Source organism: Neolamprologus brichardi, chromosome 9 (assembly GCF_056152115.1).
Source record: "Neolamprologus brichardi isolate AB-2024 chromosome 9, ASM5615211v1, whole genome shotgun sequence".
NCBI lineage: Eukaryota > Metazoa > Chordata > Actinopteri > Cichliformes > Cichlidae > Neolamprologus > Neolamprologus brichardi.
The window spans coordinates 11,025,049-11,080,311 of record NC_142112.1 but is presented as its reverse complement, the minus strand read 5'-3'; the positions used below and the strand labels follow the sequence as shown (position 1 = coordinate 11,080,311).

Genomic DNA, 55,263 nt, shown 5'->3' with positions numbered 1-55,263 from the left:
ATAGGCAAAAACAGCAACCTACTTGGTATTCAAAAGTAGAGGTCTAAACAGGTCCACCGGGATTAGTGCACGACGGCTTAAAAGAAGTTGCCTGCCCCGACGGCCATCTTGCCGGCACCCCAAGGACGTGGCGGTGTAGACTTCGTGGCCCAACATATCCCAGAATGCATAGCGCGGCGGTGGGTGTGGATAATTTTGCCGAAAAAAAACAGCGGATGAGGGGCGCCTGAAGAGTAACTTAGTAAACTAAGTACTGAATATTATGTCACTTATTTATGTGCAAATGTTTAATAACGCAGAACATTACTGTTGGCCACATGTCGGCAAAGTTATGTGACATTACGTTTGTACTAACTTGGTTTTAAATCTTTACTTTAAAATATACGCCGTTCAATAGCTGACCTTAATCAGAGAATGATCAAAGCTCATGTAGAAACAAATGAACAAAAGATTTTCTCCTTCATTTCTGTCAAACAAAGCTGTATGAAACATTTCCAGCTGTTAGTATCATGGTTGCTAGGCAACCTGGGCAGCGCAACGGAGGCTAGACCGTCCCAGTTCACAAGCCTCGCACTTCCGGCCTTAGCGGTCTTTAAGTACGCGGCCCTCGAGGCTGCAGACCCTGAATTGGGACACAGCCTGTGATAGATAGATATAGATAGATAGATATAGATATATATATATATATCTATATGTATCTATTTTCATGTAGCCCCTTCCGCCTGCCATATTTATCTGTCTCGCTCATGTCTGCGGTAGGCTCGCTTAGCATAGGGGTCTAGCCTTAGGACCCTTACTGGATACAGACGCCCCAGGCAGGAATCGAACTTGCGATCCTCTGCTCCAAAGGCGTGTAGTCTAACCACTACGCTATCCTATTGGAGGCCCTATTGGAGGCCCTAGTGAGTGAGGATATATATATGTATATGTATATATATATACATACATACATACATGCTATTGGAGGCCCTAGTCCAATAGTAGTCCAGTATATAAAATATATATATATAAAAAAAAAAAAGTTTCATCTTGGTCTTTGGCAGCAAAGTAGTTGGTATTGTTTCCTTTGAGCAAGAAGGTCTTGGGTTCCTGTGTCAGGGTTTGCTCTGAGCAACACCATGTGCAGCAGCCACTATAGCCAGCAGAGGTCAGCAAAGACTTTCAAAAAATGCTTAGAAAATGTGCATATACAATATACACACACACATAAATCCAGCTTGTGTTACTAACCTTTCTTTCTATTAAACACATAAGAGTGACAAATGAAAGCAAAAACATGAACTCCTTACATGTACAGTGTGGGATTTGCTGGCCATCTTATGCTATGGGGTTAATTGCAGGTATAGTTTGAGTCTAATTGTCAGTGGAAAGGTTTATTGCAAAGTAATACAGAATTTCTGTGGTCTTTCATATGTTAAAACCAATGGAAAACGTACCTATAAGTGAAATGTTAAAGAGCAATATGTAAGATGGTGCATTCCACGACTGTCATAAAAACACTAAATAATGGAAGAAATGGGTGCCTGGTTCCAGTAGAGTATCAGAGACTTGGAGAATCAGTGTGCTGAAGCAGTCCTGCCAGCATGTGGTGGCCCAGTATCTAACTGAGGAAAAATGAAATGAGAGCCATTGTGTATGTATATATTGTTTATTCCATAGAAACTGCAGCATTAGACAAGTGCTGAAGCTGTAAACCATGTCGCAAACACAAGATCACACTTTATTTTCCCCCACTTTCACGCATTCCCTTAGCCACACACATTCAATCAATGCCAAGCACTGGTGCAGGGAGATTTGCCAGTAAACACTGAAACAGAAGTTACAGTCACTCAGAACAAAAAAAACTAAACAAAAAAAAACAAAACAAAACATTACAGCAGGGCGTTTATTTGTGACACCAACTGACCTCCTTAACGGATAGAAAATATAAATTATTCCTACAGCAAGTACATTCCCTCTAGTAAGACCCATAAATATGCGTTTGAGAGTTCAAATTACAGTATCTACAGAGGTCCATGCATCCACGATATACATACAGAACAATAAATATCAGATATAGTCACAATACAGCATCAAAATGGATATCTGTGGAGCGGGAAGCAAGCAAGACACCAGAGTCAGCATTCATAAACCAGCTGTGGAAAGGCATTCACAACCTGTGAGTGAACGGAGCGGCCTTTGTGTGGCTGTGAAAACAACAAATAAGGAGAGGGAGGTCTGCAGAAGCACCAGTGAGCTTTTCCTCCAGGCTTCAACCTGGCTCACGATAGAAAGGGGAAAGGGGGGAAAAGGGGACAAGTGAAAGGAGAGATTGATGCAAAGTAAAGCAAATCAACTTTCTCAGCAGTGGCTGAAAAAAGGAACCTCAGAGGGAGGGGGAGACCTACAGAGGAGCGAGTGTGAAAGAATGAGATGAGAGGGGTCAAATCAAGACTTAGTTTTGGCAATGTGGGATCCGGCTGCGAATTAACAGTCTCCGAGTGTATGAGAAGCATCTCTTTGAGGTTTTCACCTCCACCTCCTTTCTCGCTCTCTCTCCCTCTCAGCGAGCGAAGGCCTTTCCTGAGCAATGAGTCAGTGAACGCTGTCAACGCAGAGACGGAGCGGTTCATAGTCAGACTGTCAGCAAACGAGGCAAAGTGCTGGAACCGGAGCACCTCTTGTTTTGTGTTTAGGTTTTCTGCAGCGTCTTTCTCAATGCACAATCGGGCCATCCTGACAGGCGGAGGAAAAACCAACAAAATTTGTCATCAGCATGAAAAGCAAAAACACTCAGTGGTTCAACTTAGAAAAAAAAAAAGATAAAATCAGTCAACAGATAAAATGCATGACATCCTCACACTGTGCTGTATTGGCTCATTCACATTCCTCATTAAATATTCAGCGCTTCAGAAGCCACATATTGCCTCGTGTGTTTCAGACTGCTGCTCACTGCCTCTCCGTTCACAAATGAAAGCTGGTGGAGACGCTTTGCTAATGACCACTAAAGCCTTGTGATGTAACAACACTCATAATGACTTCTTCTCTGATTCACTGTTTTTTCCCCTATCCAGCATCTACACTGGCTGAAATGAAAAGCCCACTGTTTTTGTTGCACTGAGTCTCTGTGAAGGGCCATGGCTCTGTGTGGACATGAATGAAACCTGCACTCACCCCTACACAGATAAGCTTCAAACACACAAAGTGCTCAAGAAGGTCTACTTAAGTTTATGGGTCTTCTGACCACGGGACACTAAATATAGCTGATTTATTTCTAGATGAAGCCCAGGCTGATCTAAAAGCACACTGAATCTATTTGTGCAGAGGCACTAAAACCTGCTGAAACAATGTGAGCTTGTGTGAGCAGGCAACATACACTAATCAGCCACAACATTAAAATAGGTGCAGTAAAACACGATGAGTATTTTAGTGTAACACCTCTAGGAGACTTTGGCTCATGGCACGTGTACCTTTGACATCACCATCAACACTGTTACCTAGCATAGAGTATAAAGGATGGAAATGGCAGATGTCATTCACTGATTTGCGAAGCCTCGAGCTGAGCGTTGTCAATATTTTTATGACACTGCAAACTTAAATATTAATGACTTGTCAATCACAAGGTAGCCCCGCCCTAAAGGATTCCCTGCGTTCTCGTTTTGTTTTTTAAACTCTACTAAGGATCGTAATATTTGTATTCAGAAAGACTCGACAGCTTTAAGGCACTTTTCAACTGGCTTCAGGTTTAGGACCTGGAAGCCACATCCATCCTTTATGTACAGTCTATGATGCAGATCAAGCTCCCTTCCATGGTTGTTCCAAAAGACATTGACTTCCTTACAACTATCACAAATCCTGCCTGGAGCGTGATCCCAAGAACTGAACCCAACCCCAAAACTGCTACCCCTAATCCATTCATCAGGGCCCCACCCTGGGGGCAGGGTGGCAGCATTGGTAAAAATAATAGATACGTGTCACAAATTCTTAATAATTAATTAGCACTTTAGAGATTCAAAATGTTCTAATAATGCTTGGGAGGTTTACTGGAAAGAGTCACAATACTAATCATCAGCAAATTGATCAGCACAGCCAACTGCTAACATCTACGTAGTTTTGGCTTTAATCAGTCGTAGTCAGGCCCTCGTGTAGAATATGAGGCTCATAGCTATGCTTTTATGCAACTTCCAAATCCTATGACTTAAAGTGTTGCCTCCTTTGAGATGTGTCCTCAAGAAAGTCTGAACTGATCTGAAAAATGCATTTTCCATCGGAAGAGATAAGCACATAAAGTATTTACTTGTGCAGAAACAGGGAGGACTCACAAGAGAATCCAACTGGAAATTAACCAGAAATCACACTCTCAGATCTTTGACTGCACCAAAGTGCACAGTCACAGAGGACTTTACGAGAGTGCATAAGGGCCAAACAGACCCGCAAATAAAATGCTACCAATTAAAGCAAAAACGTCAGATTTTACTGCAATAAAAGTTAACCTAAGTCATAAGCTGCCTTTAATATGCTGTAGGTGTTATATTTATCCTCCAACCTTTCCCTCCCTGTGTGCGTCTATCTATATTTAACCAGCGAGAAAGGCAAATCATTCACCTCCAGCTGAACTCAACAGGGACAAATAAACAACCAGTTCTACTCCAGCAGAGAGCTATAAATCAAACAGCAGTATAATGAGTTAAAGGCCATATCAGTGGGGTCCTAAAGACCTCTCCTTTTTCCTATTAAGTGTCTGCTTATCTAGTGTCTTCTTCACAGTCGACCAACCCTTAGGTTCATTTCCCCAAATCTGTGTTGATGGTAAAAAAAACAAAACAAAAAACAGACAAATTCAACTCTGAAGAAACAAGTCTAACTTCTGTGCATGTTGTTTTTTCTTTACATAGCTATATCTTGTGAGCTTATCTGACAAAGGGGGGAAAGTCTATATGCAGATTTGATAAGGCGTTTGGTACACACGGGGCAATATTTTCCCTGAAGTACTGAGAGGCAGCTTATCAGTGTCGGACTCTGCGCTTTTCATGCAAACTATTTAGGCAAAAGTGTTTTCTGGTTCTTCAATTTCTGTTCTGTGACATGAGGGGTTTTAAAGAGGGCCTGGCCTCAGCAAAGCACTAAACAGTAAACAATAAAAGGGCGTGCACTGAAGTACAAGTACACTCTATGATCTATGAGTTCATGGGCGACAGTGTAGTTGTGCTGCTTTCTGATATAGTGCATTTAAAGAGAAAACATAAAGCTTTTCACAAGAGACTCTTTTGGTCAATATCCGATAAATGGAAATAAGAAGCTGAATGCTCCAAAGGCCTCAGTCTGCTGTTAATCTCCCACAATAGCACTGCAGGTCAGTCAGTGGAAACTTCAACATAGAATAAATACCCTAACACTCATCCAGACATGTTCCAGTTCCTTGGTTTGTACAAAAAAACAAAAACAAAAAACCCCATACAGTACTGATTTAATTCTTTAGACAAAAGCGTATTGTTGCTTCATATTATTTTTATGTACATTTTCAGTAGTCGTTACATATTTAGTATTTCAGCACAGTTTATGGATAGAGAATGCATATTTAAAAAAAAAAAAAGAAAAAATCAATCTTTTGGCTTGTGGGTTGGTGTTATTCCTTCACCTGCGTCGACTGACGTTAAACTTTAAGTTCAGCTGTATTTGCTTTCATCACTTTCTGATGGTTTGTTTCTGTTTTCCGGGAAGCTGGACTGTGAGTCACACACCTGCTTGTTATGTTTTCTGATTGGTGGGTTAAACTGTTACGTGCATTAGTCGACAGCTGATGAAACTTACAGCATACATTTCTGCTTACATAACAAGTCCAAAGCTGTATTTGCCTTTGTCCAGATAATAGAAAGCTGTTGGGAGGACTGGTTAATATTTTAAACGGAACTTAATTCAAACCCCAGTGTAGAGGCTTGTAGTACTTAATAATATCGATTGTTCTGAACTGCAAAAGATCAAAAATGTGATTGCTTTTGGGCATTTTGAAACTGCTTCACTGCCACTGCTCATCTCTTTTCCAGCATTGTTGTTATTTACAAAGCAGCAAACCGACATGGACAGCTTTGAAGCGCAGCTGACAACGTCGCTGCAGTGGTTCCTGCCACGCTTACAACTGTTTTAAAACTACAGTTTAGCTAGAGCATAGTCTGATGTGCACCTTCAGAGAAAACAACTGCGGTTGGTCTGTTTGGTGTTGATGGTCTGTCTAAGCATAGTTTACTGATTAGCTTCCTCACTATTCTAATGCAAGAGATATTAATCTTCCAATGTAGGCGGATGCCGTTTTCATGTTTTCATTCCTCTTGACAATCCGTGCATAAAATAAATAAATAAGTTAGATTCAATCTTGACAGCAGACCAGTGCAGGCAGCGCTGTCACCTACTACGGCACTGGCTCTATAGGGGTTCAAAGCAGGACTGCAAGTTAAGCTTTAATTGCTTTAATTGTGTACTGTTTGGTATGGCTTTATTGTTGTAGTCTTCTACAGTACCATAACCCTTTTCTTAAAGTTGCATATTAAAACAGCCTTTGAGTTTCCATGTCAATGGACCAATTTCCTTAATACTCTTTAGTCTTTAGAGCACACTGGTGACATAGATATCAGTGGACTGAAGGAACCTTTTAGTTCCTTTAAAAATATGTATGGCAACATACAGTGTGTTTGCTGCTGCTGGAAATAAGGTCAATGAGAGCGGTGAGAGTGACGCAAAACCAAAACACTGGAACATGAGCTAAAAGAGGCCAAAATGCTGGACGCATATCTGAACTGTTCTTTTTAAAAACACTTAATGTAAAAATTTGATGTAATAATTGAAAGCAGTGGGTGTGGGGCCAAGGGCCACAGACACTGTACTGTAGTTAGGAATTATTGACAGATGGAATAATGCAACTGGGTTTGATCTTTAGGCCTATCTGAAATTTTCCAACAATAAGAAAAAACCCCACAAAATAACACCAACCTTAACACTTTGAATAAAAACTTTTTTTTTCTTTTTTTTTCTTTTTTTTTTTCTTTTTAAATGTAGTCGCCCACACTTTGCTACACTGTTTGATTTACTGCAAGTTCTCAGTCTTAAGCTCTGGGCAGACCACACAGGCTTGCAATTAGTTTGCAGCACTGATTGCACAGAAGTGTGCGAATGAAATCTGCACATAGCTTGCAAACTAACATGCAAGACTGTCTGCACTTCAGTGTAGATATGTGCCACATGAGATTAAGTCGCTACAATGATAGCATAAAACGAGTCAGAGTACCGCTACACTGACCAACCACGCAGGTGATGCACAGCCGACTGGAACTGCATAAAGGCATACCATAGTTTAATCTAACCCTTTATTTCAGGCTCAGAGAGAAACTAGTGCCCCTTCTGCCTGTTTATATTGCATACGAAAACCAGAGTCCTCTGGGACCCCCCCCAAAAAAAGAAAACCACCAGCCAAATGATTGATTCTTTTTTTCTCTTGTTTCACACACATAGGAGAAACGTACGGAGCAGACAGAGCATGACTAAGAAGCACACTGACTTGTTTTTTTTTAACATTCACTTGGTAAAACTAGTACTAAGCGTACTTCAGATTACAGCAACAACAGACTGGCACAATTTAAAAAAAGACTATCGTTCTTCCTTGGCAGTCCTTGTTCAGACCCACAGTGTAGGGCGTGTGTCTTTCTAGACCAGTTATATAGAAGAGAAGGAGAAACAGGAGGCACAAATAACTGTTTGATCAAGCAGCCAGCAGGGGTAATGAAAAGCATATGAAATTGCAAGTATCTGTTGGTGAAATGGGAACATTAGAAGGCGATCCCCACAAGGACGCCTCCTACTGATCGACCAACTAACCAGCAGGTAGTTTCACTCCCTGATATGCCACCACTGTAGGTCCTTCTGTTGCATGAATTAGCTTGATTTAAAAGTGCATCTCCCCGAAGGGCTTAAACCTGCTGCCAAAATGAAAAAAAAAAAGCTTCTTTATAAATAAAGTTCTGATTATTTATCACATACCGCTGAGGACGGGAAACCACAACTCTCTGTACGTCGTCGTGTAAAGCCTCTGTAACAGTGACAACACAAAACTGGAATCCGGCAGCTCTGTGAAAAAACTTCCAACAATGCCGCTTGAGCGCCACCTTGAGTTTTAAAAATGTTAACAGTAGAGGGACATCCTACTCCGCCGCATGGCCTCGCTGATCAGATAAGCTGGGCTGACCTCTGGTTCTTCTGTCATGACCACAATGTTCTGCCACTCTCCGCACTGGTTGGACTTCTTAATTGTATCCACCACACACAGCGCATATAGGCAATCCTCAAAAGTGGCAGCCATTGTCAGGGGCCTCCCGTCCCACGTCCGCCGGTCATCTTGGTCCTGGAAGGCCTGCCGCACAGCCTGGATCATGCGGATCGTCCCGGTGAGGTAAGGGGACGGAATGTCACTGAAGGCCTTCTCCGGCAGGGAGGCCTTCTCGAGAGGCGTGGTGTCTTTGAGCAGGAGCTCAGGGCCGCCACCACTTTCTCCACCGCCACTGTTCTTCTGTCCATACAAGTCTGTCCCTGTGACCGTTAGCCTCCCGTCAGTCCCTACAACTATCACCTCCTGCCTGAACTCTCCGGGGACATTGAAGTTGAGCGTGACGGTGCAGCAGGCGCCTCCCTCCAGTACCATCTGGAACGTGCAGAAGTCATCACTGGTGATCTGGCGGATGCCCCGAATGTGGTCGGTCTGTTTGACGAAAGTCTTGAGGAAGCCGTGGACTTTGGCCGCACGCTGGCCTGTCAGAAACGTAAGCAGGTCAATAATGTAGCTGCCAACCGAATGCAGGCCACCGCCTCCCATCAGATCATCGCAGCTCCAGTTGTATTTTTTCCCAAGGAGGCTACCACTGTGGACCTTTAAGACAAAGAGGATAACAGGGGAGGGAGCACAAGTTTTTTAGATTTTATTATGGCTCACTTGACTGTGATCAGGAAAAGCAAGAATGAAAAGGAGATAGTTGAGATTTGATCCAGATGCTACCCAAGTAAAAGCACCAGGGTACCACCAGTGTCTTGTAGCAACATTGATTCTTTGCTATGCGGGCGCTGCTATAACTCAATCTAACATTGAGATAAAAGCATAAGAAACAATTTGTATAAAAATGTCTTCACACAGCAATAAACAGAAGTAGTTCTGGTCATACCTGGGCCTCACAGACCAGAAGTTCTCCGACGTAACCTTCCTTCAGCAGCTCCTTCATTCGAACAAAAGCTGGCAAGAAACGCAGAACATTTCCCATAATGCTCAGCAGCTTGGGGTAGTACTGGGCAGCGGACATCATTCGGAAGGCATCCAGAGGCGTGGCGGTCCTGTCGCAGATTACATTTTTGCCAATACCTTATAAAATAAAGGAGAGACAACGGGGAATCAGACATGCAACCTTGCAACTTATTGTACTAAAAAAGCCTGACAGCTTACTTGGAATGTTCAGATGAAGGAAGAAGGTGGAAGAGAAGAGACGGAAAGAGAGAGAGTGAGAGAGTCATAATATCCTCTTGAGCATAAAAACATCCCTTCCCCTGAAGAAACAATGCAAAGCTGCTAAAAATGTGGTAACTCCCACAACAACTGGCTCAAGATTTCATGAACTTTCAAGTAGATCCTATCTGGGTCGTGAGAACTGTTAGTGTAAACTGCGCACCAATGGTGAATCCACGCAAAAAGGCAAAACATATGTTGAGTCTATATTATTGGCTCCACCAGCCAAACCTAATGAAGATCTTCTAAAGTCACTAAAAGCCATTTAGATGGGCTGCTGGGGGATTCCCACGATGTATTGAGTGGTAAATGGCCTGTATTTGTATAGCGCTTTTACTAGTCCCTAAGGACCCCAAAGTGCTTTACACATCCAGTCATCCACCCATTCACACACTGGTGATGGCAAGCTACATTGTAGCCACAGCCACCCTGGGGCGCACTGACAGAGGCAAGGCTGCCGAACACTGGCGCCACCGGGCCCCCTGACCACCACCAGTAGGCAACAGGTGAAGTGTCTTGCCCAAGGACACAACGACCAAGACTGTCCGAGCCGGGGCTCGAACCAACAACCTTCCGATTACAAGGCAAACGCATCGAGTGCATCTTCTTCAGTCACCTTTTTCACTCACTATGTGTTAATACGCCTCTTTACATTTAATTATTAGTTATTATTAATCTCTAGATCTCTTCCAAAGTGTGTCTTTGTCCTGTCTTTATCCACCTAACTGCCCCTCCAGTGGGTTTTCTCTGTATTATTGGCTTTAGAATATAAAGTGCCTTGAAGCAACTGTTGTTGTGATTTATTAAATAAAAAGTCAATTAATTTGATAAGTTGAATTATTGTTGGCAGGCATGCATGATATTGCAGACATAACCATGGTGTACAGTAAGACCACACAGCTCACAGAGGTTTAGACAGGGTTCATTTGTATTACTGGATGCCTTATGGAAGGCTGATAAAAGGAAGTGCAGAAGAGATGAAGAAGAGAGGAGAAAGACTGTGTACGAAACCCAATAAAAATCACTTCCAGCACATCAAAAGGCCCACTGGTGGCAGAAACACCCAAACACAACCAAGATGTGAGGCTGTATGTCTGTCCTCACATCACCATTATAGTGATGGGAGGGTTTTTTTCTGTCATAGTTTTTTTTTCTGTTATGGTTACAAAGAGAAAAACGGGACCAGCCAAATGGCTGCCCTGCAAAATATGCTGTTGAGGAGTAAGTTGCTTTTCATTGATTTGTTGTTCAGTTTCTAGGCAGAAGAAACAGAATTAGGCAAAGCACCAATTTTGCCTCGAGCCAACAGTTCAAAGAAAATCAATTCTGAGTGACAGAAAAGAGACCCCCCCGAAATCTGTCTGCAAATTGCAATCGATTGTCAAACTGGCTCTGAATGACAAAAACATCGAAACAGCTGTGCTGTTCTTTACTACATCTTTGCAAAGAACATCAATGTTAATCAATAACACTCAATTTCAATACTGTACAAAAACGAAAACTATCCATCATGAGGACGCCTTGAATGCATGAAACCAATGTAAGTAAACAGTCTCTGTGGCCACAATAGTAAATGATGAAACATACTGTATAGAACAAAGTCAACATAGTGACACAGTATAGTTCGTAGCATACAGAAATCTATATAAACTTCAACAGAAGCCCATCTTTGTTTGCGGTGTGGGCAGTGCCACAAGGTTCTTGTAAAAAAAAAAAAAAAAAAAAAAAAAAAGCCAGTTAACTTATATCTTTTTTGTCAATGAAGATAATGTGTTACATTCAATTTCATTTTTTTTACATGTGTAAAGACAGGTAATGTGAATAGTAATCTACATTAACTAGCTTAAATGTTCTAGCTTTTCACAAAAGATGCATACAACCACTGACAGGCGCAGAAACGCTGCTTCCTCTAAACCGTGCAGTTGGAACCTTTTCTCTTGTAAGACCGGTAAATACAAAACAACAGCTGGCCTGTTCCATATTAGGAAAAACTGACCACACGTGGTATCTGTTGTACTGTTTGTACTGTACTGAATAAGAATAAAGAACTCAAAGAGGATAAGTACAGACCACTGTACTGAATAAAGGTGCATTTTTAAATCCATTTGTATTTGTAAGTGAAAGAATGCGGTATTTTCTCTGCACAATCATGCTTATGTCTTAAAACCTTTGACTGACTGGGGGGGGGGGGGTCTAAGCCTCCCACTAGTGTCGGGCTGTTGCTAAGGATTTATTTTGACTGATACGCTGACACTGAGCTGTTCTTGTGGCCACTTCTGCCACTGTTAGCTTAATGCACTGTAAATGCTCTAGATTCACACTGTCAACAGGGAGTCAAATAATAAAGGATATGTACACACAATCTAAAAGCATTGCTTCACATACTGTACACATTCCTTGAGCCCTCAGAGTGGGAAAAGCTTCACAGTGGAGTCCCGGCTGAGGCTGCCTGTGGGTGAACTAGCAGTTTTGGACGTGAACTTCAGCTCCAATTAGCCAGGTCAGGATATTAATCCCTCTGACCCAGTTCTGAGGATCGCTAAGGGAGCCCCCACACCCCCACCCACCCATTACCCAGCCACTGTGCACACACACAAAAAGAAAAAAATATTTACCCACGTCCCCTTCGTCTTGGCAGCAACACACAGAAACAGATACAGGAAAAGACACACTGCCTCGGGTGAGACTCTTCAGGCTAAATGCTAAATGTTCTTGACAGAGTTTTTTGGTTTTCATATGAAGCACTAGCTTGCCTAGTTACAACACAATACAGAACAATAGAATATCAACAATACAAAAAGGATAAAGAATACTGGAACTTTTTATACTGTGTTATTCTCATGGTTGTGCTGTCATGCCAAACTAAAGTGTGACCTTTATGGAGACGAAAAGCGGCTTCTCTTCAGATCAGCAACGACCTTTCGCTCCTTGTCTACAAAGCTCTGAAAGGTCGAGCCTGGCTTAGGCAGGTCAGACTGATGAGTCAGGGGAGCTACTCTGCTGAAGTGTGTCCTCTCACTGTCTGAGTCACATCGTGTGTTTGCGCAACAGATTATGGATGCACCTGAGCACAAGGTGCTATCATAGCAACCACTGCAGTAAACCAACAGCTGGGAGATGAAATGATACAGCACTAATGCTGTATTTGGTAGACCAGAATTAAAAGTGAATAGAGGAGCGTGAGAAGAAATACGAGTGCAGAGCACAGAGCAAAGACTAAAAAAAAAAAAAAAAGGAAGAGGAGGAGGATGGGAAATGGAGCGAAAGCAATTGTAAATTTAAGAAATCACATGGGAATCCCTTGAAAGATGGGATGCCAAAGAAAGATACAGTGTCATCAGTACAACTAGGATTATAGGCAGGACTTCCAAGAGTAAACAAATGGCACTCGAATGGATAAGGATTGAGGGTAAAATACAATACTGCATTTGTGTACTTACAGCAGTATTGTGGGCCATATACAGCTCCCCGTAAGGGACCTGAAGAGCTCAATTTAGTGGGTGATCTATGCTCCAACACTCAGTTGTGAGCATTGGGAAGTGAGAAACGTTGAGTTGATGTTAATCTCTAGACATATCATCTCTAGACAGATGTGCTAGCAAAATTGCTGAACAAGCGTCTGAACACCTCTCTTCCTTTCTGCATCTGAAATTTTTGTTAGTTACAGAAACAACAGCACAAAGTAATACCCAGTCTAAGGGGAAACCCTGAGACTGGGTGTACTGGTGCAGCATATGGGAAGGAATTAATGAGGAATTAATTAGAAATAAAAAACATAATAACTTTTTTGTCAGACAGACTTAGACTTCCAACTGAATTTATCAAGACACTTGATGTAACCCAACATTGATCGTTAACAGCCTGCTTTGCTCTCAATTTGTTTAACAAACAGCTCATGTATAAATTCAATATCTGATTTTAAATTGCTAAGTTGATTGAGGACATTACATGTAAGCTTTTATTTCCAGTTTATCTATTAGTACATACCAAGTAGTCCTGATCGGCATCTGCACCTTATAGCTAGCAGACAAACAGCTGAGTGTTATGTTGAGGTGCTCAAAAAATTCATTTGAAATAAACTGTCACTTAAAAAACCCTTACTCCGTTTATGCTTGCTCCTCTTCTGTGCTACTAATTAGATGTTCAAGCACTGTAACCCACTTTACATCTGCACCACGAACACATCACAGATGTACCTTCAATGGAAGCGACACCAGGCTGCCAGACATGAAAAATGAACTCATTCGACAGTAATACGCACTGACCTGCCTATCAGATTTAAGTGGTCATTAAATTAAGGTGTTCTGGATTATTGGAGCCCTACCTAGGACGTAACAACTGGGATAAGTGCAAATTCTGACCTGCTTGGTTGCCACGAGGCTGGTAGGAATCAGCCTATAACCTGCCTCTGTTCCTGATGCCATTCTGTTAAGGCTGCTTCTCTCCTGGCCAACCTCGCTTTATTGAAATACTGTATATTGCAGTTTAGCTGGTCTTTGAGCCTTCAGTGTGTTAATAGTGGTGGTTGATAATCTACTGGATTTACAGCTAGTAAGCTTCTTCTTTTTCTTAATGTGTGCCACATGTGAGATCAACAGTGGAAAATATCCTTAGATATACGGTAGGTTTAGTGTAAAGGCCTGACGCTGGGGGTTAGGGTTGGTCGAATAGCTACACTTCCTCAGGATTGGTAGGGGTAAATTAAAGCTCAAATCGCAGGTAAAGTTCCTGGCCCAGTGGGAGAGCAGTAATGGAGCAGAAAAAACCCTTGAGCACAGAGGCTCAGTCCCTTAGCATCAATAATTCACATATAAGACTTATCTAACCAACAGATTTAAAGGCAAAGAGAGAGGAAGGCCCTGCATTAGAGGGGAAAAGGACAATCACACTCCTACAGATATGACAAGAGTATTAATAGATTATAAAGGGGCCAGTAATGGGGATGCATCATTCTTTACTGTGTAAATCCAGACAATGTACCATGGAAGCAGGTATGCAGCAGGAGCAGCAGCATTGCATAAGAGTCACTGACATTTTGCAAAGCAGGTTGTACAAGACTGCCATTTTTTAGCTTTCTAGGATTAGAAGCTTCCCTCAGTGAACAGTGGTAGCACGCTTCCCTCCAGGTGCCTTCAGGTACACGCTCCTGACAACTTGTCTAATAAATCAGCCGACCTCACAGACTGAAATCACACCCCATCGCCTCACAGACCTGACGTCCAAAAAAGAAGTAAATTGCAGAAACGTGTTCCTGCTACAAGCTGGAAAGGCAGAAACACCACCCAGCAGGTGACTAGTTTTAATTTATTTGCTCGCACATATTCTGAGTACTCATCTCTGAACAGAGTCCAGTATTTACTTTCAGTGTATGGCAATCTCTTATTAAATGAAAAAGTGAGTCCGCCTAGTGAAAAACAAAAGTTAATTCCTTAATCTCATTGCAGGGAGAGGAGAATGAGGCAGACAGGGGCTTTGTAATTAATTGGATGGAACAGATGAGTCACTGAATCTTGAATGGATGAGCCATGTGCATCATGTTAACATCGTTACAGCAATAAGTATGAGATCGTGTGCAATCAATTTTAACAGTGCAACCACTGCAGCAGTTAGCAGCAATTTCTACTAAGTTAACATCCATCCCATCCATTCGCTTCCGCTTATCCTTTTCAGGGTCGCGGGGAGCGCTGAAGCCTATCCCAGCTGTCATAGGGCGAGAGGCGGGGTACACCCTGGACAGGTCGCCAGTCTGTCGCAGGGCCAACACACAGGGACAGACAACCATTCGCACTCACATTCAGTCGCACATTCACACCTAGTGACAATTTGGATTATCCAATTAACCTATCCCCACAAGCTGCATGTCTTTGGACGGTGGGAGGAAGCCGGAGTACCCGGAGGGAACCCACGCAAACACGGGGAGAACATGCAAACTCCACACAGAAAGACCCCGGCCTGATGTTGGAATTGAACTCAGGACCTTCTTGCTGTGCGGCAACAGTGCTAACCACCGTGCTGCCGTGCTCTGCATAAGTTAACATATGCAGAGAAAAAGAAAAAGCATTCAAAACATGTAGTTCTTATCATAGGGATGGGTATCGAAAACCACTGTTTCAATTCCTTGGAATTGTTTGCCATTTTTGCAAACGATTCCCTTATCGATTCCATTCGCCCCGAATGACGTCACCACGTTGCGGAGCGTCATTTACCTGGCAGGAAACATGGCGGCTCAAACGCTCAAAAGTTTGGTTATACTTTACGAGAACGGATGACAACAGGGCAACTTGCAATACTTGCAAAGTAGATATTTCATTTAAGGGAGGAAACACTACAAATATGCAAAAGCATTTGCTCACAAAACACGCGATGACCTTAAATGAATGTCGTGTTTTTAATTCCGCTCCGGACTCGTGAATCTGAACCCAGCAGCAGCGGTAACGCTTGCACGTCCTCTCCCGTTAATGCGGCAGGTAAATAATCAACTAACAGTGCATATTATGTTAGCGCGATCTGCCTTATTACAAAACCTGCCATTACTGCATTTAGGTGACCATGATGAGACAGACAGAGTCTGGCTCAGACGCTGGCAGTTCTCGCTGCAGTCTACCGTTAGCGTCTCCTTTCAGGCCAGGACGAATGTCACCGAGCAGTGACGAAGTTTGTGGTCAAAGCCTTGCACCCATTTGCCACAGCAGATGCCCCCGATTTTCGGTAAGTGAATGTGTTTAATTGTAGGCAGGGACATTACTGGATATTCTTGTGTAATTGCTACAGAATAATTTATGTTATACTTTGTTATTGCTACAGAAGAATATTTATTTTACATTTACAATTTTTTTTCCTGGGGACCCTGTGACACCCCATTGAAGAGCCGTAGGCTCTGGATCTCTTAAGATCTCACTGTTGGGTTTGTAAGGCCATGTTACTCCTAAATTTCTACCTTGTTCAAAGAGAAGATATAAAACAAAGTTCTAAGCTAATCGACCTTAGTGTTCTCCTTTCGATAAAGAATCGAATCGTTAAACAGAATCGAAAATGGAATTGGAATCGTGAAAATCTTATCAATACCCATCCCTAGTCATACACATAAAAGTTGCTGAATTTAAAACCCACTGTCCTCTGCATACACACCAAGCATGCGTGACTTCCTGCAAGTTCTATTTATTAAAAACAGGATGTGCAATAAAGATGGTGACATGACAATTTTACAAACTCCTGTAAAAATCCATATACCTGCATGTTTACGCTTTACTGTCCACGCAGTATTGATCAAGTGCCAGCTGTTATTAGAAAACTTTACTGGTGCCAAAACAAACAAAGTGCATCTCTACTTTTAAGATTAGGCTTAAAACTTTCCTTTTTGCTAAAGCATATAGTTAGGGCTGGACCAGGTGACCCTGAATCCTCCCTTAGTTATGCTGCAATAGACGTAGGCTGCCGGGGGATTCCCCTGATGCATTGAGTTTTTCCTTTCCAGTCACCTTTCTCACTCACTATGTGTTAATAGACTTCTCTGTATTGAATCATATCTGTTATTAACCTCCGTCTCTCTTCCACAGCATGTCTTTATCCTGTCTTCCTTCTCTCACCCCAACCGGTCGCAGCAGATGGCTCCGCCCCTCCCTGAGCCTGGTTCTGCCGGAGGTTTCTTCCTCTCAAAAGGGAGTTTTTCCTTCCCACTGTCGCCAAAGTGCTTGCTCATAGGGGGTCATATGATTGTTGGGTTTTTCTCTGTATCTATGAAGTGCCTTGAGGCGACTTTTGTTGTGATTTGGCGCTATATAAATAAAATTGAATTGAATTGAATTAGGTGGAGATCCAATTAAGTGTTTATTTAGTCAAACTAGGTCATGTTTATCAGTGTTTGCTTCATTTTTCAGCCCCAAGAGGGTCCCACTTGATCTGGCCACTGAGTTCATATATGGCTGATATGGAAACGGTTCACTGCTAACTGTTCATGTTACTTGTTCTATGACATTTACACATCAAAATATCAAAAATTACAGTGACCGTCTTTAATTCAGCCAAATTACCGCAATGAACAAGCAAAATTCTAAGTCTTGAAGGCTGTGATTGCTTCAGGTCCCCTAAATATGATTATTTTTGATATTCTTCCATTTTGCTAAGTCAACACTGGCTGGACAGAGACACTGACAGAGGAATGCTAGGATAGAGAAAGAGAGCAGCTGCATCATTACAAGTGAAGGCCAACTTTCTCCAGTCCAGTGCTCCTCTCGGCTCACTGCCACACACATCATCTGGGCCTCTCTGCATGACTCGTGGCGTATCCTACAGGGCACCAAATATTCACTTCAGCAGACACACAAACACAGGGCACAGCCTTGAAACACGAGAGGGAGGGTATGAGGCTGTGTGTGGTAGAGGGAATGCTTTCATTGCATGAGATCTCACACCTCCACTGTACAGGAGTGGCACTGCTGAGGAAGGAAAGGCTGGAAGTGTTGGCTGTGCAGGAAGGTCAGGCTGGGTTTAAGTGAGGGTGAGGCTCACTGACTTGTTTTTGATGGCAGAGCAAATACTGATCAGCAACACTGATACAATAAACTTGACTCACCAGCTGAAAAAACGGGGACAAAACCAAACTACAAGACCAGAGTTCACATTTAAATCCACCTCTAATGTGGCCCTGTGGAAACAGCTGGAAAGGAAAACCAGGTGGCTCGAGAAGGATGCTGAAGGCATCATTGCAACAGCCAACACAATAGGCCCTCCGCCCGAGGAAGCCAGAAAAAGGAAATCTAGGGGAACCAGTCAGGAGAAATAGCCATCTGCCACGCTGTGGCACGCACGTGCTCCTGCAGGGCGAGGGTCACAATGAGACGTGTCAGGGAGGAGCTTTCTACATTCCTATCCACTGATGAAATCGATATGTAGTAAAGCAGAGTTCACACGCAGGATTAGCTGGTATCATGATGTGTTTGAGTAAACAACACAACACAGATTCTCTAAAGCCAGTATTACTATTCTCAGCATCTTTGAAGCAGTTTGTGCCTCACTGAATGGTTCTTCAGCACCAAACAGGAGCAGACACTAGGCAAGGCAGGCCGGGCTCATCTTTCTGCTCATTATTCCAAATTAAATTTAAGTTAAAGCAATTACACAGCAGAGAGGGGGTGGCAACAGAGCCCAGAAACAAATGGCGCATTAGACATTCTTATCAGTGTACACTGTATGTTTCTGGCTGGACATAAAGCAAACAAAAGCCAGCTGTCTGCTCACTAATTTGCTGTTTTTTGTGTATTCACACTGTGAAATTAGCATGTCAATAGTGACCTTGATAGCAGTGATGGATGAACGCAGCACTGTTTGCTCTACTGCTTTAGCTGAAGCAAAGGCACAGGCAAACCCAGCCCTGCAACGAGTTGTGTCATCTACCTCCAGGTCACTGTTTAATGGAAACAAAATTTGGTAATATTTGGTGTCTCGTTCAAAAATGTTTAAAAGATCAATTTTTTTCCTAACTGATTAAGAGATGTACACACGTTTGATTTAGCATATTTTTATACTAACCCCAGAGTCTGTGTGTTCCCTCCCGTACACCACTACACAAAAGAACCACTATCTGTCTACTGACCAGCGTTATCACCTTCCTCCTTAAACAGCTAGTGGATAATCTGAATGACATTTCAGTAGGAAAACTTCCTTAAAAGGGTGTGTGCAAACAATGTCAACTGTTATACAAGTTAAGTGTTAATGAGTTGATGTTTGGTGCAGTTTTTGTTAACATGTGTACACAAGCTGCTATTTGCTGAGAGCTTTGTATTCTCCAAGTGGACGTTTATTGCTACAAATGATCGGTTATGGTTTTTAAATCTATTTTATGTATGCCAAAGATGTCAAGTGACATTCATGCATTTTACCGCTGATGTCAACTGATGCCAAAATGTTCATTTCTTGTGTATTATAAAGTATATAATGTTATTTAATGCATTTTTTACAGTAATAGGCAATAAGTTTGGTGTCACCTTCTTGTCAACTGCTTTTGCTTGGAACCTTCCAGCTAATGCAAAGGCAGGGGGCAGGTGTGGATGCCATATAACTTCTTTAACAAATCCTGGTGAAGCCCCAAACACTAAACTGCCTTATTTAAGATAATATTTACACCAAACAGGAGTAAGAATTTGGTGGTGTTCATAGTGTTATTAGTCATGGAAAAAGCACACCCGGGGGGAGTACAGCCAGCAGACGGATAGGAATGATAAAACACTAGGTATTGCAACACTAAGTCCATTAGGACTATGAATGATAGGAAGCATTAGCCTCATTCAACCAGCTTTGGCCTCAGCTAATGCCCTTGAATCTCAAGGAGTTTAGCATCCCTAAATGTGCTTAAGTGCAGCTATTAACCCCAGCACCAGCGTGGCCCTCTGGCAACTGGCACTCCTTTGACTCGTAATCAAAGGAGTGGTTCCACTAAAAGCACAAGCACTATGGGCATGCATTAAGGTTGCTGCAGGTATATGCAAACAGAAATGGCCATCCATACAATATGTCACAGTTAGCTAAATATTCCTACTGTGCAGTGATAAAAATGTCTTTAGCACGAACAAAAAAAAAAAAGTAATGGCAAAATGAGTCACAGGCTGGATGTTGATGTTTACCTCGGATCACAAAGAGTTTGCTCGTGTCTGTAGTTGATCAGCCCCCCCGCCCCTCAATGTTCCTCCAGGGTCTAATTAGCTGAGCTGAACGGCTACTTTTCCTCTCTCACCACTGACACACAAACACAGCATCCTAATCAGCACACTTCCCATCATGGCTCATGGTAACATGCACAGCTGAGACAGATAAAACAAGCCTGACAGTGATAGAGCTGTCTCCCAAAGAAGCACCTCTCTGTGCCATTTACATTTTGCTGTCAGAGCTGCCTTTATTTACTATGTAGGTCAGGCAGAAGACTACCCAGACGCACATGTTTTTCCTCATGTAATTGCCACTTTAAGCTGGTTGGGCTCATTTACATATAAACAACTGCTTGCGGTCAGGCAAATATCACTTTAGATGCTTAGTCATGCGTACGTGTCAGCACATTAGGTACAGAAATAAGTAACGTCAGACGACTTGGTTTAGAAAAAAGCAAATAGAGGACTACAAGGACCGCAGTGAGCAAACCTGCTGTCATCAATAATAAATACGTAACTGACTCTTTGTCCCAGAGAAGCTGCTCTTAGGTGGCCAAAGTAACTGGCATTTAAAGCAGCCTGGGACAATGTGACAAAATAATGCACTAAAAATGTAAACGTGGTATATGTTAGGGTAAAGGACAGATGCCACACATGAGGTAAAAGACACACATGTAACTCTCCTGTTACTGTGTACAGTGTCTGAGAAAATATTGCCAAGTTTGAGCTTTTCAGTTCACAATAATAAAAAACAAACTGCATCTTCCAAAGGGATCGCACTAACAGGTGAGCATGCTAGAGGAGCCGTTTGGAAGAAGTCAGGCTTTGTCAAAACAAGAGGTGAGCTCCAGCCCTCCTTTCAGTTGGCTTCATTCAGAGCCATGAAGGGCGTCTTTGTGCCAGACTGAGCTGCTGTGAAGTGAAAGAAGGAGGCGACAGGAGGAAGGTCAGAATTGTAATGAGCAGCAGTGAGCTAACAGTTATCGTAAGGGACCCTGTATGGAGCACATGACAGCATGTGATTGTTAATGAGATGACTTCTAAGCTTATTACTTCTATATTGTGGGCTGGCAGAGAGGGGAAAAAAAGGGAGCGGGGAAGGATAAAGTCATTCCATAGTGAACTTACACATTGCTGAAGACCCACAGCTAACGCTACACAAGGAGGCAGACAGCTGTACCATAAACTGACACGTGAGTAAAGGGCAGTGAGCAATCATTAATAATCATTAATGTCCTGAGATGCATGGGCGGGCAAGTGACTTAAGGCGCACGCCAATTAATTGACACGTTTTGATGCGATTGCGTTCACAAGAAAGACGTTCCACTATAACCATTATCACTGGAGAGGGATGGAGGAGGGAAAACACTTGGGCCAAGCAGGACTGTCGTCATGGTGATAACGCACCCCTCGTATCTGCCTGTCATCTGTAAAAATAAGGCTCTATTAGTTCTTGTGTCTTTCAGGTACCCGTCTCCTAAAGGGCACTTTCTTCTGATTGGCTGATTTGTGGAAGCCTGCCAAGGAGCAGGCGCTGCCTCGTTCTTTTGCCAAAGTGTTGGCACAGTGTTGTAAAACTACTAAAAAACAGTGACTGTGGCAATCTCTCAAATTCAGCCAAGCATGCTGGAGACTGAATCCAAACCAGAATTAGAAAACGCAGCACAAACATGACAACGATTACTGTGGAACTTTGTTACACACATCAAATTACTGCACAGGTAACACTGTATCAAAAGCTGTATAGAGCAGTAGCTACATATGTCCCTGTTAAAAGGAGTAAATAAAAATATGTTTTTATATGTTTATATGTTTGGGGTTTTTTGCTATTGGCAAGCAACTGTGTATTATCTCATTTCACTTGATTAATTGGATGCTGGAATACTTAAAACAGCTAAAATAATACTTAAGTAGTCCATCGTCTTGCAGCGATAACAGTCCTTGTGATGCAGCCTGTGTTAATTTCTACTCAGTAAGGGCTCAATTTAACTAGTAACATATGAACATGTGAACAAAGTGCTGTCTGAAGAGGCCCCTGATCAATGTGACAACTTCCCCACACATAATTCTGCCAAACATATCACTTTAAGTGTCAAACATTATTATTATTCATGGGTCACTAATATCAAGGGGAAGTCGTGTTTCTCGTCTCCATAAACAACAATTGCTTGAAACATAGCCCAATTACAAAGTAACTGCTGAGACGTGACACATAACGGTCTTAGAACCTGCAGTCAAAGACTTTAAATCGACAATGACGTTACATAAATAAACAGAGATGACCTCCATCAGCTGAGACAGACACTGCCTTTTGAAAGATCTTTTTTTTTTGACCCAGCTGAATTTGGCTAGCAGTCTCCTGGCTGCTTTGGAGGTCATAACTCACTATGGCTGGGTTAACAGCAGACAGGGCACCGACACAATGCTTCATTCATGCGCCGCTCTTCTGGAGTCGTGAGATAAACGAGCTCAAAAAATTCAAAGCGCTTCTACGATGACTGTGCAGAGAACAGACATCGCAATGCGCCGCAGAAGAACATCAATGGTCAATAGGCAGGTCTGTGGGACTGGCTGAAAGAATGATTGAGAAAGATTGTGAAACATCGTGAACTCATCAAATTCTCCCCAGAGATCCAGATGTGCAGTGGTATGCAACTGCACAATGACACGTGTGATTCTAAGAAATCCAAAAGGGTTGTAGCGGTCGGTGTAATTTAAATAACAGTGCTCTACTCTATGCAAAATCACCTACAGTATTTGCATCTTTCAGTCTGATCACATGGATCATTTGCATACTGTGACAGAACAGTGGCTCTCAGCTTCTAGGCTTCTCACTATACTGGGGTAATGTGTGAACATATCATTGAAGCACCTTCAGCCCTTCTCCTGCAAACTTAAAGCCACACCTCTGTTTGAGGTGCCTTCCACCATATGCAAATGAATACATACATTATCAAAATGCCATAGATTGTATAAAAAAAGATGCATTCAGCCACCACCGTCGCATCCATTTTGATCTCAAGTGTTTTAGTCATGTACATATTGAGTTTGGATGAAAGGGATGGATCTGATTATGCAACACTGTAACACTGCATGCCCATACAGTACTGACTTGGCATTTGTTTTCCTACAAATGATCCAAACAGTAAGTAAATAACACATTGTATTGAATATGACATAGTAACTGGGTCCATATACTCATTAGAGAAGTATTTACTGAGGTCAAAAAATAAGTAAGGCTCAGGATAAATTCTCATAAACTTCTATGCAAACTTTTTGAGTAGTCGCCCCCTGCTGGGAAAATGCAGGTTTAAGGAACTTTCATGTTGGCTTCACATTCAGAACCAGGGACAGTTTTTATTTTAACTGCAGCCTACAATCAACACTCATTTGTGGCATAATACTGGACTTAAACCCTCTCTCCCAGGAGGAAGGCCTCTGCTTAACACCACTTCTTAATTTCCAAGCAGGCTTTTTCTAGTCTTGATACTACCGACCTGATTTGGTTTGAAAAGATGTGTGACTGGCCGAGGTCTTCCGTCAGGGGCTAGAATTTCTAAGTCAGAGCCCAGAGGAAGTGCAGCAATTTGTCTCCTTCTCAGATGACTTAAATTACAATATACTAAAAGGTTTCCATGAATTTCCTATGTCCAGTGACATCAAACAGACCACCTAATCTTATAAACCTAATGCGACATACTTGGGGAGCACTGAAAATCAGACAAAGTTAGCAATTATCTGGACCGCACAAACAGAGCTGTTAGGGGCTTAAAAATCAGATATTTCCCTCAAGGAGGAGGCTGAATATATAATGTATGGCTAGAATCATGACTTCAACCAATGCTGAGAATGCTCAACTATTTCTGCTATGTATAGTAAAAAAAAAAAAAAATGGGACACTGATAACATGGGACCCATAGCACCTTTAAAAACTGATGATTTTAGACAATTCCTTTAAATGGTGGAGATTTAAATGAAGCTGGTTGCACGAAATCGCTCCATAGTGGTATCTGACTTCCTTTCATGCACCTGGCTGACTGGGATTGTGTGATAATAGCAAGTCAGTGGGAGACTGCAGGGACACAGTTACACCCGTGGTATGACTGAGTCATGCATGAGGGCAAGCTGGAAAGAATTTGTCTGAAAAATAAGAAGGATGGAAAGAGACATGAGTCAGAGAGATATATGACCAACAAAGATATTATTGATATGGAAAGAAGAAGAGAAAAACCAGATCTGTTTTCTATTTTTCTGAATCGTTCCATCTCTCCGTTTGTTTATTGGGCAGCTGGATATATTTCATATGTTACACACATGCACAGAGAAAGAAAAGAACGGGTCACCTGTCGTTAGCAGGAAAACGCTGAAAGAAATCCTCAATGTCACCCAAGCGCACACTTCCCACACACAAGAGGAAGTGAGACACACTTTACTACAGAGTACCCAAGTATCACTTCCTGTTGACCGCGTTGCTGCGTCGCGCATTACTCCGCAGTGTCAGTTTGTGCTTTTTATTGCTCAAGCATGATCTAAAAATAGGCCCACCAAGGTTAAAAAGGAAAAAAGTGCAGGACATGGTGTGGTTACAATAGTCTTAGCGGAAAAACCTGTCCAAAAACTTTAACTCATATCCGCACATGCCTCTTGTCCCCGTTCCCTGATGGCCAATTAAGACACACAGACGGACCTATTCCTAAACACAGTGCATAAAAGGACATCTGAGCAGACGTGTAAAATAACAGCATCGCCTTTGGAATACAGGGGACAAGACGGGGAATAAAGAGCCACATAAAGCTGATGACACAGTGCATCAGCCAGCAGCATGCTAGAGAAGATGATGAGAGGTGTAGGAGGGGATGACGAGGCCACTGGTTAAGTTTGTGCAAGTTGAAAATATTACTCAAGTGGTTTCCCAACACCGCAGCTGATTGCACAGGTATCTTTGTTTTGACATGTTGCAGTTAGCTACACACAGACACTCAGTAAGTGGGAGTGTTTTAACAGGCTGATCAGCGAGGTGTTTTCAGGCCGGGAAGGAATTAAGTAGCGACGGGTCATAACAGGATAAGATATGAGTTAGCGCTTTGCCACATCGTCTGGCCCTTGTTTTTCACTGAATCATGTCCCGTACATGTGGAAAACAGTACAGCTTTATTTATTGTTATTTTTTTTAAAACTCGATTGCCCCTCTAAATATGTCTAATTTAGTCTTTCGACTAAAAAACTATGACAAGTGTTTTACGTATTCCTACGACTGTGACTGTGTTATTCTCACATTGCTCAGTCAGGCAACATGTAAATGTTCAGGGTATCAGTGTATGTGTGAAGATGGCTTGAGTGTCACCAACACCTTATTCATTTAACATGTCACCCATGTGAACTGGTGATACAGCTATAATGATTTCAACCATTATTTACCAGTAATAACTGTTGCCAATCCACCCCAGTGCGTTAGAGAGGATTTTCTTACATAATTCAGAAGCTAAGGATGGATGGATGGAATGAGAAGTAATGAAATAATGCCGGCTTCTCATTTCTCCTCATGTGGATAATAAAAATAAAGACAGAAACCTTCTCCACACACGGCAGATTTACTGACTGACACTAAACGAGAAATCTCTGAAAGCTTCTCTTCCATTCCTCTGTTCAAATATAATAATAGAGGAAAATATCCTCATTAAGACTCTAGTCTAATAATGCAGAATTATTCAATGCTAAAAGCCTGCCTCAAATCCCATTCTATATAAAAATCTGGCCTCCCTAATGCCCTTGGATTTAAACACACACACACACACACACACACACACACACACACACACACACATACACAATGTGATTCCTGTTCCAAAGCCCAAGTTCAGTGCCACACAACAGTCCCTAATGGGTCCATGCAGAAGAAAGCGGGCATGTCGAAGGGGCAGGGACGGGGAGGTTTCTACTTTCCTTTTCTCCAGGAATGCTCACTTGTCAGCACAGCGTGGCGGTGAGCTGAAAGAGCTTCCCCCGTCCGGCTATTCATCGAACACACAAAGGCAATTTCACAGGATGACAAGCTTTTTCTCTGCTATTCTTCCTCACTGCTCCTCATCGTCTCTCAGTTCATTCCTCTGTCTCTAAAACACACTTTTTCACACTTGCGCTCCCAGGCTGTCATTAACATGTTAATGGACATCCAGTAGAACATGAACGCAAACCAGTGGGAAACTTCTGGTGAAAAACACAAGCGGTGAAAGCAAAAAAAGAAGGCCTGGGAATGTCAGCATACCACTCTATCTCCTGGCTGACTCCGTCTGCGAGGGTGGTTAATTTGTCTGGAGCTAAACCACTCAGAAGCACCGCTCAGCCAAAGGGCCCTTCATCCATCAGGCTGATGAATGCAAGCAAAGTCACCCTGAAAAAAACGAAGCCCTTCTGTAGACTACATCAGAGGTGCTTTCTTCTCGTGTACCTTTTTATCATTTAAGAATGTGGTAAATACAGAAAAAGGTTAATTTGCCATAATGAGTGACCTGCTCTGGTTATAGCAACTCAAACAGAAAACACTAACACTGGTTGGACTCCCTCATTTATACAATGTGGATTAACCACAATGGTGTGTGTGGTAGCTGGAAATAAGTCATCAGATGACAAGATTAATTAGAAATGTTAGCTAGTTAATATACACTTTATTAACCCCTAAGCTGCTTTTCTGCAGCCAATATTTAGCTGTTCCAAACAGCTTGATTTTTTTTTTATATCGTACTCTGTAATGTTTATCTAAAACAACATGCCATGATGTGGTAATAGTTGGAAATTTGGAAAATTATGCATCAACTGTCCTGACATACAGGCATATATTTGGTGGTGTGGCCTTCCTAATGCATTCACACATTTGTAGCTATGACTGGCCTAGTAGAAGCTAGCTAGCGTTAGCGTAGCTGTCACTTTAACAATAGAAAACAAACTCCACACACAAAGCATTTTCACACATGCTCTTATGCATTATGATAAAGAAATAGATTTTTTTTTTTTAAATTTCCACATCTGGCAAACACACTGAAGCGGGTAGACATAGGAAAAACAACTTCATGGTTTTCAGGCTATCGCTAACTAAGGAAATGCAAGCTAAGCTAAGATGTATTTAATAACACATGTACAATTAACATTTCTTTTAAGCTTGTTAACAATATGAATGTTAAACTAATTTAATGACACTCATTTTACATTTTCTTTTTTTCTTCAGTAATGACAAATTTGTGTCAAAAAGCCTGACTATTCTCTTGTAATTTTTACATTTGGGCATTGTTTGCACTTTAAACATGTTCAGTGGGCTGCCAGAGAGCTCATCACCAGTCAAAAGTGCTGTTAGGTAAGAGTATCAGAGGTGGAAACGTGTATTTATGATGACATCCTTAGTATTCAAGTTATAAATAAACCCGTGCCTTTGGGTGGCCCTGCAGAGCAGGTGTCTGAGAGCTCGTGTAGTGCTGATGAACCATGGGCATGATTTAGATTTCAAACTACTGCAGATATCATCTACTGTTAACTGTAGCAGTCCTCTATTATGATGACAGCTCAATAACACACTGCATGTTTAGCGTCACTCAAACCCCCTTGACCTGATTACTGCTGGCTTTTAGTCTGCATAATGCTTCATAGTTACCTGTTATCTACACACTGTTCATATTGATCATGCAGGAACAACACAAACACAGGGATACCTAAAGAAAATGTTTGGATTTGTTTATGTGCTGGACTGGACCAAGATAGAAAAGTTGAATGTGGTAAAACCTAAACAGTGAACTGAAAGATGCTAAAGATGCTACAGCTATATTTTTCTGCGGGCTTTCATTATAGCCAGCATCCTTCACATTACACATTATGGAGACGAGCGATTGCCCAAACTGTCCATCTACTGAGCTTTACATGCTATAATTAGCAGGTACAGTCTGGTCCAGCCAGCAGGATGAACGAGCGTCTGGTTGTGCAGCTTAGTGCACACCAACCAGATGCATGATATCTTCTATCAGTGAGACGAGAGAAACCAGATTCACATTTGATAATTCAATTACAGTTTTTTTAATTTCAAGGGGCAGTCACTTCAAGGGGCCTTATATTCTAAGGTAAAAGATGCTACAATAACAGAGAAAAACCCAACAATCAGATGACTCCCTATGAGCAAACATTTGGTGACACTGAGAAGGAAAAACTCCTGTTGCGGCTCCTCCAACCTATGGCCGCGACAGGCTAAACATGAGGACACAGATGACGCGCAACAATGAACACATAAAATACACTTCTGTACCATTTGCTCCTTTTATTCCACATGCAACTGTCCAATATACAAATCAGCGCCTGGGATTAACCATTAGACAAATGCACAGACTGCACAAACAAATAACTGCAACTCACCAATAACTGCACTAACTACTATGCCAAATTACAACTTGGTCTATGGCATCAATTAGTGCACAAATATACAAAAACCATCAAGTTCCAGTTAAAATACATCCAAATCATTCAAGCTGCGGTCAACAGAAAGTTTTGCCTCATGCTCACCCTACCTTTCTGCTCATCAACATCAGGTGCTGTGAACAGGTGAGTGCAACCACATTTATCATCTACCACACCCATGAGACACGCCCCACACCCGTGTACTAATACAGTGAGCCAATTTAAACCAACCCACATAGTCAAAAAAGGAACAACTCACATGGCTCCTACAACTCCCTTTTAACAGGAAGAAACCTTCAGCAGAACAGCACTCAGGGAGGGAGACAGGACAAATACACTTTAAAAAGGACTGAGGAAGCTTTTCAACAGGTGTTCTGATTTCAGTGTGTCCAAGTAGGACTTTATCACCTTCATACTCATGTAGCCATTCAGAGATCTCACCTGCCCCATGGAAGGAGCATTAGACCACTCTTGACAGGACAGAATTGTTAAAGGACTAAAGTGATCACCCAGTACAACTCTGCATTTATTTAGAGGGAATTCTCTCAAAGGTAGGGATCCATCAAATCCATTCAAATCCATCTAGTGGTCCAAATTAGAGTCCTTACCAGGTCAATTCTTGCTCAAGGGTTCAAGTTTTTCTGTTGATTTGTCATTATCACGTATGTATTACTAATCAACCTGAATAATGACTGATGCAGAAAACACACCCCAGTGCTGTCAGTTTCATGCTCAGCAGTCATGCTGTGCAGCTGCTTGACCTTTTCAACTTCCTTGTGATCTATGTTGCATTTTTCTCAGAATTACAACAGAAATCAATTTTGGAATTTCACAATGACACAAGTGATGAAGTGAATAATTGAAAGGGATTTTACGCAAACGTCACAAGGTGCCAACAGTCGCTTTAAAAAGACACAGCATGCTGTGCTGTGCCTGTTGCTCATCACTGTAAAAGTGCACCGCAGAGCTGAGCTGTAGAGCTGCACTTCCTTCGCCTTCAACAAAACAGAACCACACGAGGGGACAGAAAGTGCACCTGAAACTCGTGCTCGTCTTACATTTCAGTTCAACTCTCAGATTCCCCATTAGCGTGTGACCCACAGTCATTCAACCTTCTGCGAAAACGAGAACATTTATCAGAATAAAAGCACAATCTTAACGAGGTGATTAGTGACCCAGTATGCTCATTTTCACCTATATACTTTTATCCTTGGCCTCCACTAAAGTAGTTTTGTGTAATACACATTTCAGATACACACACACACACACGTTTGAATATGAGTGTCCACCACTTTAGCATTATATATGTGACAGAAGACAAAGAAAAACCTCAACACTTTGAGTAGTGTGAGACTGTCCAACTCTCAGGCACTTACTGGACTGTCAACAGTCTGAAGTATTTTTGTTCATGCAGGGACACCTGAGAACCTTTCCACAGCCTTCTGAATGATCCCCAAAACAGGACCGGGCACTTACAGGATGACAGACTGGGGCATCGTCGTCCTTCTTTTTCTTGCATTTTCACAAAGCATGTACCCAGGAGGAAGTTAAAGAACAGAAATGATTATACAGCAAAGCTATACAGGACACCTAAAACCAACGGGACTGAAATGTATGTCTCAACAACCTGAGGGCATTACTCTGGATGCAGCAAACTGGAAACGCTAATACAAGCTTCACACCTCAGGAGTGCTACATTAATAAGAAAGAGAAACCAGAGGAAGAACTGCAAAAGAAATCCCAATGGAAGCCAAGAAGCTGCTCAACAAGACCGACAGGTTCACTGTAATGTAGACCAAGTATGCTTATCTGCTCATGTAAAACCTGAAGAACATGTGTGGTGCTGTTTGCTTCCACCGGTGATTTTCCATTTTCCTAAAATCCCCGTGGTTATTATTAGTTCTTAATTCTGTGCTCAGTCATTCAAGCAGGGGTAAAGGGAGGACACACAATACAGAGACGGCTGGCTGGATGATGTAACTGTTAATATTAACAGTCAGACTTTAATTTCACTGAGTAAACAAATAAACAAGTAGAAGTATCCAACTTGGATTTAAAAACAAGTAAATATTGAATATTTCTTTAAATTTGATTTGGTGAGATAAAACAATCATTGTTTTGTCTGTTGGAAATTCAGTTTATGTAGACAGCAGCTAATATGTGATTTTCAATGATTTATCACAGTTATTTGATGTATTATCAAAGAAGATTGCATGTAATTGCCAACTAAACTCCAGTCAGTCTCACACTGATATCAGACACAAAGCAGACTGACTTTATCTGAGGGCAACAGTGATCTTATTCTATACCTATTTAAATAAAAATATAGTGAGATAACTTTATTTAACGAATAAAACAGATATATAGACAAAGTTTAACTGTCATTTGATTTGACAAAAGGTGATAAATTGCAGTACATTTTACTGCAACACTTCGTGTACTGCTAAATACTAAACATTATATAATATTATTATATCATGAATGACTTATTCTCACCTTCAGCATAGAACATCCTAATATGAAATAATATATGACTGTAAGCTTTTGTTACCCCAAATATCCAACTATTATGGACGGATTATAAGAAGACAAACACTTAAACCAAACATTTTTAGTTTTGTGTCTAATTTTGCGTTCAAACTATGTTGAATTCAATTGTTGAATTAAATGCTTGCGAAGTATAATCAGTATTAGACTGTGTTCATGCATCACAAAAGTCAAATGAAGAGCGGGGAAAAACAAACTGGTCAATGTGGTCAAAGGCAAAGTTCACATTCTTCCGTTGAAGAAGCCTGATCACATTTATCATGTCAGCTCATGAGGTAAGCAATGAGCAATGAGCAATGAGCAATAAGCAGGCCACAGGCAGATTACTATCAGCTCACACGCCCTGATAGAAGAGGAAGTTTTAGTGCTACAGTCCCTCGGGTCAGCCAATCAGTGACTGCGTAAGACTTTCACAGAGCTGTCGTGAAAACAGTGATGCAAGAAAGGGCAGGCGTGTGGGCCGTGTCTGCTGATGAAATTTCAGTGGTCAGCTGATATTGCGATTCACTGTAATTTTATTTTCAACTTTACCACCAAGTCTGCCGTCTGTAAAGTTTACCACTGCTTCCTACGAGCATCTACTTGGAGTTCAAGTCCAGTCACGGTGTGAGTGCGTATATCTGATAAACATTACACAATTTTATAACAATTATTAACCACAAAAAGTGATCCCAGAATGTGGCTGTTACATCTGCTCAGTGTGCATGTGTAACACCTGAGATAGTTGTCTCTCTATCTTGATCTTAGCTTTCTATTTTGGTTTATTTTCTTGTGTTACAAACTAAACTTTCTACACTAACAAGCAAAAATGCTGTTTTAATTCAAAGCTTTGACCAAACACACTGGAGTTCACCTCTCATCTGAAACCACTTTAAAGTTTCACTTTCACTTGCTGCTCACTATTGTTTTCACTGCCAAAAGATAGCAGTACTCCACAATATTAGCACATGTTAGAGAGACGCTTGTTCTTGGCTGCTAGGCATCCAAGTTCTGCACCATGCGAAGGTGAGGACACAAGCATGCGTGCTAACAGGCTGCTGGAAGACACTGAGCTGATAATTAAAGCTCGCGCAAAGGGGGTGATTCTCTTGGAAAGGACAGTCCTGCATTAGTGTGATCAAATTCTGAATTTTGCAACAGTTGCCAGCACAGATAAAAAGGTCAGACAGATGCAATTTCTTATTCGTGTTGACAGTCCCATGTCTTTGTCATTTAATGGGGTTTAATGAATACTGGAAGAACTCGAACACTTTGTCTGATAAGAACCAATCGAGCGATCCAACTAAAGGTGGAATGATTGCAAACGTTTGACTCTTCTCAAAGTGAGAAATTCCTATGTGAACCTAATGGTGACATTGTTACCTAGCAATAGGCCATCTACCTTTGAGAGGAATTAACAGAGCTGTTGTGAATCAGTGTTCCATAAATATGATTTAACTGAAAGGAAAGAAAAATATCTGGACCAGTTATTTCCCACACTTCTTAACACATTACCATGTAGCTGCTGATAAAACACTAAGAATTAGCATCAAGCTACATGTATTATTATTTTGTTTTTGTGTGTGTGTGTGTGTGTGTGTGTGTGTGTGTGTGTGTGTGTGTGTGTGTGTGTGTGTTCATTATATCTACCAATAAACATTTATATTCTTGAAAAATCTGAATTTCTAACCTTTAAATTAAAACTGCTCCAGTCATGTTAGCGTGACAAAGCTAGCTCCTAACTCAGAGCGAGCTAATGGCTCAGTCACATGAGTGAATTTTGGTTTATTTAGACAAATATTTAATTGTTGCAGTTAACCGGTGTATAATCACAATCACAGTCTGATATCAGACTGATAACCAATATCTGACTGACGCTGTCTTAGGGCAAAATTTATGGCAGCTTTTAGTGATGGCATTGTTGTGCAAATCTATTTTGTAGTTTTGCTTTGGTAAAGTTTTCCTTTAAGGACAGACTTTGCAGTTAAATTACATTTTATTGCAATATCACAATGTTAAGAAATTGTGATAACATTGTATCGTGAATGAATCGCGGGTTCATGGGTTGTCTGCCGATTCCCACCTTTAATTAAAAGGGCCTCAACTTTCCGGTGCCAGCTTAAACTCCAGACAAACTCATCTGATCTCTTTTGAAGAACAAGGACTGATTGATTTAAAAATAGATAAAGAAATAAAAGGTTTATCTATATGGAAAATAATTAACAGCTGCAGTAGCAAAGTTTTGTGTGTCTATAAAGCAGTAAAGGAATCTAAAAAATGTACAGTATCATGTTTATAATATTCTGACTTGGTGTAATTATGGAGGCCGAGTTCAACAGAATTTGCAAACACTGTTTCATGTTTGCCCAACAGAACGCCAACAGGATCGGGCCCAGACGCAGACCGGCTGAAGAGAGGTGGGTGGAAAGGAACAGGCGGCGCACATGCAGTGAAGCTATGAGCTGAGAGGAAAGAGAGGAGGAAGAAGGGCTAGTGACAGAGCTGATGTAGTTGGCATGCGGCTCCAGTTGAGTTCCCTGGAACAGGCTCACTTCGTTTGAGCAACCTTTAACACTGAAAAGATAGATTTCATTCCCTTGTTGTCACATGCCTGTGCTGGTGTGACTTCTGATTTAGGGTATGCATAAGTACATACTGAGAAGAGTGCAGTCATGGCATGAGCAAACATCCACTGTGCATCAGTCCCATCCCTTTTGTTAGCTCACGTTACAGAATCAGGTGAAGCCAGGGAGCAAACAAGGCAGCAGTGTGGGAATGAATGGAGCCGCAGAGGCCTTATCTCCATACAGGAGACTGACTATTACACAACTATTACACTAAGAATCAGCAGCGGTTCCAGTATGAGGAAGACCGACTGTACATGGGGTTATACAGCCTGTCTAACCTGGCATCCTGCTCATGAGCAAACATTTCTAACCTTCAGCTGCAGTCCCCTGAGGAGGCCTGCTCCATGGCAGTCGCACTACACTTGGACCTAACAGACACCTTGACACAATGTTCAACAGAGACCTGACACTATAGAGGAATCTATGGAAGAATCCCATAATGGTAAAAATGGCAGCTGTTCCACCACTGCACCCAACGAGCTTGTTACAGTCAAACAGCAGCAGTGCACGGGCTCAGCAGAGGTTCAGCGGCGCAGTGGCAAAAATACAGCATGTCTCATTATCACGTAAATATGAAGGTACATGTACTTGTTATTTTCTTGACTTATGATGATGTGATTTAGCGTGTCGTCTCTTTTGCTAGCAGGGACAGAGACAATGATTGTGTCAGCACTTTGGAAATAAGCTGTATAACATGAGTATAACACATTGGGAATAAAGCATGCCAATTCAAGCTCATTTAAATAAGGGCTCTCAGACCCAAAGAGGTGCCCAGGGTCATTGTCAAGCTGGCTAGCGAGCAGCAAGACTTGCTTCTGGAAGAGTTTTGGAACAGCCTCTCCTATAGGTCAGGGTAACTGTGCTCCACAGGAGCATGACAACCGATGTGGAGGTGGCTGACATGTGGAGTTATCGTACTACAATAACTCAAAGTTGACTTTGAGTTACTGTAGTACAATAACATAAGACAGGACAAGTGGGAAGGAGTAGGTCGAGTGTGTTAAGTGAAAGTGACAGTTACTGATAAGGGGGAAGCTTGGTCATGAATATCTTTTCTTTAGAATTTGCTACAGCTTTTTTTTTTCTTTTTTGTGTTATAAACCATCTGAGAACAAACCAAGAACCCACTCTGAGTGCTACGCGTGGTTCTGCTGCGATGTGAGCACCCCCCTAATAGGCCTATTAAGGCCTACTAGGCCGATCGTGGCTCAAGAGTTGGGAGTTTGCCTTGTAATCAGAAGGTTGCCGGTTTGAGCCCCGGCTCGGACAGCCTCAGTCGTTATGTCCTTGGGCAAGACACTTCACCCGTTGCCTACTGGTGGTGGTCAGAGGGCCCGGTGGCGCCAGTGTCTGGCAGCCTCGCCTCTGTCAGTGCACCCCAGGGTGGTTGTGGCTACAATGTAGCTTGCCATCACCAGTGTGTGAATGCGTGGATAACTGAATGTGTAAAGTGCTTTGGGGTCCTTGGGGACTAGTAAAGCGCTATACAAATACAGGCCATTTACTAAATAGCTCATAGGAGCTCTTGACATCAGATCACGTGACCTGCACGGAGAATGCCACGTTGTCATGGAACTGTAGATGTTCAAGTGTTTTTTGTGCCAATGAGGATCACATGATTTTATGAAAAACTTCACTCCAGCCACTAAAAACGAGAAAGAAATTGTTTAGGCCTCCTTGGCTCTTATGGCGCCAACTACAGCCTTTATTTATTCATTCAGTTACTGGGTGTTGCTGGAATTTTAACCATTTTTACCAAGGTGGTGATAGCATTCTTCAACTCATCACTTACTTCTTTAGATGAGATCCTGAACAATGCTAATATTTTATTTAAGTCTAATATTTAACCTTAGGAGACCTGGTCTGGACCCTGGACTGCAAAATGTTCACTTCTGACCCACCTTCTGTCCTTCCTGTCATTATTACAGTGATGACGCAAAAGTGCAACAAATGTAGTACGTAAGCTGGGGTGGGTTAAACTGGTTCTGCTACCACACTGGTCAGACCTGAAGTGTCGATAAAATGCGCATGAATGTGATGTAACGTATTTACATTCTGTGCCAACACATTCCAAAGCATTGGCTCACCTTATTTTAATGAAAATGTGGCAAAATGAAAGACAATGAAGGGCTTTTTAAATAAGCAGTGTAGCGAGTTTTACTGCTTTAGTAAAGCAGCATCTGCTAAACTAGTTATGCAACTGTTTGCACCTCAAGTCGACGTAGCGTTAAAGTTAAGGTAATGTTTACTCTTATGGTCTGTCATTAGCACTTCCTTTAATGTTCGTAATGAGTTATCGCTGTCTGAGATCACGGGCTCCCTCTCTAAATGAGTTTAAACAGACTCCCTGACAGCCAGGGATTAATTACCATGATAAATATAAAGTTAATCATCTTAACTTTATATTAATCATGGTTAATACTGGGGATATTTATAACTGTAGGGAAATGACTACAACTAGTGACACCACAGCTATATAGAGCAGGTCACTTGTTTCAGCATCTTAACTTATGTCATCATGACTGGAATATCTTTGAGGTTGTTAATGAAACAAAACAATGCAGCTGAAGATGTTACCTCTCACCTTGTTACCGTCCTACACACTCTCCTGTTTCCTGCAGCTTGGTAGCTAAGCAGGAACATGTTTTCCCAGATATAACCTAATACTTCCCCGGATGCTTTTGTGTCATTGAACCCGTTTGTTTTTGGTGTTCAGCAGACCTGACCTATTAAAGCTCACTGCCAGCTGAGCTCTGCTGCCAGGCTGTGGGGCAAATAAAGCCTGTGTGATGTAGAGCTCGGCAGTTCTTACCACCATTCTCTCACAGCAGGGTCACCGCTCCTGGATGTGATCTCCAAAATAAGCTGCACTGCTCCACATTCAAACTAGAACAACCTCTGTGTGTATGTGCAAGTGTGTGTGTGTGCCTGTCTTGTCCTGCATGCAGGCCTGGTCTCTGGGGGTTTCTAGTTTTCTGTGTGTGACAGTTTCACTAATATGGGTTAAATCTGCTGTTTGACTGAAGACCTTGCCTCACAGGGAGTCCCCATATACTCACAACTAAACTGCATGTCTTCACAAATGCATCATTTTATGAATGCAAAACATTATAACATCCTGTCAGAGACGTTTGCAACTTGTAAACCTTTGTGCACAGAGTTTGCAAAGGGGGTAGAAAAGCAGTGTTTTGCTCAGGGGCACAGCAGCTGCAGAGCTCCGTGTTAAGGACACAAACAGCTTGCTGTAAGCCATCCAAGAGGACAATTTCAACGCTCACTGCTGGTGAGATAAAGCTCGGGGCATCTATCATTAACAACCACACCTGCTAACTAAGCTCCCACTTCTAGGTCTCATCCACTGCAGCACTGAGCATACTAAGGCGGCATGTGGTGTTAAAGAGTGGCCCGGTGCAGCCTGCACGCTAGGCCCGCAACATCCATCCTAACAGCAGCAGCAGGAGAAGCAGCCAGACTCACCCAGTGTCTTGACTGCGATCTGCCGCGTCAGAGGCGGCGGCAGGTTGATGCAGACCAGATCCACATCCTGATGCAGCAGCACGTCGTCGATCCTGTTGGTGTAAAAGGGCACGTTCATCTCCTTGGCCAGCTCCTCCGCCTCCTCCTGTGTCCGGCCCCACAGCGCTTTAACGGCGAAACCCTCGTTCTTCAGCAGCGGGATGATCACCCGTGCAGTGAGGCTGGTGCCGAACACGCCGACCCCAGGAAGCATAGCTCCAGGTTATTAGTTGGATTTGGTTTTGTATGGATTCGCTTGGTGTTCGCAGCTCCGGACGACAGCAGAGCTGTGAAGGGAAGCGGCGGCGGGGACCGTCAGGTTGGCCATCCACCTGCACTCACACAATCTCTGTGCGGCATTTCCTCTCTGCGAACGGACACGTACTGTCGTTATCACCCGCCGAAAAATAACCCGAGAAAGGCGGAAATCCGACCCGGGCTTCTGCGCTTGAGCGAAGAAGTCTATAAATGAACCATTCCGCTCTTTACCTCGTCCGCGTCTGACAGCTATCACCGCACTGACTGCGCCAGGCAGGCGGAGAGCGTGTCCCCTCCTCCGCGGTTTGCTTACTCCTCCCCCTGCAGGACCCTCCCTGAAGATAACGGGGGCTGGAAGAAACGTGAGCCGAGAAAGCGCTTGGTCTGACGGCAGGTTGCCGGAAACACCGCCGTCACCCTGTGCCCGCTCCCCGTAGGATCCCAGTGCTACGGTGCTGGAGACGTTACTGATGGTGCAACACACACACACACACACACACACACACACACACACACACACACACACACACACACACGGGAAGCGCTACTAGCAGCACCATTTCAAAATAAAAGCTTCACGTTGCATGGTTGTTCGTGTGTGTGTGTGTTCATATGAGTTACAATCAACCAATCGATTAAAACTTTAATTCTGCAGCACTTTTCATAGAAACTAGTAGAAAAAAGTGCACATTCAGAGCAGAAAATAAACAAAACCTGCACTACACTAACAATACCTCTTTATTGTGGTAACATGAGACTCCCTCTTTGTGCTAACAATCAAGCCAAACACCAACATCATCAAATATACAGCTGAAACCAGATATTTACATACTCTTCAAATAAAAACAATCACTTTTTTAATTGTAAAAAATTAAATCAGACTAAATGTTTATTCTTTTTAGATTGATAAATATAAAAAACACATTTGTTAAATTTAAGAGTAAAGAGAGAAATTGTATGTATTTCTTAATTACAAATGACACCCAAATTGAATTCAAAATTGAGCCACACTTATGGAGGTCCACAATTCTTTTCCTAGTGTCTTGGTTAATATGTCTTCCCATGTCAAAGAAACCGGCTCTGTTTTGGGGGTGCCACCTGTGTATGCATCCACAGGTGTGCCACCAATTTACTCAAATTGACTGTAACCTATCAGAAGCTTCTTAAGCTCAGAATGGAATGTCTGGAGTTTTCTTATTAATTAAAGATACAATAAACGTAGTGTATATATACTCCTAAATTTGATAAAAGTGATAAAAAAAATATAGACAGCTCTGGCTGCATGGTTCCTCCACATATCTGCTTTTTCTGGTGTTAATAGCACGGAAACCACACACACCAACAACACTGTATCTACATTCACTGCAGCTACAGAAGCTGCAGAGGACCACATCACAGCCATGACTAAATTGTGTCTGCTTACTGTTATGTCCTTTTGATTTACTGTCTTATTATTAACTAATAATAATTTCAGTTTTTAGCAGTGCTAAGGCAGAAATATTACAAGATTTTCACGGTAGTAAATGCTTCCCAGAAGATGTTCCCTAACACTGGTCATTCTGTACCGTTTTATGTTTTAGCAACCTGAATGTTGACCTGTGCATCAGAGTAATTGGACCCATAAAGTGTCATATTTGAAATTGTGTTGATCCCTGTACTGTCATTGTTCATTCTATGACGAGATACCTGCAAAAGGTGTCATCACCAGTCACACCAGTTCACTTGACCTAAGTGCATCTGGTGTGATTGCTAGCCAACAATATGAAAATGGTATTTTAACCACAGACTGTATAGAAAGATGTAGGCCTGCGTCCTCACGCATCAGTCAGTCACAAGCTGTATGTTTTTGCCACTGCCATCTTAGTTTTTGAGACCAGACATCACATCACACAGCAGATCTGAGAATCTCATTACAAACACCTTGCCTTCTGCCTTTTAATCAAAATTTAAGAACATCATGTTTTGTGGAATAAGGCTTGAAGACTAGCAATTGAGGCCATATACCCATCAGGCAAAAAGGTATAGATCAATGAAGCTGAGGGCCCTTTTTTCACTACAAGACTATAAATCTTTTGGCCATCATCGTCTATGATTCATTAACCCTTTCACGCATAGTGGTCGCTACAGTGGACTGCTATTCAAAGGCCGTTTTCTTGTATTTGTGTCAGTGTTGATGGTATACTTGCACATAAACCACTACATTGGACACTGATGTGCCACTCCATACCCTGCCACCCACTGGTTGTTTAATGTTACTATAGAGATTGACAGACCACGTGACTTTCGCGCATTGCATGCCGGTGTTGTGCCAAAAAGTGATTGTCTGCCAAAAAGTGATTTCCGGTATTTGCCAAAAACTGATTGCTCGTATTTAAACTGCTATAAGTAACTTGTTGGGCTATAATATGTGAAACATATGTTAAATGCATCCCTCATGGATGACATAAAGTCATATTGAGCCACAAACAATATTCGTGTAACAAGGTAGAAGCCGCAATCAGTTTTTGGCAGTGACTTTTATATAACCTTTATTTATGCAGTTAAAAAAAATCTCATTAACATTAAAAATGTCTTTTGTAAGAGTAAGTTGGCCAAGAGAACAGCAGAAATGGCAGCAAATATGACAATAGTTCTGTAAAAATATTTTAAACGAGGATAAAGGACCGGATTGGTTATAATGTAAGTACAATAACACAGAGCTGTAAAGATACTTGAAAAAACAGATAATTTTTTAATTCTATATATAACCCCTTTGTAAACGCTGTTCATCGAAGTCTATTTACCAACATACATAAAGATATTACAGATAAAAAAATACACGGAAACATTGGAAATCGGTTTTTGGCAGGCAATCACTTTTTGGCACAACACCGGTAACTCGTGGCAAAACAATCCAAGTACCGCATCAAATGCAAGCATTTGCAGCACCGCAAAACGTCCATTCTCCGGTTCCAATACCTTCTTGCTTTTTCTTTGCCCCCCAAAAAAGTTATGTACAAAACGAAGGATAACAATGCCGGTCTGTACAAAGACAGACTTGATGAAAAGTCAAAGAAAAGATAGGAGGAAAAAAAATCAAAGGGGTGAAAGGTTTATACCCTTACGAGCACACAGAGTGGACAAAATACGTTAGCGTGCTGCCCAACTTTCACCACGCTCATATTTATAATCATACGGTTCTTGGAGTGAGTGCATACACTCATGAAGTTTAGTAACTTCAGGTCACTGCAACAAGCCCAGGAACAGTTTACCGAAGGATGGGTACAGGACCTTGAAATGCACCGTGTAGAACGACAGACCATCGTACGTATCATAAGTTTACCAGTCTCACAAATCGTCTTCATGAATACACATTCGTTAACCGTTTATTAATAGGACCTTTAAGCTCAATGGTAATTAATTAGTAGTGGAAATAATTTCTGGTTCGCATTACAGAAATGTAGCAGTGACAATAATACTGTATGCTGTAATCGTACTGGGCAATTAGTGATACAAAAAAAACCCTGTTTTATCCTGTGAATAAAAGTATGTGTTTTTGTCAATGTACCATGGTAATAAATGAAGCGAAACGCAATATTGTGTCAGGACAATTCACTATTTATGCACAATAAACAAATGAGCATAGCGCCACAATTTCTGTTCAGCGCCAGACTTGCTTGTAACCTATATCACCAATTATGTTATGAAAAATGACGTATTAACTACAACAGAAGACTGACCTTTGTGGAAATGTTTGGAGCAAACTAACCTGTGAGCTGGAAGGTTCTGGGACGTTATATTTGGTCTTTGAATGGCTGTAATCCAGGCCATCCGTCGCCTCTTTTTACTTCGGAAAGATGGCTCGAACAATTTCTCTTCAACGACGTAATCCGATAAAAAAAAAAAAAAAAAAAAAAAAAGATCTCTTTACCCGTCGGCTTCCCGTGGCTGTCATGCGACCGGCTATTGCAGTTAATAATACAGCAGCTTCTTGACAGTTTTTTGTGTTTCTTTTTATCGCTGTGTAACTGATTTCAATTGAAAGCCTGCGTGCGCTAGTACCTCTTGCCACGAGTTCCCAGAATTCTTTGCGGTTTTACCCTTGAATGACGTCACATTTTCACTCTATAGATGTACGACCTGTTTCATTGTAATTATTGTTATTTAACTGTCATGCATGACTTGTGACGACCCCAATCAGGATTTCATGAGTATTTTTATTCATCTTTTCAAGCCTAAAGATGAATAAAAATACGTTAAAAAAAATCCTGATTGAGGTCGTCACAAGTCATGCATGACAGGGTTTACTTCCTAATCACACAGACTGAACAAATAATAAGCTTAAGTTGATCTTTTGCCCGGTTTTATTTACATATATTTATGTGTGTGTGTGTAAATCATTGAAAGAAAACATCCTAATGACCCAGCAGGACCTCGTTCAATGAATGGAAAAAGCTGAATGTCACAAATCAATACAGACATGAGTGCACAATATTGCATTACTGGACTGTTATTTTGGTTCATGGGGGATCTGAAACACCAGTGAGACTTCTTTGTGTCTGCCAATAACACATTTGTGCAGATGGATGGAAACATCTCCCTCTCCAGATCATTTGCTCAAGGATGTACAGAGCGAACAGGAGAGAGAGATCGACTCTGAACTTGCTAGGTGCAGACTGCACACAGAAAGCAGCTGCTGGCTGTCAAAGGTCAAAGCTGAGAGTTCTTTACTGTTTCCGACACAGCATGTGCCTGCTCAGAAACACCATATAAAGAAAAAAGGTTTAAGGTTTTTGTAGCACACACAGAAACTTCCTCCTGAAGTTATAACATCAGAAACCTGTCGTCCATGTGCCTTTATTGAAAACATGGTAGTAACTGTTCTGGCTTAGGGAAAAATGTAAATGTTGCAAAGATCACAGTCGCACTGTAATTGAATCATGTTTTTTTTTTTTTTTTTTTAATTTGTTTATGTGAGACAGGGACCATGTGGCCAGTTGGGGTAAAACCCGTCAGCGCTGTCCATGAGGGAAGAGCAGGTGGAGTAGGAGGAAGACAAAACCTCCCACAGCAGAGGCACTGGACTACCTGACATCCTGCTGCTGCTGGAGATGATGTGGATGGACAGGAACAGGCTAGTAAAAACAAATCACACTGTTGACTTGTGTTTAGAGCTCTGGCTGTTGGCATCATGTGGTATAAAAGATGCTCCCACGCTCTGGGGTTTTGAATTTGGTTCTGATATCACTTATACACAGCATCTGTCGCATGGAGCCAGTTTGAAGAGGCGGCAAGGCTGCCCTCTTGTGGAGGATTGTGAGCACATCAATGCGACCACTGTCCTGCACATTGACTGCACAGTTTGCTGAACCATGTTCAGGTTTGCAAATCAACCAACTCTTGCTTACTGCTCCTAACAAGCTGCACACAGTGTCAACATTTCTGAGTCAAACAATAAGTTTACCATCCACCCAGGCACGTGCGGGGGGGGGGGGGGCTAGAGCACACACCCCTTTCCTGATGGGTGCCCAAAGTGCCCTTTTGCTGAGGCAACTTTAAAAAAAAAAATTTTTTTAATTATTTAAAAAATAATAAGTAAGTTCTGAATATTATGTCACTTATTTATGTGCAAATGTTTAATAATGAAGAACATTAAAACATTACTGTTGGCCACATGCCGGCAAAGTTATGTGACATTAGCGATGTTTGTACTTTCAGCGTTTACTTTGTTTTAAAGCCTTTACTCCAAAATATACGCCGTTCGATAGTCGACCTTAACGTTACAGAGAATGTGATGATTTTGTGGATAATTAAAGTCAGTCATACATCCACAAACACAACAAGCTGAAAGTCAGTGATGCTGCTCGGTTTGCAGTCCTGAATATCACGGCACAAGCAGGATTCACTGCACTGTTAATGTTAGCTATGTTATATTGCTGCCTCTGTTCGGTGGTGTCGAGCCAAACGGACTTTAACGTGCGTTTGAACGAGCTGACGGTTCACTCGTTAAGCTGAAAGAAAGATGCTTTAATCACAGGAGTCACACGTGTCCACTTTACCATCTGGGAACTCTTCTTGTTTCGTAATAACACAAACAAAATCCTCCTTCTTTTGTGCTGTTTTGTAGCAGTGTATACACCTGAGACTGTCACCTGTCTGTCTGTCCTGCACTCTCTCTCTTTTTCTTTCTCTCTGATTGTGTAATAAAAGTATGAACATGTATTAATAAGTTACACTTGTGTTTGAATCCTGCAGCTTATCACACATTTGATTTCCATGTGTGATAACTGCAAGTGTCCAGAGTGAGGACAGACTGAGGGACCCACTGCTGCACATCATCTGTGAGGCTTTGCACCCCTGATGATCCACCAGGAACAACTCAGCAGTGTGTGAGGAAGAGGAGGAGGAAGAGCCAGCAGCAGCTGATAGATGGAGAGAATAGACAGACTGTTCCCTGTTTGTGAAGGACTGCTAGAAAAGTTTAGAATAACTAATTGTCTGTCCTGAATCAGTCTTATTAGGTAATGTTCAAATAATTTGATCATTCCAGTGTTTTCAGTGTGGGAGAAAGTACTCAGGGCCTTCAAGTTACACACAATGAAAGGCAGCAACAAGTTTAATGTTCAGAAACCTAAAGTATGTATCAGCAGCAGAATGGAGCTAAAAATAAATGTTTGTTTCAGTTCTATGAAGCTTTGAGTATTTTGGATTAGTAGCAGTGCTGTGTTTGTTGCATCATATTGCTGTAATTATTTATATGCTTTATATATTCTGAGGTAAGTTGATCTATAGTGTTACATCATATTCTATAAGGATGTTATGTGTTTGTATACTTTGTGCCCAGTTTGACCCATTTAGCAGAAGTCAGCCTTTTTAAGGCTCTGATATCTATTCTGTATGACTTAAAGCAGTTATGACATGGTCTGATTTTCTCACCCAATAAAGGCATATTTCATATATCAGTCTACTCTTCATTTTATCAGAAACAGTTATCACAGCTCGTACATTTGCTTCTTCCACACATATATAAGCATTGAGCCAAATTTAGTAATGCCAACATATTAAAAGAACAATATTTGTCTCTTATATATAATACATCTATATATACACTGTCACAGATACTTGTCTTTAAGTGAAGATTTAAGGTGATAAGAAACATAAATAAATGCAACTTGAATCTTTACTGAAGCTCAGTGTTTGGCACAGAATTCATGTTCACTGCTGTAATAACTAATAATGATTAATATAATATTGGCCATATTATATTTACATTACCAAAGTGAGATGACTGTTGCGGCTCCTCCAACCTATGGCCACGGCAGGCTAAACATGAGGACACAGATGACGCGCAACAATGAACACATAAAATACACTTCTGTACCATTTGCTCCTTTTATTCCACATGCAACTGTCCAATATACAAATCAGTGCCTGGGATTAACTATTAGACAAATGCACAGACCACAAACAAATAACTGCAACTCACCAATAACTGCACTAACTACTATGCCAAATTACAACTTGGTCCATGGCATCAAATTAGTGCACAAATATACAAAAACCATCAAGTTCCAGTTAAAATACATCAAAATAATTCAGGCTGCGGTCAACAGAAAGTTTTGCCTCATGCTCACCCTACCTTTCTGCTCATCAACATCAGGTGCTGTGAACAGGTGAGTGCAACCACATTTATCATCTACCACACCCATGAGACACACCCCACACCCATGCACCAATACAGTGAGCCAATTTAAACCAACCCACTTAGTCCAAAAAGGAACAACTCATATGGCTCCTACATACCGGCCCCTAATTATTTTAGAGCAATAATTACATCATACTTACCATGTAGGAGACATATTGAGAAACATGATCTATCCTTTATCAAACATTCAAAGATACAATTTTAATTCAAAATAAACAAATATACATTAATACAAATAGACATTTGAAAAAGTCAATCTTTATGACTCTTCTGCTTCCTGTAGAAGACACACTTTAGTGATCGGCCTGTCCAAACAACCAGTCTTTGTTTTAACACGAACCTGACGTACAAGTCCTTTACCGTCAGAAATTGCTTCCACAATCCTTCCAGTCACCCAAGAGTTACGAGGCGCAGAATCATTGACAACGATAACCACATCCCCAGGAATGAAGTTCCGTCCGATTCTCTGCCACTTCTGACGCTCTTGAAGCTGGGGCAGGTACTCCTTAACCCAGCGCTTCCAGAACAGGTCAGACATGTACTGTACTTGCCTCCATCGACGTAGTCCATACACGTCCCCCTTCTGAAACACTCCTGGTGGTATCAATGGCTTGGTCTTAAGCAGCAACAGATGGTTAGGAGTCAAGGCCTCCAAATCATTAGGATCAGTAGAGGCTTTGGTTATTGGCCTACTGTTCACAATAGCCTCTGCCTCACAAAGAACTGTACAAAGGCCTTCTTTGTCCAAATTCTGCACTTTCAAAATGGAATTTAACACCTTCCTGACAGACCTTATGAGACGTTCCCAAACACCACCATGATGGAAACCAGCAGGAGGATTAAAAATCCACTTTATGCCCTTAGGCACAGATTCATGAGATGCTGCTGCAAGATTCCATCCTTCCATTGCCTCTTTCAACTCAAGTTCACCACCCACAAAGTTTGTACCATTATCCGATCGTATCTCCAATACCTGACCCCGCCTTGATATAAATCGACGGAGCGCATTAATAAAAGAGTCTGTGCTCAAAAATGACAACACCTCTAAATGCACAGCTCTCACTGTCAGGCATGTAAAGATAATTCCATATCTCTTTACTTCACACCTTCCACGCTTAACTTGAAAAGGTCCGAAACAATCTACTCTAACCCGAGAAAATGGAGGTTCATCTGGAGAGATGCGATCTTGTGAAAGGTCTGCCATCATCTGATATCCTGGTGCTGCATGAAGTCTGCGACACACAATGCATTTAGCCAAAATCCTCCTTATGGCAATGCTTGCACCTGGAACCCAATACGTTTGCCGCAATTCGGACAGCATGTGGTTACCTCCACCAGGCCCTATTTTCTGATGTACATGTTGAAGCACCAGGTCAGAAATATGCAGATCCCTGGCTATAATAGCGGGATGCCTTGCATCTTCAGGCATAGCTGCTCTACTAAGCCTACCTCCCACTCTCAACACACCATTCTCAAGCTTAGGATTAAGCCTATAGAGCTCACTACTCTTCTTCACCTTTTCACCCCTCTACAACCTACTGATCTCATCTGAATATCTCCTCCTTTGACAAAAGAAAAGAACTGCATTCTCTGCCTTGTTAAGTTCTTTTACCGAGAGAAATCCTTTAGCAGCATGGTCCTTGACAGTTTGCAACTCTCATTTAAGATTTTCCTCAAGATTTTCTTTAGTCACGCTAGACGCAAAGCTCTCTTTCAGCTGTTTCCTCTTTTTACTAAGCTCCTGCAGCAAACCTTTGAATCTAAGAATCCATGCAACCATCCTTTTCAGACGAGTCCACGAAGAAAAATAAGTAATGAACTTCATCGCACCATCTTTGTATTCATTTGCATCAACAGCATTAACTAAAACAGCCATTTTAATCTCTGGATCATTTGAAGAGATCTTTCCAAAATCAAGGTTCACTGGCCAATTAATTTCTGGTTCAGCAAGAAACTTTGGCCCTGTCAACCAGGAATCATTCTTCAAAAAGGATTGCACCTTAACTCCCCTAGAAGCTAGATCAGCAGGATTGCATGATGTAATAACATCTCTCCACTGAGAAGGTTTGGACACTAAGTATCTCGGTCACCCGGTTTGCTACAAATACTTTAAACCTTGAGGTTTCATTTCTGATATACCTTAACACAGAGGTACTATCAGTCCAAAATACTGACTCCTGCAAATGCATTTGCAGCTCTTTTCTCCACATCTTATCCATTCTACTCGCAACTAAGGCAGCTGTCAACTCCATGCGAGGAATGGAAGTTTGTTTCAGTGGAGCCACTCTTGCTTTACCCATTATAAAACGCACAATGCACTTGATTCTGGGTGCTGCGCAACAACAGATAAGTGACTGTGCCATAACCCTCCTCGCTTGCATCTGCGAAGTGATGTAACTGAGCAGAAGCAACATCTCCAAAATTAGAAGGTTTAAGGCACCGGTCAACCTTAAAATCTGCAAGAAGGCAAAGATCATTTAGCCAAACTGTCCATTCTTGTTCAACAGTAACTGGCAACACATCATCCCAACCCCAATGATTTCTGCAGTTTCTGAAGGATCAACTTAGCAGACAGCACCACAGGTGCCAAAAACCCCAATGGGTCAGAGATCAAGCTCATAAGGGACAATATCCCTCTCCTTGTGGGAGGTTTGTTTTTAAGTGTGATCTTAAACTTGAATGCATCTGATTGGATACACCACTGTACACCCAGTGCTCTCTCTACTGGCAACACGTCACTATTAAAATCCTTAACCTCCTTGGATCGTTCCTGCTGAGGTATGGCAGCGAGTACTGCTCTTCTGTTGCTAACCCATTTGGTGAGCTTAAAGCCTCCTTTAGCACAAAGAGCAACAAGTTCTTGATAGAGCAGCACTGCCTCCTCTTCAGAACCAACAGAGATAAGGCAATCATCCACATAAAAATTATGTAAAACATTGTTGACAACCTCTAGTCTGAACTGATCTCTGTTGTCCTCTGCACATTTCCTCAAGGCAAAATTCGCACAACTTGGGGATGAGGTGGCTCCTTAGAGATGTACTTTCATTCTATATTCCACCAGATCCTGACTATGATCTCCGTCTGGCCACCACAGAAACCTTAACAGATCTGAGTCATCTCTTTGTACTCTGACCTGATAAAACATGGATTCAATGTCTGCCATGAGCACCACAGGTTCTTTTCGGAACCTAGTTATGACCCCAACTAGCAAGAACTGGGCCTTCCAGAAGTTGTCCATTCAGAGACACTCCCTGAAATGAAGCACCACAATCAAAGACAACTCGCAACTTCTTCTTCTGTGGGTGATGCACCCCATGATGTGGAATGTACCACACTCCTCCATCACAGCAATCAAATTCATCAGCAGGCACCTTCTCTGCATACCCTTTAGAAATGATTTCAGTCATAAAACTGGTGTAATCGACATGAAATGAACCATCCCTAATAAACTTCCGTTTAAGGCTCATAGCTCGCTGTTCTACAGCCTTCCTATTATTTGGCATTTTTACCCGATTACACCTAAAAGGTAAACCAATGGTATAATGACCATCAACCAACTTAACAGAGTCCATCACTGACTTCATAAACTGCTGATCTTCTCTAGACAAAGCAAACTACTCATCCTGAATACATTCTGGAAAATCAGCCTTCATTTGACGTTCCCACAGCTCATCCAGTCTTGCCACGGAAATCCTATTGACACTCACATCAAAAATGTCAGTCTTAAAATCCTCTCTGAGAGGACCATTCACCGTCCAACCCAGCATAGTTTTTACTGCATAGGGACCTCCATCCTGACTTCTAACAACCTCCCATGGCTCTAAAGCCTTGGGCACATTGGTCCCAATCAACAGGTCTACCCCGGAATTTATCTCCAGTATCTTATTATGGCGCAAATGTGGCCATCTATCAAGATCTTCCTGTCGGGGAATATTACATTGATGAACAGGCATGCTTTTCTGAGTAAATAAGTCAGGCAAGTCACAGTAGTGATCTAAATCCAAACCAGCTACTTCCAAATCTGAAACAACATAACTACTGACCATTTTCTCCTGACCCATTGTCCACAAAAGAATGCCAGTTTTCCTTCCTGAAAGATTCAGCCTATTCATGAGCCCTTCAGTAGTGATGTGTCCTGTGTGTCGAAGCTCCGAATCGCGCGTCGGGTAATCTCGGGGGCGTTTTTGTGAAGCGCGTATCGAGGCTTGCTTTGATTACGTATGCAGTGACGTTCGAGGCCTCGTGGGCAGTCCGTACCACGTGACGATTCGGGAAATGGTTCACCGGTTCGCGCCAAATTCGAAATAAAATGGGCAGCAAAACACAGCTGATTCCCCCATCACATTGTGTTGTGGAATTGGATTACGTACGTGTTACATAGTTACTTGAGCATTTCTTCCCTCGATGGAACCAGCAAGGAAAAGAAAATTTTCCCCTGTCTGGCAACATTTTGATGTCATCTCTCCTAATAAGGTATACACACTGTAATAAAGAAATGATAAGTACCATAATATAAATAAACCACACCACAGATCCTATAATCAGATTTCTGTCTTTTTGTTTATTAAAAGGTGAAGTGTTTGCTGTGCTCTAAAGAACTTGGATACAGCAACAACACCTCATCTATGCTGAGGCATTACAGAGCCCTGCATGAGAACAAGGAGACTAACCAAGGTGGACCAAGCTCAGGTGAGGTTTTGTAGGTTTTAAGGATACAGTCATTTGATACATTTATATTCCCCATGTAATTCATTAATATTCGGGTTGTATTTACTGATATATGTAATTTCTTAATGTTTTTTTGTTGTATCAGGGGAGAGGAATGATGTGGATGAGGCCTTGGTCAACATGGTGATAGAGGATTCCCAGCCCTTCACTATCGTGGAGGACAGTGGGTTTAGGAAGCTTGTTAAAGTTTTGAACCCTAACTATGTTCTCCCCACAAGGCAGGTGTGTATCTTAAAATGTGAAGCATGTTTCCATTTTGCCTTTATTTACATATTAAGTACTGTACCTTCTTTTGTTTAGGCTTTGAAAGCTATGGTGGACCAAAGATACAAAGAGTCCAAACAAAAAGAAAAACTGACTGTGGCCAAGGCATCTGCAGTTAGTTTGACATCTGATATGTGGACCTCCATTAACACAGAGGCTTACCTAGCCGTCACCTGCCATTTCATTGACTCTAACACTGCATTGCATTCTGTAGTGTTAGGTGTTCAGCACTTCCCTCAAGCACATACTGCTCTCAATTTGTCACAAGTAACAGCAGCGCTCATGTCAGAGTGGGGCATTACAGACAAAGTTACATGTTATGTGACTGATGGAGCAGCAAACATGGGTGCTTGTGCTAAGGAGCTTCGTTTGCGTCACAGTAATTGTGTGGCACATACATTAAACCTAATGGTCAAAAAAGCTCTTGATCAACACACAACGCTGTCTGACATCCGGACTACCTGTAGGAGGATAGTGGGATATTTCAAGAGCAGTACAACTGCTAAGGTTTGTTCCATTATTTCATTACTGCTTTGAGGTGCTGCTGCATTAACACAGCTTGAATTAATCGGTTTGTGTTGGCTGTTTTTCTAGGAGAGGCTGACAGAGGTACAGGAGCAAATGGGCCGGCCTGCTCTGAAGTTAATTCAAGAGGTGGACACACGTTGGAACAGCACATTCCAAATGCGTCAACGTGTTCATGAACTCAGGGAGCCTATTGGAGCATCGTTAGCTGGCCTGCACACTGATATTTGCCCACTATCCTCTGAACAGTATGACCTTATGGCAGAATGTCTTAAAATACTCTCCCCATTTAATGATGCCACCACTGAGCTGTCAGAGGAAAAGCGAGTGTCTGGATCCAAAGTAATTCCACTACTAACAATGTTGCACCATGCACTAAATGAAGAGGAAATGGGAGTTGTTTTAACTCCAGAGAGCTCCACCATGGTTGAGTGTCTAAGGAGAAAATTAAAGGAGAAGCTCTACACATTGCAGTCAATGAGCATCATGTCACTGGCAACATTGCTGGATCCAAGGTTAAAAAAAATAGGCTTCTTTAGCCCAAATAAAGCAATGGATGCTGAGAAGAGACTTATTTCTGAATGTGCTGCTATTTTGCGGCACGTGGCCTCATCAGCAGCAGCAGCATCATCATCAAAAGCTTCTCAGCCTGTGACTCAAGGTATATGAGCACATTTCGATTATTATATTGTATTTAGTTACTTACATTCTGTTTGTTTTAGGTAGCAAACTGTGGCATCGTTTGGACACCACTGTTCTGGAGACAAAGACCCCAAATGCTACTGCTGATGCAACAGCTGAAGTACAGAAGTACCTCCATGAACCAAATATTGGCAGACTGGAGAATCCGCTGGAGTACTGGGCTGGACACAAATTTCTTTATCCAAACTTGTATAAACTTGCTGTGGTTTTTCTTGCAACCCCTGCTTCATCTGTGCCCTGTGAGAGGATATTTTCAAAAGCAGGAGAAATCCTCTCAAAAAAGAGGAACCGTCTTAAGCCCAGCACTGTGGAAAAGCTGCTATTTTTGAATAAAAACAAATGAAAACTTTTCCCTAGTGTCATGAGCACTGTTATAAAGTCACAAGCACATTCACATCACAACTCCCTCCCTTTTTGTTTCCATGTACATTCCTGTGTTAAGCTGCCGATTTATTATACACAAACATTAATTAAATTAATATAATATAAAATTAGTATAATATTAAATATAACTAATATTTAGAGTTTAGTTATTGGTGTCATGAACAAAAGTAATTTCTTTATTTATTCAACTTGAAGCACCACACACTAGTTTGTGTCATTATTGAGATGTACATAAGCATGATTATGCAGTTACACAATCATACCAAAACTCTGTACTGATAGTTTCCACTTTCTCTTTTGTATCAGACATACTGAGACAATATTTGGGATTAATAACCATAAAAAACAATTCAGTTTAGAGGTTTACACATCATTATAATCACAGAGCCCGCTTCACTTGTATTGTCCACTTGATGGCGCAGTAGAGCAAATGAATCATCACAATGCTTCGAACCATGAGTCGACCAATTGGGTGGAAAGCTTCAGTTCATCATGAGGCTTCATCTCACCATCACTACCCTTCAGTACAAAATGAAGCTGAACTCCCAGGATCTAGAAAAGCATAGGTTATCAGCGACTGATTACCTTTATTGGATTTCACCCTAACTGGTATTATGGACAGAGCACTATTTTGCTCACCGGCCCCAGTAACACCACTGCTTTGCACAGCACATGAAGGACCTTCATCTGGTGGTTCTCCCCCTCCTATAGTTTGCACTGAAACACTTTCCCTCTGCTTGGAGTGGATGTGTAAGAGTGTGGGGTGTTTCTGTTTACAGACTTTACACAAGAGACGTTTCCTACAGTCCTTGCTTCTGTGCCCAATGCGCAGACAACCAAAACACACACCATTCTCTTTCAAAAAAGATAATCTTTCACAGTGCAACTTTCTTTCAAATGAAGGACACAAATCCAACATATGCCGTGCTCCACAAAACAAGCAAACCTTGGTCACAACTGAACCACTCTCGCCTCAACACTGGCTCAATCTTCCCTTCCACCTTGGCCACTGTAGTAGCAAAACTACTCCTCTTAGCCTTAGGGTAAAACTGAGACTTAACATTCCTCGCCTCCTTTCTGATGGCTGTTGGAAGATCCTGTATATCTCCAAACAATGGGTCACTTGCGATCTTAACTTGCCTCTCGACAAACTCAACAACATCACTAAAAACCACTTTACGTTGAAACCTCTCCTGCAGATCGCAGACAACATTCCTCCACTTATCCCTGAGCTTATAAGGCAGCTTTTTAATAACTGTTTGCATATTAGCAGAGACATCCAACTCATGCAAGGACTCAACGTCTCCCATTCCATTACAACATTGCCTTAATAAAAACCCATATTCCTGGGGGGGTCACGTGACGTCAATGGCGGAGTAGCTGTGTTTCTCGCCCGCTCCCGCAGCTTGGCATTTGTTTAGGCCTTTATATATGTCTTATTTGGTTAAAATCTCTGTTTATTTCGACTTTTAAACTTCGTACGATGCCAAGCACCCAGAAGAAGCTCAACCTCGGGTCAAAACCGGGCAAATCCGGAGAAAATCACCCTCCGCTCAGCGACCATGCTGCAGCGGTAATGGCGGAGGCCCAGTCGTCCCCACTTCCCGGCCAAATGGACGTCGACAAATTGGTGGAGAGGATATCGGCGGAGGTGCTGAAGGCTGTGGAGGCCTCCTTTGAGAAGAAGATTGACCCAGTTCTGAAAAGACTGGAAACATGCGCAGCTAACATCTCTGCATTGGAGGTTAAAATGAAGGAGGCAGAGGCGCGTATATCAACGCAGGAAGATGTTACAGCGGGATATGGCGCCAAGATTTCTGAAGTGGAGCTTAAGCTGGAGGCCGCTTTGGATAAGATTGATGACTTGGAGAACAGGAGCCGGCGGTGTAACATACGTGTTATTGGGCTACCCGAAGGCAGTGAAGGTACCAACCCTGTGTCTTTTTTCAAAACGTGGTTACCGGAGTTGGTGGCTGTGAGTTTCAAGGGCGGCGCTGTTAAAATTGATCGCTGCCACCGGGTGCTTGCACGCCTCCCTTCCAGTGCCCAGCGGCCCCGCGCGGTCATCATAAAGCTCCACAACTTCCAGGATAAAGCACGGATCATACAAGCGGCTAGGAGGAAGCAGTCCTTATTTCATAACGGCATTCCTATTATGATATTCGAGGACTTCTCCGCCGCTGTTCTGAAGAAACGCCAGGGATTCTACCACGTCAAACAACGCCTCAGGGAAATGGGTGTCCCCTTCGCCATGATGTACCCGGCTGTCCTTAGGATCAAGATCGATGGCCAGGAGAAATCTTTTAGATCTCCAGAAGCAGTCTCAGCTTACCTGGATAACGTGCCTCAAGGGGCGGGACCGCGCTCATCCTCAGTGGCTCCAGCGGACTGTTGATCTGTGCTCCGGTCCCATACGTGAGGCATTCGCCAATCCCTCGTCTCCTCCTTTCCTTTTTTCCTGTTTATTATTATTGTTATTTTTTCTGTTTGTTTTCTTTTTTCTTTTCGGGTCTGCACGGAGATAATAACCCTATACATATAGACTATTTTATTTAGCCATTTATAATCCGAATCCTTGTTTTAGCTGCGGGTGGGCAGCTATTTCACGTTACTGATTAAGAAAAGACTCGTACTCTGGTCCAGCATCTTTCTATGTCCAAGTTGGAAAGTTTGCTTGCGCCCCCTGCTGGGCGTTGGAGACCTTTGTCTGACCTCCATACTCATTGGTTTCTTGACGGTTCTGTTTCTTGTGAATAGTTTTTTGTTAATTGTTAGCAAAGCAGGACGTTTATTTTTCTATGTGTATTTTACTTGCCACTGGTGTTGTGGAGCAGTGTTTGGGAGCCCTACATATCAGCTATGCTTTGGTCACCTGAGCGTGGTTCCATGCTTATTTCAAATATTGTATGATAAGTGATAATTCAGTGTTAAATGTTTGTTCCTGGAATGTAGGAGGTATACATAACCCTATCAAACGGAAAAAAATATTGAGTTTTCTTAAGAGGGAGAATGTCCATGTTGCCTTGTTGCAAGAAACTCACCTGTCTCCTCAGGAGCATCTAAAACTGAAACGTGATTGGGTCGGTCAAGTTTTTAGTTCCTCCTTTACGAGTAAGAGCCGCGGTGTATCCATTTTAATACATAAACACCTACCGCTGATAGTTGACCAAACAATTTGTGATAAGTCTGGTAGATATGTTTCCTTAAAGGGCACCCTAGGTGGTCAAGCGGTGTCATTTCTGAATATTTACTTTCCACCGGTACAGTCTAACGACTTTATTGCTCATACTTTTTCTTCCTTTTCTGACTGGGTTTGTGATAATTCTGTGATAGCCGGTGATTTTAACTGTTATTTTTCTACAACTAAGGACAGATCCCCTCCTAAACAAATTCAAATGTCTACGAGGGCCAAAGCACTTTTAGATACTTGTAATGAACTTGATCTGGTTGATACCTGGCGGA

The 55,263-nt window shown here is 42.0% G+C and overlaps 2 protein-coding genes and 1 long non-coding RNA gene across 3 annotated transcripts; 2 read left to right on the top strand and 1 right to left on the bottom strand.

The window, feature by feature from the left end:
• Nucleotides 1–1,643: 1,643 nt before the first annotated feature.
• On the bottom strand, nt 1,644–37,962 carry gfod1 (glucose-fructose oxidoreductase domain containing 1). The gene is made up of 3 exons (XM_006804495.3): nt 37,218–37,962; nt 9,180–9,373; nt 1,644–8,890 (listed from the first exon to the last, which is right to left on the bottom strand). The coding sequence occupies exons 1-3, from the start codon at nt 37,468–37,470 to the stop codon at nt 8,150–8,152; spliced, it is 1,188 nt and encodes a 395-aa protein (XP_006804558.1). The 5' UTR covers nt 37,471–37,962; the 3' UTR covers nt 1,644–8,149.
• LOC118455275 (uncharacterized) lies at nt 30,047–34,266 on the top strand. Its single transcript, XR_004844083.2, has 3 exons — nt 30,047–30,386; nt 33,487–33,530; nt 34,058–34,266. It is a non-coding gene; the product is annotated as an uncharacterized LOC118455275 (long non-coding RNA).
• Nucleotides 37,963–50,790: 12,828 nt separating the features above from the next.
• LOC148101207 (zinc finger BED domain-containing protein 4-like) lies at nt 50,791–51,782 on the top strand. Its single transcript, XM_087845482.1, has 3 exons — nt 50,791–51,376; nt 51,438–51,656; nt 51,775–51,782. The coding sequence occupies exons 1-3, from the start codon at nt 50,812–50,814 to the stop codon at nt 51,780–51,782; spliced, it is 792 nt and encodes a 263-aa protein (XP_087701608.1). The 5' UTR covers nt 50,791–50,811.
• Nucleotides 51,783–55,263: the final 3,481 nt, after the last annotated feature.

Excerpts from the sequence above, each read along its gene's own strand:
- LOC148101207 (XM_087845482.1), top strand. The coding sequence starts at position 50,812 with ATGGGCCGGCCTGCTCTGAAGTTAATTCAAGAGGTGGACACACGTTGG. Across the intron at positions 51,377-51,437 it reads TTCTCAGCCTGTGACTCAAG|GTAGCAAACTGTGGCATCGT; the intron begins GTATATGAGCAC and ends TGTTTGTTTTAG.
- gfod1 (XM_006804495.3), bottom strand. The coding sequence starts at position 37,470 with ATGCTTCCTGGGGTCGGCGTGTTCGGCACCAGCCTCACTGCACGGGTG. Across the intron at positions 9,374-37,217 it reads GATCGCAGTCAAGACACTGG|GTATTGGCAAAAATGTAATC; the intron begins GTGAGTCTGGCT and ends TTATTTTATAAG. Across the intron at positions 8,891-9,179 it reads TTCTGGTCTGTGAGGCCCAG|GTCCACAGTGGTAGCCTCCT; the intron begins GTATGACCAGAA and ends TTTGTCTTAAAG.